The sequence below is a fragment of the Styela clava genome, chromosome 2 (genome assembly GCF_964204865.1).
Source record: "Styela clava chromosome 2, kaStyClav1.hap1.2, whole genome shotgun sequence".
NCBI classification, from domain to species: Eukaryota; Metazoa; Chordata; class Ascidiacea; order Stolidobranchia; family Styelidae; genus Styela; species Styela clava.
The window spans coordinates 7639547-7711635 of record NC_135251.1 but is presented as its reverse complement, the minus strand read 5'-3'; the positions used below and the strand labels follow the sequence as shown (position 1 = coordinate 7711635).

Below are 72089 nucleotides of genomic sequence, written 5' to 3'. Positions count from 1 at the left end.
AGAAGCTAGATATTGGATAAAATAAGTCAAATGATTTGCATCATTTGATTTTTGAGTATGATCGAAGTAGGAAGATTATCGATAAGTGATGTCCACGCCTCCTACGCGTTTTCACTAAAGGAGTCGTCGGTAGATCCACCCATCGCTGCCACAGAGCTGTTTACGTGGCCGTCAGACAGTCACGAACACGCAACTCATTCAAGTCTGTACATCCGAGACGAATAACAAACAATATAATAGTATATATATATGTAGTATATATAATATTACGGGGGCTTAATTGAAGGAATTGCTACATTCAAACCACGAGCATAAAATGCATCTCTCAGGACTCGGCAAATATTCATACATTATCAATTTGGCATAGCGAGTCACTGATATTTGAGTTTACAAATTGTACCCATAATACATACATGCAAACGAAATACTGAATAAAATGGAATGCAACACGCACGTTGGCCACTGAGTTAACTCATCAATCACCCACCAAGAGATATCGAGGCTACTTACACATTACAGCATTGACATATGAAATTCATTGTCAAATGGCCATGTTTCGCGTAGAATATATTGAAAACATATTATTTACATGCCAGTCAAAATGGACTGCGAACAATATAAATAGACTTGCAGGAATAAGCTTCATATACAAGCAAAGCCAACAATTTTCTATGGAAAAAAAAATACTAATTCACCAAAATTCAATTATTTAACCCATGAGTTTTGTATCATGCTTGGAGGACACCAACGACAATCATAAAATGGTATCAGAGAAAGAAAAAATTTGGACGAATAGATAGTAAACATGTGACAAGTTTGTATTCAATATGCACATATTCTCAGGTTGACTAACCGATCAACAGAAATAAAATAAGAAAACACACAGTTTCAAAACAAAAATAATATTATGCCAATGCAGTGCCTCCGGATTTATTCTCGGCTCATCCCTTCTTCACAGCAGATAGGAAGTGTTTTTGTTTTCTTTCCCACTGAAAAGAAAGAATAAGAGGTTATGAAAATAGGATATAAGTTGAACTAGACTAGAACTAGAATTGATCAAGTCCATGCTTCTGAAAACCAAATAGAAACAGGCTAATTAGTCCCATACCCAAAATGGACAATTGAAATTTTAATTTGTATTAAGTATTATCATTTAAAACATTGAAGTCACAAGATAAGACCTATAAGTTCTTCATTTATTTAATGAAACTTTTGAGGTGGGTACTCAAGTTTAAACGCCCAACACCTTACCCAGGGAGTAAAAAATTGGGTGAGCAATGCCAGTGACAGAATCTTATTCGAAGTGAAAAGCGTATAAGAACACAGCATAAGAAAATGAAAAATAGAGAACAAATCATTTTGCACTTCAATTCTCATGTTGGTACAATAAAGGGCACCCCAGAAGTATGTGTACCAATAAGGGAGTGACTAATTTTGTTCGCCAGTTTTACATCAAGTGGTGCAAAGGGACTGAAACCTATGGGCAGGGTTATATTCACTTAGCTAACACAGACAGTCGTAATACTCGTACCGCACTCGTAATAGAACTAAAATAAGGGAAATCGGAATAAAAATATGGCCTAACCTGAACTTGGTACACATACTACAGGAGTACCCAATGAAGATATATTACCTATTTCTTATTTGAAAAAAAATGTTCTGAAAAGGCAGATTATTAGATGTTAACCGTCTCAGACCTGGCCCAGACTAAGGGGGAGTGATTCCTATAACATTGAATACTACCAATCAAATGGAACAAGAGCACTCCCCCTTGACTAAAACTGGCCTGCCTTGAGTAGTGTCACTGGCTGTCTTAGTCGTGCTGGGGTTCGGCTAATAATTGGTGCTCGTCTGCTTTCAATTGCCGTATTTGTGTTTAAACAAAATAAAGTACTCAAGTATATGGTTCAAGTATCATGGTACATACTTTCCTGCATCTGTCAGATGTTTACAATATCAAACACTCATGCTCACCTGTGAATATTTGCTTTCAATGATTCTGTCCTTATACAGAGCTCTGTAAGTTTTTCTTAGAACAGTGATTCCCAGCCACTATTTTAGTATGGCAAATTGAGTAAATTAGCACTACGCAAGGTTAAGCATGAATTTCTTCCAATTCTGGACTTTGTGGTGAGTTTTTCTATTCCTAATATCCTTTACCAATACCTACTGTATCTGACAAGAATTCTCATTTACTGAGTATTAGTATTACTAATACTTAATATTAATACTTAGTATTAGTAACTAATACTTAGTATTAATAGTATTAACTAACTTAGTATTAACTAATACTTAGTTTTAGTAACACAGCTTTTGGTATTTAAACTAAATTTATAAATTATGCTAGAATCTCAATCTACAACTAGCTAAAGGACTTATTACTTACTATCAATACTACTAGCACTTACCTAATCAGCTGTGAGCCTTGAATTCTTCTAATGAAACAGACACTTATAAACTACTCGGCTTTTAAACTAAACTTAGAACTTCAAATGCTGAGTCCTTTTCTGATCTTTGTCCAAGTTTTTCACTATTTTTGTAATTTTATCTTTTCACACAATGAATGTTTTAAAACCCAACTGTCTATCAATTTATGAGTGTATATTAAATACATGTATATGTTTAATATTATATTCATTACTAGTCAGGTTAATCATCAACACTTTTCAGAGTCATTGTTTCCCATAGATTATCGTTACTATAGTGCTATAACAGCTAAATAGTGATTGACAAAAAACAGCCTCCTACTCCTGCAGCTGCAATATATTCTAACTTCCAATATGACTTATCTGAGTGATATAATATCTGACTACTTAGACTTACCAATCACTCCGCTAATAGGATACCTTTTTTAATATAAACTTTCACGGAATATAAAGTAGTATATTTTGTTTCATTAAAATTTTTTTCATTCCACTGGTTTGCCCACCTCTAATTTTTAACTATGCAATATTAGCAAAAGCATGAAGGTGCTTTCCTAGTGATGTTTCTGCTTCAAATGTGTAAGTCCTAGTAAAAGAGTCCATGAGATTTGGTAGCACAGTCGTATATTCCAATGGTCCGAAGATATATGAATTTATAAAATATATTCCTTTCACCTCGCCCCTCCATATCGATATCACACGCCGAGTAGTACCATGTTACCATCAGTTATCACCACTGTAAAGTGTAATATGAGTGATGTCAGTCATTTTTGTATTGAGAGAAAACTCCCTGTAAGTTCGGACGATCCCATAAACCCTCCTCCCATATTCCTGTATTCTGGATTACAGTCAGCCATTTTGATGTCGGTGTGGAATTGTGAAGTAATGTGATGGTCTTTTCCCCACATGTTGCATTTACAACCTTGCAAACCTTACCTGAAAAATATCAATTTCTAATTGTCAACAACTTCTTATAGAAATGATTTCAAATAAGCAATAATTCTTCACAACAACAAATCTGAGATTACATCAGTTGTCCATATTTAGATTAATCTTAGTAATCTGTAGTTCATATTTTCAGCATATTGAAACAAACATGGTACATACAAAGGGAGCTAGGCCAAGTCAAGTTTATTTTTTCCGATCGAATTTTTTCCAGAAATTGGATTTCAGGGTGAATGGGGACACATACTGGCTATCGAGCTGTGAAACTTTTAAATTAGATTCAGATATTTTATTTTCGTATATGTTATTTATGAAACAATGTAAACAAACGATAAATATTAAATGAAGTCACAAAACACAAACAGACACAAAGTTTCAAATTGACTAGGAACCACGAAATCAAGTAATGATGCCAATGACACCATAATTGCTCGAGTTCAGCAGTTTATAGCCGTTTACCCTGATCCGCTCTAGTTGTTCATACAAAACAACCATCATATTTTACAGACCCATCAGGGGCACAACATTTTCAAGGTCCTTTTCAATGTGAGTATACCATTTTTGTCATTAACAAACACTGCTTAGATTGGGTTTTGTTCATGCATGAGGCGCAACAGACTAAAAGATGCAACCATTTTTAAGGCAAAAGCGGTACAGGTTATGGTGTAGGCATTAAAGCATAGAGCAACGGTGGGCAAACCGCAGCTCGCCAGAGTTTTTATGCGGCTCTTCTCGCTGGCAATAAATATTATCGAAATTTAACTAAGAGAAACTGTAGCGTAACATTTTTTTTTTAAATTTATTAAAGGGTTGAAGAAGTTTTTATCAATGATTAAGACAAATTATGTTTTAGTATGGAAATCGTAGCGAGCAATTTAAAGTTAAATCAGTCAAAGAACAAATCTAACATCACAATGATCAAATGTTTGTTGCTGCGTTGGCGGTTTGTTGTAGCTTTATTTCAGTTAGTCCCATTAACAGTGCAATATGTCCCGCACTGCATTGACTACATATCCCCAAGACTTTTAAAAACTTTCAGATAGAATGGAAACACACAAGTCAACTACTTCTGATATGGCCTCGCAAGTCGCAATATATACTTTGCAATATTGTTATTATACGTTTGTGTAAAGTTCTTTTCAGTTGACAGTATTCTAATATTATTAAATTCAAAATTTATGCGGCTCTCGCATATTTCTGACTTGCTGCATGCGGCTCTTATACTGAAAAATTTTTCCCCCCTGGCATAGAGCACTACCTTATACATACATTGGGCGCACCAGCTTATAAGGGCAATTCCAAGCAAAAGTTGAATTCTATCAATTATTTTAAAAGTGTAGTGAAAGTAAATTTTTTGTATTTTTTATATCAAAAATCATTGGAATTTATTGGACTGCATATATTTCACCAAATAAGTTGAAATTTCACCCAGGTTTTTGATGGTTTAAAAAAAATGGCCTGAAATGTAAAAATTTTGGTTATAATTGACATATTTCGTGATGATTCGTGACACAAAGTGTGATACAGTTATTTCATATGAAATAGACGCACTGAATTTAAGTTGATAAAGTTTAAATAATTGCAGTGCTGTAGGACATTTCTTTACCAATTTAACAATTGTTTACCAGAATTTTAAGAGATGATAGAGGCCGCTGTTCCGAAGTGGAAAAATGTCATTTTACACAGATCAGGTGGGACTGGCAAATACATTGACCACCCAGTTTAAAATGTGGATCTATCATTTGTGATATTAGTAATTCAATATCATAATACTAGTGACATTTAACTTACGTTATCATTTCTGCATTTTTTGTTTCACATGCGAAATATAAAGATTGAGGTGAGGCACATTATGTCTTCATCAATACTTTGGAATGTATATTGATATACCATATGTTGATACCTCATATATCTGGGTATACCTGACATGGGCAAACTATGGCCCGCGAGCCAAATTCTGATGGTGGGCCAATTCAATCTGGCCCCGCAGATGCTGCCACAATCAAATTTAGTTTTGACACTCGGCTCATTGTTTTCCACTTTTGCTTTTTTAACACTGTATATATTGTTCATAAAATGAAATTTTTACATCATACTTACACTTCTGGTCTTTACTGAGCGATGAGGAGACTTTTGAAGAATTCCAAACTTTGATTAACTCCTCAATACGAATAGTTAAAACTTTAATTATTGACTAATCATCTGTAAAGTAGATGTGAATATGTGAAATTTTACCGAATTACCGGTATATCAAACAACCTGCAAGAAAATGGAGAAAATAAATAGTGGGGGCAGACAAATTAAACCCAATGCTCCTTCTTCCTACCAGTGTTATGATAAAACTGAATAGGCGTTGAGTGATTTATAATTCGCTACACACAACTGCACAAGGACCTCATCAAGACGAGATTAGTGTCTGTCGGTATACAGCTTTTTCATTTACTTATATCAAAGATATTTAACTTTCGTCATTCTGAATTTGCGACATCTTAACCATTATTGTCTTGTTTATCCCTTGCTGCATTTTTAAAATAAGATTTGGTGTAATAACAGTGTAGATAGCCTAGAGTTGAACAATGCTGGACTATCGATACACAGTCCTTCTGCATACACTTCAGCAAGCACTATGATTGCTATGGCGTGATTGTGACACAATTTTTATGTTGTTACTGTATTCTCCACCAATTTCGCTCTCCAAAATCACCTTTAACTTTACAAGTACATTACAAAACACTTTACAGATCGAGAGAAATTATCTCGTTTCAGAGAATCCTATTTTGCCCATGAACAAACACCCCTTCTTTGGGGGACATCTGGACATTGTTGTCCCTCAACATCGGTAAAAATACTGTAAAATGAAGTCGCATAAAAAAAATACAAAGAATCGCAATCTGAAGACGTCATCATCGAATTCCTCGGGAAAAAAGTATTCGTGGCATAGAGAGTTTCAGCAAGAAACAGCATTTTGGTCATGTGACGACTGTGATTAATTTAGATTATCAAGATGGGAGTGTTTGTGTTAATGAACCAAATTACGGGACATTTTTGGAATTTCGATCCCGGTAGTTCACATGTTTACATATGCCTGTATGCTGTTTATGCTTTTCCGTATGATTGTGATGTGTTTTTCAACCTGTGTGAGTGTGAATTGGCACAAACGCTGTTTATAGCAATCGCTGAAAAACGTTGTTCAGGATTTTATCAATTTTACAGAGCTTTCTGTCGTCGTTGTGTGTGTTCTTTATTTTTTATTCGTGTTCTGGGTTGTAGACGAAAGATCGGAATATTATTTTATAGGATAGGATTTACATATTTATTCTGGGGGAAAGGAAAGCCGATAATACAACCATACGGTGAACCACCGCCTCTCGCCTCCTGTTACGGTATCCTGGTACCGGTACAATACCAGAATACTGCTACCGCTACCAGGATACCGGTAGCCTACTGCAGTACCGGCAGACTGGTACCGGTACCGTATGCAGTTTTGGTAGGATATGTCACTACTGGTACTGTTAGGCTGTGGTTCTTGGCTTCATTCTCAGATTTTAGAGTTTACATACAGACATAAGATTACAGCATTATTAGGTCAATAATTTTCTGTCAATCGTAATTTTTCAGGTTCCACATATTATTGCTGTCGACTATTGTGGATTCAAGGGTTTTGTAAAAAATATTCTGTCGATGACTTTTTATGGTTCCACAGTCTATACTAATAAATCTGCCGGTCGCTTTTGATGGGAAATACCTACTAAATATCAATCCTGGTCGCTGGGTACCGGTACGGTACATTAGACGCGTGTACCGGTACGCCATGTTAATTTTGAATCGTTACTGGACCACTGTGAAGTGACTCTCACGGTGACCTTTGTGTGCGACCAAGCGAAAAGTTCAAATATCATATCAGAATCGGAGGCGGGACTAAATTTCCATACGAAATTAGTAAGCGAATGAATATAAAAATACAAAAATAAAGTTATATACAATATTTCTGTAAATTGGAACAATAAGTGCGTGCCAGAAAAATGTAAAGTGCGAATCAGCAAACAACAGCTTATAAATATGAGTTTTAAACAAAAAAAATGCAGCACGAGTAATTACTTTAAAAGTAAATATCGTAAAACATACACTTTTCAAACATTAGTCACATGTCTTTCCGCCCAAGAGGGGCGAGATTTTATTGATTGATATAAAAAATATTCATACACTATACACAATACAATTTGAGTCGATGGGTACAAAATTTTAAAATTATGTGTAATCCATTGCTGAAAAAAGCCTATTTCGCCTATATCGTCATAGGTGAAAAATCGTAAATTTATGCACTTTTCAAACATTACTCACATGACTTTCCGCCCAAGAGGGGCGAGATTTTATTGATTGATATAAAAAAGATTCATACACTCTACACAATACAATTTGAGTCGATGGGTACAAAATTTTAAAATTATGTGTAATCCATTGCTGAAAAAAGCCTATTTCGCCTATATCGTCATAGGTGAAAAATCGTAAATTTATGCACTTTTCAAACATTACTCACATGTCTTTCCGCCCAAGAGGGGCGAGATTTTATTGATTGATATAAAAAAGATTCATACACTCTACACAATACAATTTGAGTCGATGGGTACAAATTTTAAAATTATGTGTAATCCATTGCTGAAAAAAGCCTATTTCGCCTATATCGTCATAGGTGAAAAATCGTAAATTTATGCACTTTTCAAACATTACTCACACGTCTTTCCGCCCAAGAGGGGCGAGATTTTATTGATTGATATAAAAAAGATTCATACACTCTACACAATACAATTTGAGTCGATGGGTACAAAATTTTAAAATTATGTGTAATCCATTGCTGAAAAAAGCCTATTTCGCCTATATCGTCATAGGTGAAAAATCGTAAATTTATGCACTTTTCAAACATTACTCACATGTCTTTCCGCCCAAGAGGGGCGAGATTTTATTGATTGATATAAAAAAAATTCATATATTCTACACAATACAATTTGAGTCGATGGGTACAAAATTTTAAAATTATGCGTAATCCATTGCTGAAAAGTGCCTATTTCTCAAATAATGGCATAGGTGAAAAATCGTAAAAATACACACTTTTCAAACGTTAGTCACATCGCTTTCCGCCCAAGTGGGGAGAGATTTTATTATTTGATATTGATTAGGTTCTAAAAGTCTACACCAAACAACTTGAGTCGATGGGTACAAAATTTTAAAATTATGCGTAATCCATTGCTGAAAAGTGCCTATTTCTCAAATAATGAAATAGGTGAAAAATCGTAAAAATACACACTTTCCAAACGTTAGTCACATCGCTTTCCGCCCAAGTGGGGAGAGATTTTATTATTTTATATTGATAAGGTTCTAAAAGTCTACACAAAACAACTTGAGTCGATGGGTACAAAATTTTAAAATTATGCGTAATCCATTGCTGAAAAGTGCCTATTTCTCAAATAATGGCATAGGTGAAAAATCGTAAAAATACACACTTTTCAAACGTTAGTCACATCGCTTTCCGCCCAAGTGGAGAGAGATTTTATTATTTTATATTGATTAGGTTCTAAAAGTCTACACAAAACAACTTGAGTCGATGGGTACAAATTTTTAAAATTGTGCGTAATCCATTGCTGAAAAGTGCCTATTTCTCAAATAATGTCATAGGTCAAAAATCGTAAAAATACACACTTTTCAAACGTTAGTCACATCGCTTTCCGCCCAAGTGGGGAGAGATTTTATTATTTTATATTGATAAGGTTCTAAAAGTCTACACAAAACAACTTGAGTCGATGGGTACAAAATTTTAAAATTATGCGCAATCCATTGCTGAAAAGTGCCTATTTCTCAAATAATGGCATAGGTGAAAAATCGTAAAAATACACACTTTTCAAACGTTAGTCACATCGCTTTCCGCCCAAGTGGAGAGAGATTTTATTATTTTATATTGATCAGGTTCTAAAAGTCTACACAAAACAACTTGAGTCGATGGGTACAAATTTTTAAAATTTTGCGTAATCCATTGCTGAAAAGTGCCTATTTCTCAAATAATGGCATAGGTGAAAAATCGTAAAAATACACACTTTTCAAACGTTAGTCACATCGCTTTCCGCCCAAGTGGGAAGAGATTTTATTATTTGATATTGATAAGGTTCTGAAAGTCTACACAAAACAACTTGAGTCGATGGGTACAAAATTTCAAAATTATGCGTAATCCATTGCTGAAAAGTGCCTATTTCTCAAATAATGGCATAGGTCAAAAATCGTAAAAATACACACTTTTCAAACGTTAGTCACATCGCTTTCCGCCCAAGTGGGGAGAGATTTTATTATTTTATATTGATTAGGTTCTAAAAGTCTACACAAAACAACTTGAGTCGATGGGTACAAATTTTTAAAATTTTGCGTAATCCATTGCTGAAAAGTGCCTATTTCTCAAATAATGAAATAGGTGAAAAATCGTAAAAATACACACTTTCCAAACGTTAGTCACATCGCTTTCCGCCCAAGTGGGGAGAGATTTTATTATTTTATATTGATAAGGTTCTAAAAGTCTACACAAAAAAACTTGAGTCGATGGGTACAAAATTTTAAAATTATGCGTAATCCATTGCTGAAAAGTGCCTATTTCTCAAATAATGGCATAGGTGAAAAATCGTAAAAATACACACTTTTCAAACGTTAGTCACATCGCTTTCCGCCCAAGTGGAGAGAGATTTTATTATTTTATATTGATTAGGTTCTAAAAGTCTACACAAAACAACTTGAGTCGATGGGTACAAATTTTTAAAATTGTGCGTAATCCATTGCTGAAAAGTGCCTATTTCTCAAATAATGGCATAGGTGAAAAATCGTAAAAATACACACTTTTCAAACGTTAGTCACATCGCTTTCCGCCCAAGTGGGAAGAGATTTTATTATTTGATATTGATAAGGTTCTAAAAGTCTACACAAAACAACTTGAGTCGATGGGTACAAAATTTTAAAATTATGCGTAATCCATTGCTGAAAAGTGCCTATTTCTCAAATAATGGCATAGGTGAAAAATCGTAAAAATACACACTTTTCAAACGTTAGTCACATCGCTTTCCGCCCAAGTGGAGAGAGATTTTATTATTTTATATTGATTAGGTTCTAAAAGTCTACACAAAACAACTTGAGTCGATGGGTACAAATTTTTAAAATTGTGCGTAATCCATTGCTGAAAAGTGCCTATTTCTCAAATAATGGCATAGGTGAAAAATCGTAAAAATACACACTTTTCAAACGTTAGTCACATCGCTTTCCGCCCAAGTGGGAAGAGATTTTATTATTTGATATTGATAAGGTTCTAAAAGTCTACACAAAACAACTTGAGTCGATGGGTACAAAATTTTAAAATTATGCGTAATCCATTGCTGAAAAGTGCCTATTTCTCAAATAATGGCATAGGTGAAAAATCGTAAAAATACACACTTTTCAAACGTTAGTCACATCGCTTTCCGCCCAAGTGGGGAGAGATTTTATTATTTTATATTGATTAGGTTCTAAAAGTCTACACAAAACAACTTGAGTCGATGGGTACAAAATTTCAAAATTATGCGTAATCCATTGCTGAAAAGTGCCTATTTCTCAAATAATGGCATAGGTGAAAAATCGTAAAAATACACACTTTTCAAACGTTAGTCACATCGCTTTCCGCCCAAGTGGGAAGAGATTTTATTATTTGATATTGATAAGGTTCTAAAAGTCTACACAAAAGAACTTGAGTCGATGGGTACAAAATTTTAAAATTATGCGTAATCCATTGCTGAAAAGTGCCTATTTCTCAAATAATGGCATAGGTGAAAATTCGTAAAAATACACACATTTCAAACGTTAGTCACATCGCTTTCCGCCCAAGTGGGGAGAGATTTTATTATTTGATATTGATTAGGTTCTAAAAGTCTACACAAAACAACTTGAGTCGATGGGTACAAAATTTTGAAATTATGCGTAATCCGTTGCTGAAAAGTGTCTATTTCTCAAATAATGGCATAGGTGAAAAATCGTAAAAATACACACTTTTCAAACGTTAGTCACATCGCTTTCCGCCCAAGTGGGGAGAGATTTTATTATTTTATATTGATTAGGTTCTAAAAGTCTACACAAAACAACTTGAGTCGATAGGTACAAAATTTTAAAATTAAGCGTAATCCATTGCTGAAAAGTGCCTATTTCTCAAATAATGGCATAGGTGAAAAATCGTAAATATACACACTTTTCAAACGTTAGTCACATCGCTTTCCGCCCAAGTGGGGAGAGATTTTATTATTTTATATTGATAAGGTTCTAAAAGTCTACACAAAACAACTTGAGTCGATAGGTACAAAATTTTAAAATTAAGCGTAATCCATTGCTGAAAAGTGCCTATTTCTCAAATAATGGCATAGGTGAAAAATCGTAAATATACACACTTTTCAAACGTTAGTCACATCGCTTTCCGCCCAAGTGGGGAGAGATTTTATTATTTGATATTAATAAGGTTCTGAAAGTCTACACAAAACAACTTGAGTCGATGGGTACAAAATTTTAAAATTATGCGTAATCCATTGCTGAAAAGTGCCTATTTCTCAAATATCGGCATAATCAAAAATCGTAAATATATACACTTTTCAAACATTAGTCACATCGCTTTCCGCCCAAGTGGGGAGAGATTTTATTATTTGATATTAATAAGGTTCTGAAAGTCTACACAAAACAACTTGAGTCGATGGGTACAAAATTTTAAAATTATGCGTAATCCATTGCTGAAAAGTGCCTATTTCTCAAATAATGGCATAGGTGAAAAATCGTAAAAATACACACTTTTCAAACGTTAGTCACATCGCTTTCCGCCCAAGTGGGGAGAGATTTTATTATTTGATATTGATTAGGTTCTAAAAGTCTACACCAAACAACTTGGGTCGATGGGTACAAAATTTCAAAATTATGCGTAATCCATTGCTGAAAAGTGCCTATTTCTCAAATAATGGCATAGGTGAAAAATCGTAAAAATACACACTTTTCAAACGTTAGTCACATCGCTTTCCGCCCAAGTGGGGAGAGATTTTATTATTTTATATTGATTAGGTTCTAAAAGTCTACACAAAACAACTTGAGTCGATAGGTACAAAATTTTAAAATTAAGCGTAATCCATTGCTGAAAAGTGCCTATTTCTCAAATAATGGCATAGGTGAAAAATCGTAAATATACACACTTTTCAAACGTTAGTCACATCGCTTTCCGCCCAAGTGGGGAGAGATTTTATTATTTTATATTGATAAGGTTCTAAAAGTCTACACAAAACAACTTGAGTCGATAGGTACAAAATTTTAAAATTAAGCGTAATCCATTGCTGAAAAGTGCCTATTTCTCAAATAATGACATAGGTGAAAAATCGTAAATATACACACTTTTCAAACGTTAGTCACATCGCTTTCCGCCCAAGTGGGGAGAGATTTTATTATTTGATACTGAGGAGGTTCTAAAAGTCTACACAAAACAACTTGAGTCGATGGGTACAAAATTTTAAAATTATGCGTAATCCATTGCTGAAAAGTGCCTATTTCTCAAATATCGGCATAGGTCAAAAATCGTAAATATATACACTTTTCAAACATTAGTCACATCGCTTTCCGCCCAAGTGGGGAGAGATTTTTTTATTTTATATTGATTAGGTTCTAAAAGTATACACAAAACAACTTGAGTCGATGGGTACAAAATTTTAAAATTATGCGTAATCCATTGCTGAAAAGTGCCTATTTCTCAAATAATGGCATAGGTGAAAATTCGTAAAAATACACACATTTCAAACGTTAGTCACATCGCTTTCCGCCCAAGTGGGAAGAGATTTTATTATTTTATATTGATTAGGTTCTAAAAGTCTACACAAAACAACTTGAGTCGATGGGTACAATTTTTTAAAATTATGCGTAATCTATTGCTGAAAAGTGCCTATTTCTCAAATAATGGCATAGATGAAAAATCGTAAAAATACACACTTTTCAAACGTTAGTCACATCGCTTTCCGCCCAAGTGGGGAGAGATTTTATTATTTTATATTAATTAGGTTCTAAAAGTCTACACAAAACAACTTGAGTCGATAGGTACAAAATTTTAAAATTATGCGCAATCCATTGCTGAAAAGTGCCTATTTCTCAAATAATGGCATAGGTGAAAAATCGTAAAAATACACACTTTTCAAACGTTAGTCACATCGCTTTCCGCCCAAGTGGGAAGAGATTTTATTATTTGATATTGATAAGGTTCTAAAAGTCTACACAAAACAACTTGAGTCGATGGGTACAAAATTTTAAAATTATGCGTAATCCATTGCTGAAAAGTGCCTATTTCTCAAATAATGGCATAGATGAAAAATCGTAAAAATACACACTTTTCAAACGTTAGTCACATCGCTTTCCGCCCAAGTGGGGAGAGATTTTATTATTTTATATTAATTAGGTTCTAAAAGTTTACACAAAACAACTTGAGTCGATGGGTACAAAATTTTAAAATTATGCCTAATCCATTGCTGAAAAGTGCCTATTTCTCAAATAATGGCATAGGTTTAAAATCGTGAATATATACACTTTTCAAACTATAGTCACATGGCTTTCAGCCCAAGTGGGGAGAGATTTTACTATTAGATATTGATAAGGTTTTAAAGGTCTACACAAAACAACTTGAGTCGATGGGTACAAAATTTTGAAATTATGCGTAAACCATTGCTGAAAAGTGCCTATTTCTCAAATAATGGCATAGGTGGAAAATCGTAAAAATACACACTTTCCAAACGTTAGTCACATGGCTTTCCGCCCAAGTGGGGAGAGGTTTTATTATTTGATATTGATAAGGTTCTGAAAGTCTACACAAAACAACTTGAGTCGATGGGTACAAATTTCAAAATTATGAGTAACCCATTGCTGAAAAGTGCCTATTTCTCAAATAATATCATAGGTTAAAAATCGTAAATATATACACTTTTCATACGATGGTCACATGGCTTTCCGCCCAAGTGGGGAGAGATTTTATTATTTGATATTAATAAGGTTCTAAAAGTCTACACAAAACAACTTGAGTCGATGGGTACAAAATTTTAAAATTATGCGTAAACCATTGCTGAAAAGTGCCTATTTCTTAAATATCGGCATAGGTTAAAAATCGTAAATATATACACTTTTCAAACATTACTCACATGTCTTTCCGCCCAAGTGGCACGAGATTTTATTGATTGATATTAAAAAAGTTCTTAAACTACACAATACATATGGAGTCGATGGGTACAAAATTTTAAAATTATGTGTAATCCATTGCTGAAAAAAGCTTATTTCGCCTATATCGTCATAGGTGGAAAATCGTAAAATTAGGCACTTTTCAAACATTACTCACATTTCTTTCCGCCCAAGAGAGGCGAGATTTTATTGATTGATATTGAAAAGATTCATAAACCCTGCACAATACAATTTAAGTCGACGGGTACAAAATTTTAAAATCATGTATTAGATATTGGAGGGTAAAATGTTCCACCTGGTAGACATTATAATCCTTGCGCTCAGTACGAACGACATCGATGGCCCTTGTTCAACGTATGGAAAGCGAATCGAGAAAGACTTGAACCCACTTTTGGATGCCGTGTCGCTCGTGTATCTGAGTACAAAGGGAAATACATCTTTTCGTTTATAGTTTTGCTGCTTTTTCGTTAACATTTGACAACAATAGGGAATAAGAATTATCAAACTCTGTAAGCCAAGCTATTATATTCCCATTGTAACTTGAAATGCTGCGTCAAATACCATCTCCATTTCATTAATAAATCAAATTTATTTATTTATTTTAGGTTGTTTTGGCATTGGTGCTTCCCCAACCAGGCCGACATGCTCACTGCGTGCCAGAGGTCAATGATGCTATTTGTCGATTGGCAATAACTAAAAGATAGAGCATTATAAACTTAGAAGCATTAGGTGAATACTGGGGGAACTGGGCTGGGGACGACGTCAATCTTTCCGATATGGGGCTGCAGGCGTTCGTCGTAATCCTGCAACAAAATGTTGATGCAATTTTAAAAAAAGGTTTGTTTGTCATAATTAATGACCTACATTTTATGATGTTTTTGTGCTCATATTGGCATACTTGAATAGTTGTTTGGAATATTTGGTAGGATTGTATGATAGTATATATTCATATGGAATTAGCAATCAGATAGGTCAAATATCTCATGGTTTGGTGTTGGGGATCATAGGTTGACTACTTTCTTCAGTAGCATGAGCGCAACCGTTTTTAATATAAAATGACCTTTTCGCCGTTCTGAAGTTGCAAGAAATAGATTTTTAGTTCACGCGATGTTATTGATGCATGGGCTTTCTTATCAGTCAAAGATGACAAACGAGTACACGAGAAATTATGAAACGGCTTGGTCAAATATTATAGGTTTTGGGTCTTTTAATTTTCTCGACCATATAATCCGATCACCACATTCAAATACATGTCACAATTTCGAAACCTTTTTTAAAAATTTGTTTACATACTCGCTGAAATTATGGATTTTGTGCGATGTTGACGTTGGATGGTTGGATATGATGTGTGACGTAGGGTGACTAAGAGTTATGAACGACTTTTCATCTCACCGCGGATGTGATTCCTTTTTCTGCACCTCTTCAACTTGGGAAGAATGGGAATATTGATGACATTATAGCATCCGCACACCATAACAACGGACAATGTCTTGTTACAAAACGGTTGGTGCTTCGGTTTTTGCATGGTGCAAACGTTTTAAATTAGTTTACCACTGCATCTCCGAATGCGATGGGCAGGTTCAAAGATTCAAATCCTTTGGGATAATCACATGCAAGAGGACTGCTGGTCTCTAGGAAGTGGTTCATGTAATCCCCGGTCGATTACAACCTCCTCCGACGTCAAGTCCGCGCACCGGAATTAAATACCTGGTTGGGTATTTTTATGGACTCGTAACCCTGTCCTAAGGCCGTGTCGCGCCGTATGAATAAACCATTCTATCGGCCTTCCCTCTCCCCGGAATAAATAGGACAATTCTATCCAATATGATATAATTCGAATCTTTGCATTTATATGGTTTATTGAACTCTATATTGAAATGTGTCTCGTCAAGAAAAAAAAGGCTCTAATTGATCAGGTGCAGTATCACCATATTCTGTACCGGTATTTTCCTTATCACTTTGTTGACTATATAGTTGTTTTCGGCCTATGACACGGTGCCATAATACAAGACTGATTCCCTTTTGATGCTTGTTCTCGTACCACAATAACGATGAGTGGTATCAGATTATTCCACCAACCACATTCAACTGATGTAAGTTGAAGATGTCAAGTTTGTTCAATTAGGGAAAGATTTTTAAACCTGAAAACTAAATTTTTGGTATATGTGTTAAGTTGTTCTGATGTCTTACTAATTATCAATGTAAAACTTGTATTTACTGCTTTGTTAACGTATAAGATTAATGTTTTCAGAAAAAGAGGTAAAAATTGATACTAAACCAGAAGTGTTTAAAGTCTGAACAGTAAAATGCGCAGCCAATCTTTCAAAGGGATAACGGGCAAACCACGCACATGCTGACAATCGAACCACGGGCATACTGTCCACATTATATTGGTCTCGAGTCCGTGTAGAATTATATTAAATATTAATTAGTTAGCATATCACATATTTTTTTCAGAAGTTTAGTCAACACGAAGGATGGATGATGGCTCGTGGCTTTACTGTTGCCTGTTGGTGCCAGTAGAGAATGGATCCTTAAGGCAGCTACATCGCTCCACTAGTCTGGGGGCTCACCTTGGGTAAGTGACAGCACCCCCTAAACCTCCCTTACTGGGGTAACAGGTAAATTTTTTTCAGATTATCAATTTCTTTTTTAATCGGACATTTTGGATTTTCATTAGTGTAAAAGCATCAAATGTGTTTTATTTATCATTAGACCATTAAATATGCTAAACGACATGCTCAGATATAAAATTATCAGTTTCCGATTACATATATATATACGCAATGTATGTTTTTGAGATGTATGTATAACTATAGTGTATGTACCTTATTAAATAAATATAGCTCATTTGCATAAAATGATAAAATCTCACCCTGTTTGCGTGGATACATGGACTTCTACATTTTTTGCATTCTAAATATGTCTATTTTAATTGCACCTTAGGCAAAACATTTTGAATTCGAAAGACTTTATAACATGTATATATTGTATGTATTTTTGTATGTTTTATATTCATTAATTAAACCTGGCTTTTTCTAGTTGAATTCTCTACGATTTGGCTTTCAAATTTTGTGTGTATTGTATTAGGTTTGTTGCTTATGTATCAAATATGCATTTGGGACTTTTATATGAATAAATCTCAAACTTTAAGAATATTTTGTTTCCTTTGTGTACGTTGATCGAATGATATATGATATACGATTTTTCACCTATGCCGATATATGCGAAACAGGCTTTTTTCAGCAATGGATTACGCATAATTTTAAAATTTTGTACCCATCGACTTCAATTGTATTGTGTAGACTTTTAGAACTTTATCAATATCAAATAATAAATTCGCTCCCCACTTGGGCGGAAAGCCATGTGACTAACGTTTGAAAAGTGTGTATTTTTACGATTTTTTACCTATGCCATTATTTGAGAAATAGGCACTTTTCAGCAATCGATTACGCATAATTTTAAAATTTTGTACCCATCGACTCAAGTTGTTTTCTGTAGACTTTCAGAACCTTCTCAATATCAAATAATAAAATCTCTCCCCACTTGGGCGGAAAGCGATGTGACTAACGTTTGAAAAGTGTATATATTTGCGATTTTTGACCTATGCCGATATTTGAGAAATAGGCACTTTTCAGCAACGGATTACGCATAATTTCAAAATTTTGTACCCATCGACTCAAGTTGTTTTGTGTAGACTTTTAAAACCTTATCAATATCTAATAGTAAAATCTCTCCCCACTTGGGCTGAAAGCCATGTGACTATCGTTTGAAAAGTGTATATATTCACGATTTTAAACCTATGCCATTATTTGAGAAATAGGCACTTTTCAGCAATGGATTACCCATAATTTTAAAATTTTGTACCCATCGACTCAAGTTGTTTTGTGTAGACTTTCAGAACCTAATCAATATCTAATAGTAAAATCTCTCCCCACTTGGGCGGAAAGCCATGTGACTATCGTTTGAAAAGTGTATATATTTACGATTTTTACCCTATTCCGATATTTGAGAAATAGGCACTTTTCAGCAATGGGTTACGCATAATTTTAAAATTTTGTACCCATCGACTCCAATTGTATTGTGTGGAGTTTAAGAACTTTTTTAGTATCAATCAATGAAATCTCGTGCCACTTGGGCGGAAAGACATGTGAGTAATGTTTGAAAAGTGCATAATTTTACGATTTTTCACCTATGACGATATAGGCGAAAAATGCTTTTTTCAGCAATGGATTACACATAATTTTAAAATTTTGTACCCATCGACTCCATATGTATTGTGTAGAGTTTAAGAACTTTTTTAATATCAATCAATAAAATCTCGTGCCACTTGGGCGGAAAGACATGTGAGTAATGTTTGAAAAGTGTATATATTTACGATTTTTGACCTATGCCGATATTTGAGAAATAGGCACTTTTCACCAATGGATTACGCATAATTTTAAAATTTTGTACCCATCGACTCCATATGTATTGTTTAGAATTTAAGAACTTTTTTGATATCAATCAATAAAACCTCGTGCCACTTGGGCGGAAAGACATGTGAGTAATGTTTGAAAAGTGTATATATTTACGATTTTTAACCTATTCCGATATTTAAAAATAGGCACTTTTCAGCAATGGTTTACGCATAATTTTAAAATTTTGTACCCATCGACTCAAGTTGTTTTGTGTAGACTTTTAGAACCTTATTAATATCAAATAATAAAATCTCTCCCCACTTCGGCGGAAAGCGATGTGACTAATGTTTGAAAAGTGTATATATTTACGATTTTTGACCTATGCCGATATTTGAGAAATAGGCACTTTTCAGCAATGGATTACGCATAATTTTAAAATTTTGTACCCATCGACTCAAGTTGTTTTGTGTAGACTTTTAGAACCTTATTAATATCAAATAATAAAATCTCTCCCCACTTGGGCGGAAAGCCATGTGACCATCGTTTGAAAAGTGTATATATTTACGATTTTTAACCTATGCCATTTTTGAGAAATAGGCACTTTTCAACAATGGGTTACGCATAATTTTAAAATTTTGTACCCATCGACTCAAGTTGTTTTGTATAGACTTTCAGAACCTAATCAATATCAAATAATAAAATCTCTCCCCACTTGGGCGGAAAGCGATGTGACTATCGTTTGAAAAGTGTATATATTTACGATTTTCAACTTATTCCGATATTTTAGAAATAGGCACTTTTCAGCAATGGATTACCCATAATTTTAAAATTTTGTACCCTTGGACTCAAATTGTTTTGTGTGGAGTTTAAGAACTTTTTTAGTATCAATCAATGAAATCTCGTGCCACTTGGGCGGAAAGACATGTGAGTAATGTTTGAAAAGTGTATATATTTACGATTTTTGACCTATGCCGATATTTGAGAAATAGGCACTTTTCAGCAATGGATTACGCATAATTTTAAAATTTTGTACCCATCGACTCAAGTTGTTTTGTGTAGACTTTTAGAACCTTATTAATATCAAATAATAAAATCTCTCCCCACTTGGGCGGAAAGCGATGTGACTAATGTTTGAAAAGTGTATATATTTACGATTTTTGACCTATGCCGATATTTGAGAAATAGGCACTTTTCAGCAATGGATTACGCATAATTTTAAAATTTTGTACCCATCGACTCAAGTTGTTTTGTGTAGACTTTTAGAACCTTATTAATATCAAATAATAAAACCTCTCCCCACTTAGGCGGAAAGCGATTTGACTAACGTTTGAAAAGTGTATATATTTACGATTTTTGACCTATGCCGATATTTGAGAAATAGGCACATTTCAGCAATGGATCACGCATAATTTTAAAATTTTGTACCCATCGACTCAAGTTGTTTTGTGTATACTTTTAAAACCTTATCAATATCTAATAGTAAAATCTCTCCCCACTTGGGCGGAAAGCCTGTGACTATCGTTTGGAAAGTGTATATATTTACGATTTTAAACCTATGCCATTATTTGAGATATAGGCACTTTTCAGCAATGGATTACGCATAATTTCAAAATTTTGTACCCATCGACTCCAATTTTATTGTGTGGAGTTTAAGAACTTTTTTAGTATCAATCAATGAAATCTCGTGCCACTTGGGCGGAAAGACATGTGAGTAATGTTTGAAAAGTGCATAATTTTACGATTTTTCACCTATGACGATATAGGCGAAAAATGCTTTTTTCAGCAATGGATTACACATAATTTTAAAATTTTGTACCCATCGACTTCATATGTATTGTGTAGAGTTTAAAAACTTTTTTAATATCAATCAATAAAATCTCGTGCCACTTGGGCGGAAAGACATTTGAGTAATGTTTGAAAAGTGCATAATTTTACGATTTTTCACCTATGACAATATATGCCAAATAGGGTTTTTTCAGCAATGGATTACGCATAATTTTAAAATTTTGTACCCATCGACTCAAGTTGTTTTGTGTAGACTTTCAGAACCTTCTCAATATCAAATATTAAAATCTCTCCCCACTTGGGCGGAAAGCGATGTGACTATCGTTTGAAAAGTGTATATATTTGCGATTTTTGACCTATGCCGATATTTGAGAAGGAGGCACATTTCAGCAACGGATTACGCATAATTTCAAAATTTTGTACCCATCGACTCAAGTTGTTTTGTGTAGACTTTTAAAACCTTATCAATATCTAATAGTAAAATCTCTCCCCACTTGGGCTGAAAGCCATGTGACTATCGTTTGAAAAGTGTATATATTCACGATTTTAAACCTATGCCATTATTTGAGAAATAGGCACTTTTCAGCAATGGATTACCCATAATTTTAAAATTTTGTACCCATCGACTCAAGTTGTTTTGTGTAGACTTTCAGAACCTAATCAATATCTAATAGTAAAATCTCTCCCCACTTGGGCGGAAAGCCATGTGACTATCGTTTGAAAAGTGTATATATTTACGATTTTTACCCTATTCCGATATTTGAGAAATAGGCACTTTTCAGCAATGGGTTACGCATAATTTTAAAATTTTGTACCCATCGACTCCAATTGTATTGTGTGGAGTTTAAGAACTTTTTTAGTATCAATCAATGAAATCTCGTGCCACTTGGGCGGAAAGACATGTGAGTAATGTTTGAAAAGTGCATAATTTTACGATTTTTCACCTATGACGATATAGGCGAAAAATGCTTTTTTCAGCAATGGATTACACATAATTTTAAAATTTTGTACCCATCGACTCCATATGTATTGTGTAGAGTTTAAGAACTTTTTTAATATCAATCAATAAAATCTCGTGCCACTTGGGCGGAAAGACATGTGAGTAATGTTTGAAAAGTGTATATATTTACGATTTTTGACCTATGCCGATATTTGAGAAATAGGCACTTTTCAGCAATGGATTACACATAATTTTAAAATTTTGTACCCATCGACTCCATATGTATTGTGTAGAGTTTAAGAACTTTTTTAATATCAATCAATAAAATCTCGTGCCACTTGGGCGGAAAGACATGTGAGTAATGTTTGAAAAGTGTGTATATTTACGATTTTTAACCTATTCCGATATTTAAAAATAGGCACTTTTCAGCAATGGTTTACGCATAATTTTAAAATTTTGTACCCATCGACTCAAGTTGTTTTGTGTAGACTTTTAGAACCTTATTAATATCAAATAATAAAATCTCTCCCCACTTGGGCGGAAAGCGATGTGACTAATGTTTGAAAAGTGTATATATTTACGATTTTTGACCTATGCCGATATTTGAGAAATAGGCACTTTTCAGCAATGGATTACGCATAATTTTAAAATTTTGTACCCATCGACTCAAGTTGTTTTGTGTAGACTTTTAGAACCTTATTAATATCAAATAATAAAATCTCTCCCCACTTGGGCGGAAAGCCATGTGACCATCGTTTGAAAAGTGTATATATTTACGATTTTTAACCTATGCCATTTTTGAGAAATAGGCACTTTTCAACAATGGGTTACGCATAATTTTAAAATTTTGTACCCATCGACTCAAGTTGTTTTGTATAGACTTTCAGAACCTAATCAATATCAAATAATAAAATCTCTCCCCACTTGGGCGGAAAGCGATGTGACTATCGTTTGAAAAGTGTATATATTTACGATTTTCAACCTATTCCGATATTTTAGAAATAGGCACTTTTCAGCAATGGATTACCCATAATTTTAAAATTTTGTACCCTTGGACTCAAATTGTTTTGTGTAGACTTTTAGAACCTCATCAATATCAAATAATAAAATCTCTCCCCACTTGGGCGGAAAGCCATGTGACTAACGTTTGGAAAGTGTGTATTTTTACGATTTTTTACCTATGCCATTATTTGAGAAATAGGCACTTTTCAGCAATGGATTACGCATAATTTTAAATTTTTGTACCCATCGACTCAAGTTGTTTTGTGTAGACTTTTAGAACCTTATTAATATCAAATAATAAAACCTCTCCCCACTTAGGCGGAAAGCGATTTGACTAACGTTTGGAAAGTGTATATATTTACGATTTTTGACCTATGCCGATATTTGAGAAATAGGCACATTTCAGCAATGGATCACGCATAATTTTAAAATTTTGTACCCATCGACTCAAGTTGTTTTGTGTATACTTTTAAAACCTTATCAATATCTAATAGTAAAATCTCTCCCCACTTGGGCGGAAAGCCTGTGACTATCGTTTGGAAAGTGTATATATTTACGATTTTAAACCTATGCCATTATTTGAGATATAGGCACTTTTCAGCAATGGATTACGCATAATTTCAAAATTTTGTACCCATCGACTCCAATTGTATTGTGTGGAGTTTAAGAACTGTTTTAGTATCAATCAATAAAATCTCGCCCCTCTTGGGCGGAAAGACATGTGATTATTGTTTGAAAAGTGCATAATTTGACGATTTCTCACCTATGACGATATAGGCGTAATAGGCTTTTTTCAGCAATGGATTACGCATAATTTTAAAACTTTGTACCCATCGACTTCAATTGTATTGTGTAGAGTGTATGAATCTTTTTTATATCAATCAATAAAATCCTCTTTTGACATGTGTTCTTATTTCTGTTTTATTTCAAGGGTAGAGGTTCTTATTCCGGGCGCTCGGGTTGGGCAATTGAAATGATTGATTTGACAGAAATTATATTAGAATCTTATTGATTGCTAGGCGCATTAGTGACAACAACAACAGCAAATTATTGCCACAATAGCCAAGATCAGTTCGTTTATCTAGAAGCAAAATACAACTTAGAAGTGAGATGGAACTAATAGTTTTTAGGACTAAAGAACTTATGTAGAAAATCTTTTCTAATGAAAAGTATGATTGGACCCTGGTCGCTCTGGCATGAATACATTTTGGTTCATTACATTTCGTTCTTTGTTATCTTATGATTATGTTTCCCTGTTGTCTTATTGTGGGGTTAATATCGATGGCAGCCCTGGCTATAGGACTTAGGCCTGTAATTGTCCTAGTTTTAAAACATTTTCAAAGTCGTATATGGATACGTGGTTCTCACGTTATAGTAGCACTGGCATTAATAATGGTATATTCTATGAGAGTAAACTCCTTTGATTACGAATCTTATTAACTGACTTGCTCAGATCCTATTTTGTTAGTCGGGTGAATACTTTTTTGATAAGGTATTTAGAAAATACGGTATATTCCTTGAAATTCTTATCCCTAAGTTACCGTAAAATGTACTTGAATTTACCGCTTATCGGGTGTATTTAGTTCATATCCCAAATTCGAGAGAATTTTCTCCGTATTGAATTTAGGACTCGCCCATGTTTCATACCACCACTCTTCACTGAACACAGACGAGAGATTCATCGCACCACTACACAGGAATAGAAGAAGGCATGTGAGTCACTTCACAGTGGTCGTTACTGGTGATATCATGGAATATATTTCAGTATTCATTGAAGCATATCATAATCATCAGCTGTCGCTAGTGCGTCATTTATGATCTATCCTAGGGGAGCGCGTGCCCACTTCCCAATGGTAGGATAGGATTCAAATATTTATCCCGGTGGAAAGCCAATAAAACGACTTAACTTTATGGCGAACCAAGGCCTTTCGTCCGTTTGCCATTCCATTTTGGGTATTGGGTTAGTTAGTTATTTGTATTCAGAAGCATGGGTTTGATGGTGGAGGAAGCCGTAACCGACCAGCGGTTACGTGAACCACCCTACGGCGGCGAGGTTTTAAACAATCCTCTCGCACATAACCATCTCTGCATGGGATTCGGACCTGCGAACCCACGCAGAGTAATCGGAGATGCGGTGGTGAGCGTAGTCCTACCGCTTAGCACGATGAGCCACACCGCCGCGCCTGCACCCGCGTCACACCGTGCACGTCATAAGCTTGAATGAGGTACGCGGACGGTTTGGTGAAAAGTAATTATATTAAATACTAATAATTCACGTTTATATCAAGTCCATGCTTCCGAAAACAAATAACTAACTAACTAATCTGATGATAATTATGTAAATCCTATTCTACCGAAATGAATCGTAAACATGGTCGCTGCTGGATAACCATCACTGGTTTATCGCGTCTCCCTTCACACTGAAACGTATTTTTTGTTTTTTTATCCTAATTATTCTTCATTCTTAATTATCGGCATGTGATAAAATAAACTACTGACTGACTGACTTTCGCGATATCTTGTCAGCTGCTATGAACTCAACGTCTTCATTTTTGTGTGTGTTTTACTGTGGCATATATATATTAATTCTTGCGTGATGAGAATAAATATTCCTAATTCAGACCGTAAAAATCTCGTTTACCAGCAAAATTTGTTACTACAGTTCATGCATCTCAAACTAATGAAGGGCTAACTATTCCCATACCGGTCAAAATCAGTTCGTGTAACTTGAATCAAAATTCAAGATAGAAGCGAGAACTGCTGGAGCAAACCCTTTCCAGTAGGAGGTATAATTACTTAGAAACGGGTCGCACTGGCATTTCGTTGTTTGGTATTCTATTATTATATTTCCCTGTTGTCTCGTCTCTATTTTTGGGTTCATATCGATGGCAGCCCTGTATATGGTTACTTAGCTTACGACATGGTGAAGTCGCTAGTTTCAATTGCTAAGTTCCATGCGTGCAGATTGTTAGTATTAAAAATAGCTTTCTTATGTTTTGTAAATGGCAAATGGCACCCACATTCTTCTCTGCGCACCCTCCTAATTTTATATCAACACTGCCGGAAATGCCCGTTAATTCTGATATATCTATCCTGCGATGCTAGCATTAGAATATAATAAAATTTTTATATTATTACTGGTAAAAGGAAGTCCCGTTGAGATAGCTTTAATCCTATAGCAAACCACGGGCATTTGTCCGACTACCTATGCATGTCGGTTATCGAAATATTTTTATAGTTCTTTGTTCAGAAGTTTGAATTTGATGGTTATGGAAACCGTAACCGACCAACAGTTCCAGGAACCCTCTCGCACACAATTATCCCCGACGGTATTCGACCTGCGAAGCCGCTCAGGGTAATATTCGCAGAGCTCACTACAAACGCTATGAGTAGGGATGGCGGAATCGAGTCCGGATTCGATTACAGAATCGATTCTTCGCGGAATCGACTAGAATCGATTCCGATGCACCGGAATCGATTCTCGAGTTCGAAACTTGAATTGCAAACAATGTGTAACGTTTTGTGGCAATTTCTTCACATATATATATGTATAAACTGCTTCACTGCTATGTTGAGTTGCTACAACACCGCAAACTTCACTATATATAATATATATATTATAAATATCGCTAGTAGGCTTTAACGTTTATTTATTTTAAAAATCTCTGTGGGTTCTGAAGGATTCGTTTTTTTTTTGTGCGGTTTTGTCTCCTGTGGCAGATTGGATACCCATACTACTTAGTTTCGGCCTTCTTGTCCGTCCAGAATTTGAACATCGCTGTCTTGCTTGATTTCATATGGTATTGCTTGGGTGGGTATATTTTTTCGGTAATATGTCGAGGAATCGAGATTCGGAATCGGTAATCGGAATCGAAAATTTAGGAATCGGATAAGAATCGAATACTTGTAAGTACTCATACTTGGCATCCTTAGCTATGAGTCCTGATTACGATGCCGACATTACTCAAGTGAAACAATTTTTGTATAAACATTTAATTTTTATTCGTTCGTAGATTAAGTTTCAAACATTTCAATTTCTACTATAAGCTGCGTTTGAATAGAAATATTCTTCAGAATACGTTATCACCATAAACTCATCTTTGTCACGGTTCCACGTCCACAGGTTCGGCCTCTTCGACTAAAATTAAAGATAGAGTATTTTTAGTTCATCAGGTATCTTGTAGGAGTAACCATAAGTGAATCAGAATAACTGTGCCATCGGCCAATTTTTGTTTGTCTCGAAATCGAAATTATTTAGGATCAGTATCACTATTTTTTACCATACTAAAAATACAATTTGTACGAGCATAGAAAACAAGAAAGCGGTGCTTAAATCTATACACACAAAGTTCGAAGCGCTGTAGTACGGGTACCCAATCTGTCGCAGTGGACTACAGGTACCCTAACCGCGACAAGGTGTGCCATTTTCAATTTGGATGACGCCATCGCACACGAAAAACGAATCCCATCGAACTTACAGAAATTTTTGACATAAATAAAATAAGTGATAGCCTTTTAGCAAAAAGACAATCTTTAACCACTGACAATTTGAAAGCTCCTAGATTCCGTATAGAAAGAATTTGCAGGGTCCATGATCCCTGGTTAGGAAGCAATTAACCGACTAGCGAACTCTGAGGCGACAATTTTTCATGGAATTCAAGAAAACATTGAATTTAAAAAATATTCACCTTCACCGACGCCGTTTTCTTTAACAGCTGTCATATATTGGACTTTCATTGAAAGATCAGCAACGATATCTCGAAGTTGGTTAATTTCAGCTGAAAAAAAAAACGAAAAAAATTGTGGGATTTTAGAATGTGTTCCGAATTCTATAATGGAAATATTTTCAGAATATATTCGGAAGAATCTAGCATTCGGTTATGCCCTACCCCGAGTAAGTCAGCCAATCGCCTCGCGCTTACACTAAGAATAGAAAAACTTCTTTAAACATGCAGAATATTTGCTTCGTATCTAAAGCACACTTCCGAGGCAAGACCGCGTTGCACTTTTGGCGATCCTCACCACACAAAGTACATTATTATAAGTAATGGCGCTTTTCATTATTAAGATTATGTAACTTATAGGTTAGACATAACCGTGTTGGCATCTGCCGGCAATCAGTGGAGTTAGTTTAGTTCGCGCTCATTCAAACCAATATCGTCATCGTGTTGATTATTGCTATCTCTTGTCGTCCGTCATAATTACTGTGTTGTTTATCTTTCGCCCCAACTGTCACTGTTTTCTTTGTGTTCAGTGAAAACAGGCGGCCTCCACAGCCGCGGGATTGAGATTAATGTATGGTTAGAGAGATGGAAAAATTTGGACGCATGTTCACTAAACGCCGTAAGTACTTCTAGTTGGCCTGGCACAAACATTTTTGCATACGTTATTCCTAATTCTGACGTTGTAGTGACGTAAGTTTTGGATGAGGTAGTCAGGTGGGGGTTAGAAATGATATATGCGAAAATGGTTATGCCACGTCAACTAGAAGTACTTGCCGGCGTTTGGTGAACCAGTCCCAAAATTTGAACACATGTGCAGTTAATCTCGAAACGAAAAACTTTGTTTAGGAAGTTTCCACAGCAAAATGCGAATTCAGGTGGGTTAATTTTGAATAGTGAAAATTCACGAAATAAAGTTTTGATTGCCTTACTTCTTGTCGCTTTAAGAGTCTCTTGCAGTTCTTTTCTGAAGTCTCTTTGCTCATCTTTCAAATCATCTGTAAAAGAAAATCACGTAAAAATTTACCAGTATTACATCGTAATTCAAATGAGTAAAAAAATTTAAAAGCTGACGATGGCCAAGTAGGTGAACCGTTGGACTTAAATACAGCTAGAAACGCGAAAAATTTATAGGTCAGATGAGATCACGAATAAAATGTGTGCTTACTCATTTCTTTGTCAATACGTTTTCATTATATTTAGGTTCTAGGTTGATATCTTTTAGGTTTTATTATTTGATTTCTGTTATATTTTGTGTAATATAACATATGCCTTTTGTGTTTTTCTCGCGACCCCCCATGTATGTTGGCATTGCATGCTTTTAATCTCGCATGCTGATCTCACTCTCAACACACCATCCAAATTGTAATAAATAAATAAAATGAATGATGGGCTGAAATTTTTTCTTTTAATTTCAAAAAGGAGGTCCCTCCCCCTAGCTCAATTCAACTATGTTGACATTACATGTTTAAAACCTCAAGTTTAAACATCCTTCCCACCAGCTCAACAAGGGTGTAATAAACTGCACATGGGTGTGCGGAACAATTCCAGTTTATCCAAATTACAGTAGCTCTTTACCTAACAGTGACTTATTGAACAGAACCTTGTGCGAAAAAGTCGCAATTTTCGCTGACTCAAATCATTTACGTAGCTAATGAAATCTATACATTTTTCTTGGAACTTTTCCGAATCGGAATAATTCTGGTCGCTCAAAGTTATAGTGGCACCTTATTTAACAGTGACAGCTCGGAAAAAGCCTTATTCCAATTTCCAAGTTTTCGTTGACTCGAATTATCTGCTTACCAAGTAAAATCTCTACATTTTTCTTGATAATGTATTCCAATATATCAAAATCCATATTTCCTGATCCGGCCTCGCCTTTCTTTCCCTTAGGTCCGCGCATTCCTTGCCTTCCTTCTCCAGGGCGTCCGTCTGTGCCGTTGAATCCTGCTGGTCCCATCGTCCCCATGTCACCTTTATTTCCTTGTTTGCCTGGGTTAAATAATGGAGTTACATCCATGTATATTTGATTAAATACATGTTGCAAATTATTATACGCCGCGTGGAAACTGGATTGGTCATCGAGGGTCATCGGGAGTTGTCTCAAGGGTTAGAGGTGAAGGTGCCGAGCGAACCAGAACCCCGGGTGTGTAGTGTGATGTAGATCCTTCCTTAATTTGTTCTTGTGGAGTAAAAAAAAATCAAATATAATGTATTTCTCATCAAGCATGGGCTTTCAATAATTACTTAAGTTTATTTATACCAGTACTAACATTTGTAATCAGCTATCAGTAGATTTATCTATGCACACACAACTAATTCACCTGTCTCGCCCTTTTCCCCAGGAGATCCCTCGGCTCCCTCATCTCCCTTGGGGCCTCTGGGACCTCTTCGTCCTGGGGGTCCTCGGGGGCCGGTGATTGAAGTTCCATTTTCTCCTTGGGGACCAGCCGGCCCTATCGGTCCCATTCGACCTTGTTGACCAACTGGGCCCGGTTTGCCTTTAGCTCCTGTGAAGCCCATTGGTCCAATGCGTCCCGGGGGCCCACGGGCACCTTTTGGGCCAACAAAAGCAGATATGCCCCTGGTTGGATTTGGAGTTGGGCGAATAGGTCCGTATACGTGAGTATATGGTAAACCCGCATTGACTATCACACACAGCACTAATATGCTACAAATATTTAAAATAGGTTCCATGCTTTCCTGAAATTGAATGGGTATAAGATAAGCTTTCGTGCAATACTGTGGCAACTTCAAGTTTCTTTTAGACTATGGCTATTCGAACTGGGTGATTTTTCGAGGGGTCTCAAAACGGGGCAATATGGGTCATGGTACCCATTATGGTTAGAACTGGCTATACGTCTTCTCTCATTAGGCCTCCACGTATCTGTGTGAAAAATCTTTTTCGACACTAAGTTATGTTAAAACAAAATATCGACAAAGTTTGAAAGATTTGGAAACAGTACTGAGGCCCATCGTCACCGAAATAGAGCCAAGATTCGATCTTTTGTGCGAGAATTAGCACGTCGGTATCATTAAATTTCTCGAGTGTCGCGAAAACATTTTCCGTGCCAAGTGGGTAGTGATGAAGAAAGTTTGAAAGAACACTGCTTCAGACCAATGGTTTTCAACCTATATTCTCTTGTGGCGCATTTTCAGATTTAAAGAAAATCTCAGGCCCAAAAAATCTTTACCGAAAATTTCGAGTATCATAAAATGTTTTTACTAATTTAAATAATGCAGTGAAAGTGTCGATGACCGAACCAACTCTGATGTCTATTTATCAGTCGAACAACTTGAACTTACAAATCTTGGTTCAATTTCAAGCGTGTAATTCTTCTCTTTTCAATCTCTAACCGACGACGGGACGGATTAGGTTTGGAGGGGGGGTTCTAATGTGTAAACTCTATGCTTATTTCAAAAACGTCGAGAAACACTGCTTCGGACCCGGACGGAAAGTTACATTTATACATTTATGTATGCTCATAAGAGAGGGAACAGAAGGATTGTGAGCACGATAACCTGCAGTATCTGAAGCGCTGTACCGAACGATGTTGGCATTTCTGGTTGAACATCTTAGGTTCTAATCCTATGCAAACCAACGTACGCAAGGGGTAATAACTCGCCCGATAAATAATTCATTTTAAACACCAATCTTCTGAGACTCTATGTTGATTATTTGACTTACATTTGCGCTTTACCAGCTTTACAATTCATTCTAACTTTTTCTACATGGGCGGTCCTCTGTCTGTCTGTCCAAATTCTCGTTTTGGTATATACATTATTCGACGAAATGAACAATTAGCGTCCGTTAATAGTATCTATGTTGATAATTACATAAACTAACAACATCTAACAAATTGGATAGTCAAGGGCGAACAGGGACAAAGCCGGTCATTACGAAACATAGCAGCCCCTTACACATATCATAATATGTTGTTATCATTACATAGGGGGTCCATGAAGTCTTAAAATTGCAAAGGGACTTTATCGATACCATATATTGTTTTGGCCCTCACAGATGTATTAAAATAATTAAATGAGGTAAAAATACTTAAACAATTACTGATTCAAAATATCAACAAACCTGGTTGAAATATTTCTGGAACTGACATCATAACAAAATTGAAATTGTAAAAGACTTTATGGACACCATGTATATCGTTCAAATATAATTCGTCTGAAGCCCAGAGTTGGTAATTTGACTCAACTTTACGCCATACCAGCCCTCTCATTCATTCTAAGCTTTCCTACGTATCCCCTTGTCTGTCGAAATCAACGTCTAATATATACTTGCCTTGACAAAAAGAACAATTATCAAAGCCTCGGTTAATGCTGATTACTATATAAACTACTAATATCCGCCTACAATTATCGCCCGAAGCTAATTTTAGTTTATATTTAAATGTCCTGTGAATTTTATATAAAATTAAATGTGGGCAAACTTTATTTTTGCGTGGGTTTCTATACTGTTAAAAAAATAAAAAATTTTAAACTGATATTCTCATGTAACTTTAATTAATCGACTTTGTATTACTAATTCCGGGAACACTCCAACGGTATAAATATTTGAAATATTTTAGGGCATAAATTGTATGGAGCAAATTTTTTTTTTATTCAAACCTTTTCCGCGACATTCGTGACCTTACTCTTCTGGTGGTTTTTGACATTGCCGTAACGATTTGGCTACTTGTTCCGGATGAAAATTTCATACCTTTTTACAAAAAGGGAAATTTTCAATATTTGTCAGTCAGTCAAATAAATTGTGAGTTTCGTTAGGACACTGAGCAGGTGTAGATTAAATAAGATCATATTTAAATATCACGTGAATGGGCGAGGTATATAAAAAAGTTTCCTTGCAATTGGAATCACGTGCGGATTCGAAAGTGTTGGCAGAACAGTTTCCGATGTCCGTTCTAGTCTTCTTTGCCTCGACTCCAAAAAATATTCGATTCTGGAAGAATTAGATGAACAACGAAAAAATTGAAAACTAGTGTCATAAGCTCAACCTTAACGACCACTAATGGCAACTGATCGAACCAATAGATAGGCAACCTCAACTGTAAATATCTCTCCCTTCCAAACGATAGTAGCTTCATGTATACGGTTAGATATTATTTGATTCTTGTGTGGAACCTTGTTACAAGGAGAAGGCGTGGGTAAGCGAGGTATAATAATGTTTCCTTGATACTGAAATCACGTGACAAACGAAAAAAATGAAAACTAATAACGAGCATTACTGGCGACTGGTCGAACCAATAGTACGCTTGTTAGTTTTTATTATATTTAAAGTTGCTGGCAGTGCGGTCGCTGGCCATTCTCAACATCGAGAATATTTTCGATAATAAAGTGAACAACGTCGCCTCCTACGTACGAAAACTCATAGAAATGGTTATTATTGTTTCCTACTATGTGTGGGAGATAAGACTTAAATATGTAGGATAGGTGATTTTTATCTTTGTTTATAGATAAATAAATATTCGTTAATTTTTAAGGAATGACGTATTGAAACGAACTTAGTTTTAACAATAATAAATGACCAAATGAAAAAACTTGAAAATAAAAGTGAAATTTATAGAATTTTACGGTATCGATACTGGCTTTCCGTTATAACCGTTATCTAAAACAGAGCGTGTATTTATTCATATTGTTCGTGTTGGCTTGAACTGCTTCAAATCTCGACTAATTCGGCATCAACATACTTCTGCGTGGTTTTTGAATTTTTATGATCGTGCTTTGCACTAAAGATAAGTTTTCTGAGGAATTCCTCGGGCTTTGGGTGAATCCTCAAAAATCTTTACGAGTGTAATTTGCTCTTTTTATTTGTGTTTATCAGCTTAACGCCGTATACGTAAAGGAGTGTGTTGGATAGAGTCATGATTTCGACTGATTTATTATAATAGCTCACACGTAAGTCACTTCAATAATATCAATTATTGAGAATTTTTATATTTGTAACAAAAAATCGACTTTCATTGATTGCATAACGTTACTGAATGTGATTACAATCAATTATAATTTAAATAAATGTTCATTTTGAAGCATCGCTATTTAAACGCAACAGAATGCATTTTTTGAGACAAACCGCCCACGTTCGGTCGTTTTATCTTACTCGTTATGCTCATATTATGATCAGTGGGTGGATTCTTCAGATTCAGTCTCGGTTACGTTGCGAATGGTACAGAGTGACCAAAAGAAAACAGAATCCAGGCCATTTGCAACATATTCTCGAGATGGGCAATTACTTTTCTGAGTGGGCCAATTACAGATAATAGACTTGGTTACTGGGTCGGAGGCTTAAAACTTACTATTGAAAACTATAAATTGAAAACAGTTAATTTACAACAGCTAGCCTAACTTTCATATAATAATAAGAAGAAGCACAATGTTATGAATCGGGGTCATTATGACGTAATTTTCATCAATATTTTCAACAAAATTTATATTCATAAATGCTATAGTCGCAGTGGGCCGACTGAAACACTCTGGTGGGTCTGATCCGGCCTGCGGGCCGTAATTTTCCTACCTTTGTTCTAGAGAGAACGACTTTAGTACAAAGCGTTTATTTAGATTTTTTGAATTTTTATGATCGTGCTTTGCACATAAATAAGTTTCCTTTATTTCCGAGGAATTTCTCGTGTTTTGAGTAAATCTTTAAAAATTGTTAGGGGCTGACATTTACGCTTTTAATTGTTTCATTCGTGTTTATTAACTTAATGCGGGGTTAGTATCGTGGTTTAACTGATTTAATATAGTTGCCCACACAAAGGTTGCCACTTTTTCACTTGAAAGTGTCTCATAAAAAGCAATTGAGCAATTCGAAAAGACTCGTTTTAATGAAAATTGGGGGCTCCCGAAGTATGCGAACCAAGATGGCGGACATCGGAATGTAATATGTGTCTAGGTTAGGGTTAGGCCATAATTTTAGCTATAAATACTACGGGAGGCTCTTGGCTAGTCTTCGAACTGATAATAGGATTAAAATAAGGAAAATTGGAAAAAAATTATCGCCTAACCCTAACCTGTTACCCCTGTTACGTTCCGATGTCCGCCATCTTGGTTGGCATACTTCGGGAGCACCGAAAATTGTTTATACCATTTTGAAGCATTGAAAAGACACTCATTGGTTGCAAAACTTTACCTATGCGATGACTATTAATTATAATTTAAAATTACTGGGTTTATTTTACAGTCTCGTTATTTAAACGTCACAAAAATTCAAAAAAAAGGCGAAGCATTTTTTGCAACAAAACGCCCACATCAGATTATTTTATCTTAATTCCTATTCGACTGTGGTTAGTAGGCGGATTTTTTCTTAAACTTGGTCATGGTGCCGAGTGGTACCTTGTTAATTAAACGTCTTAATTAAGGGTGTGTTCACGTTTTCGATTCATGCAACGCTCCGAATAAAATGTCGTTTCCATGTGACCGTTCGTTCATGTTGTTTTTAAACCAAGACGACCAAGAAGTCCGTTGAATTGCATCGAGGTATAGTTTCTAAACCATACAACTACGGTAAAAATATCCTGTGTCTAAAAAATCTCTCTGCGTCCATGGTACAACTTCAAAAAAAAAAGCGTTTACATACAAGAAAAAATGCACTTGGGCCACAACCCGCCAAGCCATTTAGTATGAACCTGGTCAACACTCAGATTTTTCTCCATCAAGCATGAAATCGGAATCCCTCCCGCAGTTTATATTTAAAATTCGCTCACATTGGTAAAAATACATAATGTTTTTTACTCTTGTCGCTGCGTTAAATCCTTCGTCGTTTTGCCGGTTTCTTTATTACTGCAAGGTTGAGGAATAGCCGCATTCTCTTTCGTTTCTTGCATATATAAACTAAATTTTATGTGTGGCCTCGTATAGATGTCTGAAGTTGATTATATAGCCCACAGACAAAAATGTTCCACACCTCCGATCTACACCAACACTCGCACCTTCTATTATCTGTATGACATACACCAAAAAAATCATTCAAACTGGGATTATAATTTGATACAATATATCCATCCCTTTTTCTAACACGCTGTCTATATATTTAACATATCATTATCTCTCTGTGAAAGTGGCAATCATTCAAATAACAATTTGGACCATATACTCATACTTATTCATAGCCCGCTGTCTATATGTAAACCCAAATAGCCCTGGAGACTGGAACCATATTTATTGATTTACTGGGCTGTTGACAATATGGTCCCGATCGTCATTTGCTGGTCTTCTTCATAGAGGATTTTTGTGCTGCCGTATTATTAACAGACGCGACTATTCAAATGATGATTGAGAACATATAGGGTGTCCATATTGTCTTAAATAATTTCAAAATTGCAAAGGGCCCTCACAGATGTAAATAATGAAGTAAAAATACTTAAACAATTGTTAAGATATGACTTCATATCAAAATTGAAACTGTAAAGGAACTTTATGGAACTATACATCCATCCCTATTATTAATTTGCTATTCAATATTTGAATGACAATTGAGATTGTGTATATATTTCTGATCTAATACACATGAGCAAACCCTTTTTGTTATATTCCCATCTTTTCCGTCCCAAGTCATTAACCAGTAACTTTTTCGATTATTATGGAGTATATTTTCTCTAATCAAAATAAACAGGATTGATTTTTATACTGAAATAATATAATAATGAAAATTAAAAACGATTTTCACCGTTGAGCCTTACTCGGGCAAAAATCCGGTGATCTATTACAGATTGAATAATACAGTAATATGCTATAAATTGATCATATTTTGCTAAAAAAGGAAATTGGACCTCCCAAAGTATGCGCACCAAGATGGCGCATAACCTGAACTCAGGTTGTGTACCAGGTTCGGGTTTAGGTTATGCGACATCTTGGTGCGCATACTTCAGGAGCACCATGAAATTAATATACGACATTGGTATACATACGCCTTTTGTTCTAAGCAAGGCTCTACACAGCAGAGTCGTAGCCAAGAAATTTCAAAAGTAGGGGCTCAAGAACTTTCTGATTGACAATTTATACCGTAATAGCTAGCGAGTCCGTGGGTTCCAAGAGTTTTGAGGAATCTAAAAAGCGTTTCAAGCTACGAAAAATTGCTAAGTATTTTACATAAAAATGTCTTTTTTATACATTTTAAAAGGAAGGGGGTCTATCTTTGCATCAAATATGACTATTCAGTCTATAACGGCCATAATTTAATTAATTTTCTCTCGATGTCCTTACCTGAATTCAAAATGCGGTTGAAATCCGCACATAAAAAGCCAACTATACAATAAATGAAAAATTGTTGCAGAAATAAAGTTTAAAATTGAAAGCGGGAATTAAAAAAATATTTATCTAAAATATAATATAACTGAAAGTATATATGATAACATCCCTATAGCATATGAAAAGCACCATATTATGTATAGTGTATCCAGCACGAAATGCAAATGTTCGACTCATTTAAAAAATCATGAACATTAGAAAAACTTATGCTAATGATTTGGTTTCTGCGAGACTAACTACTTATCCTTCTTCTATGCTTTTGTGTCGGCGGATCCGTATGCATATAATGCAAGGATGCCGTAGCAAGAGTAAAGATAACAATCCTAAGTGATTCAAGAGTCTTGCTGCACATTAACACAAATATATTTCTGTAACGTTTCGTTTGACCGAGGTCAGACTTCTTCAGACATACATAGACGAAACGTTACAGAAATATATTTGTGTTAGTGCTGTGCAGCAAGACGCTTGCATCCCCTGGATTAGAAAAACTAACTCAGTTTAAATTCTAATCGCGTGTTTTACTTTATATCAATGGTTCTCAAACTGCTACCCGCGGGCCAATTACAGTCCACGTAACGATTTAAATGACCCGTCGAACTTGATTGAAATTATTTAACACTCTATGTTTCTACTTGTTTGCATTCTAGATACCTCCGATTGTTACGTCATTATCACAGTTTATGCATACGTACCGTTACCGTCCCCTTAGGGCGCACCCATCTCCCGGCCCGCGAATATCCTCCCGCTTCCGATTTTGGCCCCGTCAATCAACTTTGGGAACCACATACTAGGGCTGTAATAGGTATTGACGGCATTTAAGCATGCGCATGTTTAAATAAACTTCGGAACAAATATGATTTATTGTTTAAAGCCGATAAAGAAGTCGAATTGTATAGCTAACTAAGGACAATTGCCTAGTTACTAAGTCAGATGTGGCTAACAGGTTTATTGGTTTTGGGTTTTTGTTGGTTTTTCACTGTTTTTTGCACGTTTTTTGCAAAGTTTTTGGTTGTTTTTGCAAAGTGTTTTATGTTTTTATATAGCTAATCTTGGTCTCTTGCACAGTTACTAGGTCGGATTTATCGTGGCTCAGCCCTAAGAAAATGTCGATATCGAACAGATACTGGCCGTACAAAATTCTACAATTCTGCATGTTGAAAACAAAAAATAATCACTTGTACTATGGAATATAGAGATTAAAATGTAACAATTCAAATGATTAAGCGCATTAATAAACCACGATTGTAGTATCGCAACTTATTTTTGTATGAAATATAATGTTCTGCAATTGCTCTGGTCTTTAGAATAATAATTATGAATAAATACAACATAAGGAAGATATAATGGCAAATTGCTTCACTCTGTATTTAAAGTAATTCAGACCATTTTTTATCCAATTTTATTTTTTGGGTGACATGTCAAAGTTGGTCGACAATAATTTTATTTCTGTGCTATATGGCTTATAATTTTAAAAAATGAATGAAATATTTAAAAATTAGTCCCAAAATGTCCAATTTTGCGTCACCTTTAATTAATTTTACGGCACCTTTAATGACAAATATTTTATTATATTTTTCAATTCTATTAACAGTGCAACATATGCGGTTATAAATTAAAATCTGTTCTATTCATATACTATTTAGCTCATAATTTGAAAAATTAAATGCTTTGGTCTTTGAAACAAAAATTATTAACATATAGACAAAATAAGGTAACTATAAGAACGATTCTCTTTAATGAATACAGATTGTTTGTTTTCCAATTTTATTTTAGTTTTATCAGTTAGTCTAAACTAATTTTGTGTTATTTCTGTGTCCAAAATGCAATTTTATGAAACCTTTTATAAAAATATGTTGATAAATTTCTCCAATTATATTTTAAGGGCAACGATATGCGCTGCTGACAAACAAATTTTGTTGTATTTCTGTGTTATGTAGCACAGACTGGGGGAAATAAAATTAAAAATGAAATTTGGATGAGCGCGTAAATACCGCTAAAGCAATTCAGCGTTATCTAAGAGACAATGCCAATATAGAAAATAAAGGTTAATTGGACAAATTGAAGTTTCTAATCTCAGTTCCCAAAACTCCAATTTAGTTTATTTGTCTCCCCCGAAGACAAATATCTTATCACTGATGAAAGTTTTAATTTCAAAATTCAATGCGATTTTACGTCATCTTCTATAAAAAAAATTATGTTAATACATTTCCCCAATTATATTTTGAGTATTATGCTAAAGTATATTAATATATACTATACTATATTCCTGTGATGTGTAGCACAGACTTTGAAAATAAAATAAAAAATTTTGAATGAGCGCAATAACACTAAATCAATTTAGCACCATCTCCACGCATGTCACTAATAAAAAAAAAAAGGGGAAGATGAATCAGAATTTGAAAAATTAAATTAAATTATCAAATCTTAATTCTTAAAAATCAGCTTAAGTCAGCTTCAACGACAAATATATTGAATAAAAATACGACGGAATTCACATACAGGGTGTCCATAAAGTCCCTTTACAATTTCAATTTTGTTATGAAGTCAGTTCTCAATATATCTTATTCAGGTTTGTTGATTTTAATCAGTAATTGTTCAAGTATTTTCTACGTCATCTGTGAGGGCCAAAACAATATATGGAATAAATTCCCATTTGCAATTTTGAAAAAAAATTCAGACTTTACGGACACCGTATATTTCTCGTTTGCAACATTTCTTAATCCTTCTCATATCAGACATTTTTTTAATTTGGTGCACTTATGGACAGCATTTTCTAAATGATATATGAATGGTAATACTCTGGCTAGAACGAATACTGAGAAAGCAATTTCTAAGCTGATACAGCTCAGTAATAATGATTAAAATCAGAAAAAGGAATGTTATTTAAAATTGTCAGTTTGCGATGTTAGAAATAGGCACTAAAATTTGCCCACTTATTTTTAAAACATAATTTTCAAAAAATTTGAATAAAACAAAAATTCTGCGTGAAATAAAACAGTAATTTCTGTCTGTGACGTCATCAAATTCATGACGTATTCATGAGAAAAATTCTGGATATGCCACATTATGGAGAATTGTAACTAAAATATTTTGAATCAAACAGTAATTTTTGCCGGTGATGTCATCAAATTCATGACGTACAATAAAATTGTGGTTATGCCACATTATGGCAGGTCATGAATAAAATATTTTCAAATATTAATAAAAAGAATAGACGAATCTGAATATTGATAAATACTGAATATCTGATAGTTTACAATGAAAATCTATCTTTATGTCGAGAATTCACTCAGATTTCGATATATATTGGATGATTACCTACAAATACTGGTTATCGGTTTTTTATTTTTACAAATAAAAACTTCCGAGGGTTTTAACGAAAATGGGGCAAATGTTGAAAATTTATTTGATGAAATTACGAAGAAAAAACTACTTTTTGAGCCGGCTTTTTTCTAATCATAGTTTGGAGCGGAGGTCACTATATTGAGTCAATAAAGAGTTACAGAAGTTTAATAATCAAAAATATAATTGCTTCTTATTTTCTAAATACAGTTTTTATATCATTTTTGGGACCACCAGAAGTATGCGCACCAAGATGGCGCACAACCTGAACACAGTATGTGTGTGTACCGGTTAGGGTTCAGGTTGTGCGACATCTTGATGCGCATACTTCTGGAGCACCCATTTTTGAATTGAAACTCCTGAATTGTAAAATAGTTTGCATAAGAAAACCTATGAATCAATGCTTAGAACTTTTTATATTTTACCTAATTAGGGGGGAAAATGCATGTGAGCTAAGCTGCAAAAAAACGATCTCAAATTATTGGAATGCTCAAGTAAGTCGACACATATATACATATATATTGTCTATGTGACAAAAACTCCCGCCAAAAATGAGTATATAAATGATTATTTGACAAAATTTATGCTAAATTTGATGCTTTTTTCTAAAAGTGAAGACCAATTTTTATCCTGAATTCAATTGATTTTACTTTTTTGATTAAATTGGTGACTGTCTGGGAGTATACCCAGATGCCTGATTTGCTTTCAATTGCTGAATTTCTTTCTGAAGTTGCACGATGTGGACAAGCAGCTCGCAAGCTACAATATGCGGAGGCACGTGCTCTGGATCTGAAATATCTCGCAGAAATCCGGGAACTTCCGAACCGGATGTTTGAAGTTCTTCAGCGAGAGCTTGTGGTGGAGGGTAGACCTGTGTATGAATTAGAATGATTTTGTTATTTTTTAAACGTCCACATATGACTTTAAGCTAGGTACAATTTTAATGTAGTGTGTAAAATTAAAGCAATATGTACTAATATCTGAATGTCTAAAGATGACATGGTCAAACTACGACCCGCGGGCCAAATTTGTCCCGTTGGGTGATTCAATCTGGCCCCCTGATGCTGCCACAACCAAACTTAAACCAAATTTGATGTTTTAGCTCAAGGAATTTGTTGTGATTGCAGATTAAATTTAGTTTTTAGACGAGGCCTATTGTTTTCCACTTTTGCTTTTATAACACTGTAAATATTGTTCATAAAATGTGATTTTTACGTCACACTTATTTGGCCCGCCAGTCTAGATGGGCCAAATTTTTGGCCATATACCAGACCAGACCATACAACTGATAAACGGTATACGAAGGGTGTACAGCCTAAGTCAGGGGTTCTAAACTCTAATATAATAATAAATCATAAAATATTCAAGCGGAGACAACAATGCAAACGCGGCGCGCATCAAATATAAAAATGTCATTCGCGCAAAGAACCGACGTGAGCACATTGTTACATCATAAATTATATAGATAATGCAGTCACATGTCTGGGTTGGTCGCCAGTCAAGTTTATACCTTGCCGACACCAGCCTATTAGATTGCACGATGATATTGCAGTATAATATGTGCTTAAAATATAATGTTTACTCAAGCCTTAAATAAACATTGGAATTTGTAGGGTATACAAAGTTCTTGAAAAATTGTAAAAGGTGTACCACGATAAAAAAAAAAGGTTGAAGAACACTGGTTTAATTGTCTGATATCGTCTGTATTGTACAAATATACATAATATTGGTATTCCCGTTTTATGTTATTGGGGCTAGGTCATAATTGTATTCCGATTTTAGTTCTAATACGAGTTCGGGAACTGTCCGTGTTAACCAAATGGATATACCTTCTGCCCACCCATAGGTTTCAGTCCTTTTACACCAGGGGTGCACGACTCAAACAAGGACTCATGCCAAATTTTTCAAAACAATCTTGTCGCGTGCCACGCAAGTTGTTGGTATTGTAAATTAACTCCCGTAAAACACACATCAAACAAATTTCAATAATTATACCGAATATCTATTGATTAAAACAATTTAATGTCCTGAACAACAGCTGATTTTGATATAAACGTGATATTTATTTTAATGTATATCATTAATAAAAAAAATTTTTCACAAAACCGTCCGCGTGCCACGTTTGAGCGTATGGCTTGCCAAATTTGGCACGCGTGCCCCGTTTTGTGCACTCCTGCTTTACACAACTTGATGTAAAGTAGGCGAACAAAATTAGTTACCTCCAAATTGGCACACATACTTCTGGAGCGCGCTAAAATCAAATCTAATTCGCCTACCGGCGAAACAAAATGACTTTAATGATTGCGGCAAACCTAATAGGTATTGAACATATTTGAACATTATACATATATTGATATAAACTCTCTTTGGGACAATGGGCCAGGATTTCAACCTTTTTGCTGGAGAAGAATCTCAAGTTATTAAGGTGAAAATTTTCGTCATGGCGACGTTGAAAAAGCTAAGCTGTCAAATAGCGTCAGTCGAGAAATGTTTAAATGGCATTTCACCGTAAGTCAATACTGTTAAAAAAGTCAGTTTAAATGGCATTTCACCGTAAGTCAATACTGTTAAAAAAGTCAGTTTAAATGGCATTTCACCGTAAGTCAATACTGTTAAAAAAGTCAGTTTAAATGGCATTTCACCGTAAGTCAATACTGTCAAAAAAGTCAGTTTAAATGGCATTTCACCGTAAGTCAATACTGTTAAAAAAGTCAGTCGTGGAATGCTTAAATAGCATTCCACCGTAAGTCAATACTGTTAAAAAAGTCAGTTTAAATGGCATTTCACCGTAAGTCAATACTGTTGAAAAAAGTCAGTTTAAATGGCATTTCACCGTAAGTCAATACTGTTGAAAAAGTCAGTCGTGGAATGCTTAAATAGCATTCCACCGTAAGTCAATACTGTTAAAAAAAGTCAGTTTAAATGGCATTTCACCGTAAATCAATACTGTTAAAAAAAGTCAGTCGTGAAATGTTTAAATGACATTTCACCGTAAGTCAATACTGTTAAAATTCATTTCACCGTAAGTCAATACTGTTGAAAAAAGTCAGTTTAAATGGCATTTCACCGTAAGTCAATACTGTTGGAAAAGTCAGTCGTGGAATGCTTAAATAGCATTCCACCGTAAGTCAATACTGTTAAAAAAAGTCAGTTTAAATGGCATTTCACCGTAAATCAATACTGTTAAAAAAAGTCAGTCGTGAAATGTTTAAATGACATTTCACCGTAAGTCAATACTGTTAAAAAAAAGTCAGTCGTGAAATGTTTAAATGGCATTCTACCGTAAGTAAATACTGTTAAAAAAGTCAGTCGTTGAAAGGTTTAAATGGCATTCCACGGTACGTCAATACTGTTGAAAAAGTCAATCGTGAAATGTTTAAATGGCATTCCACCGTAAGTCAATACTGTTAAAAAAAAGTCAGTCGTTGAAATGTTTAAATGGCATTTCACCGTAAGTCAATACTGTTAAAAGTGTCAGTCGTTAAATATTTTATATAGCATTACATCTTCAACTTCTCTCTTAATTTAGCATTACTTTTTAACACCCTGTAGTATATTAATTGTCTCATATCGCCTGTATTGTATGAACTACACGTATACACAAAAAACCTAATGCTGGCAAAACAAAGTGATCTTCAAAGTGTGAAAAGTCTAACTATAGTGGCAAACCTAACAGGTATTAAATTATAGTTGAACATCATGCTTGGTATAAACTCTCGGATTGGAATGGGAACTTGTGGAACCCCTTGACTGTAAAAAGAGTGTCGCGTAACCTCTGTTAAAAAGCATTGCTTCATGCAATTAGTTACTTATGTATATGCAAAATAGTATTATTAAACCACCCGTTTGAAGTGTTACCGATTTGAATAAGGCTCTGAATAAAAACTCTTTGATAGGGAAATGGCTGATTTATTTTTGAAATGATGGAAAGGCGGCATTTGCTTTTAATTGCCCAATTTAATGAATCACCATTAAGCTGAAATTTGTGACTTAATTTGCGATGACAACATAGCTAAAGCGCACTAGTCTTTACTGCCCAAAATATAAGAGAGACAATTAAACTACTGCGCAGGAGTTTCTCGAAGCCATTGTATGTTTCATAGGAGTTCCGCCACACTGAAACAATAAGATAATTTTGTTCTGCTGGATATTGGTTTGCTTTTATATATATTTTTAGTTGAGACTTTGTAGCTTAATAAACTATTGCACAGGGAACAGCGACTTGTCGAGTTTTGGGATGTTTCATTGGGGTTCCGCCCCACCAAAAAGATTGAAAACTAATGCACTAGGCCAGGACTACACAACTGTCGGACCGGGGTCCGAACCCAGATCCTTCGTGTATTTGATTGGGACCGTATTTGATTCTTGATTTTGAAGCATTAATCGTATTAAATTTAGATATACGGAAGTTTCCTTTTAATAACTTTCGCATACAATCAAAATTTTGCATACAATTTAATCACTTCATAACAGTATATCCAAAAGGTTAAAGGCCCCAAAATTTATTTTGGCACATCGTGAAATATATTTTTTTAAAAAAACTTTGTTCAATTACTTAGTTTGAGGGTCTGTTTACGGATCTTCCGTAAAAATAGTTGAGTAGGGCTGCACTAGGCTATACCGCTCTCAAAACTAAAAAAAAAAGTAATTTCTCATCACCTTGTTTCCGATTACACTCGGGAAGGTTCGGAACTTCTCCGGGTGGTTGTTCAGATAAAACTGCAGAATTTTTCTGACGTCAGGATCCACTCCTTTGTCCAATGCCTCCACCAAGTGGCTAAACTTTTCCATGTTCTCAGCCTCGAATTGTTTTTCGCTGTGATGTTCAATGTGTCTGTTATCCTCTTCCTGTTATAAAACAATCATTTTTTAAATAAGTGACCGCCATCTTAGTTCACATACTACTGGAGTACCGAGAGACCTCCTGAAGTGTGCGCACCAAGACGGCGCACAACCTGAACTCAGGTTGTGTACCAGGTTAGGGTTCAGGTTATGCGACATCTTGGTGCGCATACTACAGGAGTACCGTACCAAGCCTTGTGACTTTTACCCCATAATTTTATTCCAATTTTCCTTAGTTCTATTACGAGTTCGGAGACTCTAGCCTGGTACATATACTATGTTTCGGTGTCCGCCATCTTAGTTCACATACTTTATTAGTACCCAACCTTGTGTAAAAAAACATCAGAATACGGGGTGGTCGCAAGCAGTGAATTTGAAGGTCAGAGGGGGTCTCGAATAAAATGCCTGCTTACCTATTTCTTTCTCGATACGTTTTTATTTTTTTTAGGTTCTAGAATGTTTTAGGTTCTATTTTATTTCTATTTTTGGAGCTCCCGAAGTATGCGAACCAAGATGGCGGACATCGGAATGTAATATGTGTGGTTAGGCCATAATTTCAGGTATAAATACTACGGGAGTCTCCTGGCTAGTCTTCGAACTGATAATAGGACTAAAATAAGGAAAATTGGAAAAAAATTATCGCCTAACCCTAACCTGTTACCCATGTTACGTTCCGATGTGCGCCATCTTGGTTCGCATACTTCGGGAGCACCCTATTTTTACATCCATATCATGCAAGAAAGCCTCTAAAAACTGTTCGAAAAGTTGTTCTTTGTAAAAATAAATGGTACTCTCGAAGTATGCGAACTAAGATGGCGGACACCGGAACGTAGTATATGTACCAGGTTAGGGTAAGGCTATAAATTTATTCCAATTTTATTTCCTTATTTTAGTTCTATTACGAGTTCGGAGACTAGCAAAGTGAATTTCGTAGTAATTGTACCTAAATTATGACCTAACCCTAACCTGGTACACATACTACGTTCCGATGTCCGCCATCTTGGTTCACATACTTCGGGAGTACCGAATAAATAACTTTTGACAAATTTTCTGTTTTTTGAGCGACCACCCTACATGTGTCACTTACAATTGCAGCTTCATTCAGTATTGTCTCAACTTCTTGTAGAGCGTGTTCTGGCGAGGGAATGTGCGTTTTAGTTGTTACGATGAGTTTCTGGGGAGATTCGGACATTCCGCCTTGCTTTGGATCCAATTCTGACATCACAAAGCTTTTTCTGCTTTTTTGGAATAAGAGATCCTCCGACTCCATACCTGTGTTTTATTAGAAATTTGTTAAAATTGAAACGAGAATATCGGTCAGAGACCGAAGACTTATCGTTCGAATCTGCGGTTTCGATTCATGACTCTATAGTGACACCGCATGTCCCATCACTAATTAATTAATAACTCGCTAATTATACGACATAATTCATCCAAAATCAATATACTTCTGGTTCGAGATATGATGAATGCACATGCAAAAGTTGGAGCAGAACCACGCCTCCGTGAGATATCGCGTGCATCTAACAGACAGACAAACAGACAAATACCTATCAACATACTCACCGATCTAAAGATCGACAAGTAATAAAAACGTTGTTCAAAGCAGGGCTGTGTAGTCGGTAAAGTTTTCGCTACTCCCGGAGTATGTGAACCAAAATGGCGGAGAACGGAACGTAGTATGTGTATCAGGTTAGGGTTAGGCCATAATTTTATTCCAATTTTCCTTATTTTTTCTCTTTTATGAGTTCGGTTACTAGCCAAGTGACTGCCGTGGTATTTGTATCCGAAATTATGGCCTAACCCTAGCATGGTACCCATCCTACGTTCCGGTGTCCGCCATCTTGGTTCACATACTACAGGAGTACCAAATTTTCAAACGACTCCCGACTGCAAGTTGGAAAATTTGACTCCAGATCTGGAGTGATTAAAAGCACAATTTCAGTGAAAACGCACAAAGCTCCGATTCGATGAATGTGGTTCAAATATTAGTTATTTGAACTGCTATGAGTATATTTTGATCTGGTGTATTACTTTTCGATCTCGATCGGTATGTTGATAGGTATTTGTCTGTTTGTTTGTTTGTTTGTTTGTCTGTTAGATACTTTCGTATGTTACGCGATATCTGACATTACGCGATATATGACATTCACCATATCTCGGACCAGAATCCTATTGATTTTGAATGAATTATGTCGTATAATTAGCGAGTTATTTTTTATTTAATGATGGGAAACGGGGCGTCGCTATTGAGTCAGAGCGAAGAAATCGAAACCGCAGTTTCTGTATTTGGGGATTCCCTAACTTAAAAATAGCCCAAGAAATTAGTTGAGATTGCGATTAAATTTAGTTTTAGCACTAGGCTCATTGTTTTCCACTTTTGCTTATGTTACACTGAAAATAGGATTCAAAAAAATGCCACAGAGTTCAAATAGCGCGCCAAAAATATAAATGTCACGAGTTAAAAACTGCTGACTCGACATAAAACTGGATACTGCCGGAATATGTGAACCAAGTTGGCGGATACCGGAACGTAGTATGTGTACCAGGTTAGGGTTGGGCCATAAGTGTATCCCAATTTTCCTTATTTTAGTTCTATTACTAGTTCGGATACTAGCTAAGTTACTCCCGTGGTATTTGTACCTGAAATTATGGCCAACTTTAACCTGGTACACATACTACGTTCCGGTGTGCGCCATCTTGGTTCACATACTTCGAAAGTACCCAAAATTGCAGATTTAGTTCAACATTTTGTAAGGAAGCTTAGGTCGGGTGATGGCCGAGCGTTTAAATCGTTAAACATAACTGTGTTATCATCGCAGATTACACATATCGGTTTAAATTCCCGCATTCGCCTAGCCCAGAGCGTGATAAATTAGACAGAGTAAACAATTCTCCCGAAGTAGGGATAGGATAGGATTTACATATTTATCCCGGGGGTAAGGAAGGCCGATAAGACGGCCTAATCATATGGCAAACCACGGTTTCTCGTCCGGTTACCAGTTCATGTCGGGTATGGGATTAGTTAGCCAGTTATTGGTTTTCGGAAGCATGGGCTTGATGGTGGAAGAAGCGGTTACGTGAACCACCCTACGGCGGCGAGGAGTCCAGCAATCCTCTGGCACATAATCATCCCCGCATGGGATTCGAACCTGCGATCCCACGAAGGGTGATCAGAGATGCGGTGGCGAGCGTATTCCTAACGCTTAGCACGATGCGCCACACCGCCGAGCCGAGTATGTGCACCAAGATGGCGCACAATCTGAAAAAAGTGTGTGTACGAGATTAGGGTTCAGGTTGTGCGCCATCTTGTTGCACATACTTCGAAAGCGCCCGATAGTAGCTCTTCACATATCCTTAAATGCCAGGGCTAGGACTAGGGTTGCCAAATAAGTGTTGAACCATTCCGGGACACTGTAATATTTAGATTATAGAATTTGAAAATTGATGCACGAAAGACAAAAGTAGCAGTGCGCGTTGCGCATTAAAGAGCAATGATGGTGCAGAGTTATTTTCACAAATTCCGAGCTTCTAGATAATTTTATCATAATCAGAGAAACTTGTGAAATGTTGAATCTTTGAGGCATAAATGCAAAAAACACTCAAACAGGGAAATGTACAATTTGTGATAAGTAGCTTTAATCATTTGACAAAAACAAAATTCAGTAGCCCATCGCGAGACACGAGACGCCAGACGCTAATTCCGGGACGGTTGGTAACCCTATCTAGGACTGGGCATTTTGAACCGAATAGTACATAATTCGAATCGTTTCAGACAAAAATTTCGAATCGCAGCTATTTTGTTTTTGATTGCCAAAGGGTGAGGTTTTATTTCTCAATTTTTACCATGCAAATCTAACATATATATAGGGCTGGGCATTTTGAATCGAATATTCGAATCGAATGGTGAATCAAGCGAATCGGTTCAGATTAAAATTTCGAATCGCCGCCATCTTGTTTTTTCCTTACCGCCAATGGTCGACGTGAATTTCCTAATTTTTTCCTATTGTAGCCATATTTTTTCAATGCAATTCTGACATATGACTATTTTTGTAGTGAGTTATTGATAAAACGTGTTTGTTATTCTGTGTGAACGCTCAGCAATCTGTCTGAGTGATGTATTTTACGTTTTGAGTAATTCATTCGTTGAAAGGGCCAATTATAATACAAAAAATCGCATGCAATTACACGTCTTCCAAGTGTTCGAAATTCGATTTGATTCGAAAAAAAAATATTCGGTTCGATTATTAAATCATCGAAAATTCCCTGCCCTAATCAGGGCTGCTTGTCCATGGTCTTGTTAACAAAAAAAAATAATACCTGACACCAGTCCCATAAAATACGACAAAATCCAGCATGCGTGTGTGATTCCGGTAAATTCCACTGCAATACAGGCCCAGTACGCCGGCTTCATCAACCAGAAGTTGAGAAAATGAACGGGGTACTTTGAAGCGACAATTTGTGGCATCAGTTGTGCGACAATTACAACGAGAATACAAGTAATGAAGCCCGTCTCTAAAAGGCTGTACTGAAATTAATAAACATTTAGTTTAGAATGATATTAGCATATTATGGTGGTATTTGTATGAGTAACGTGAACTACAGCTGACGATTAGCGTTATATTTAGCGCTTCAAAAATTATGTATAAAATTTATTCAAAGCACGACATGTTAAAGTAGCTTACGTTATGACATACAAACGCTTTCTGCCCTCTCCAGAAAAAAAAAGAATTTGCTCTGTTCTAAAACAATTTACTGGCTTACTATATCAGTAATCATCCAAATAAACCACAGATGAAAATGCGCAATTATAAAGCTTGGACAGATTCGACAGCGAAGTCAGTCTGTAGAGTAGTTCTTTAAAATATTGTTGGATATCAGTGACAGCTTTATCTAGCCTTGCTCAGAGGAAAGTCACGAGTAAGCGTGGTATTAGGTCCGTGAGTCAATACACAAACAAAAAAAAATCTGTCTCCTGCCCAAATTTGGCTGGCTTCGATCTTGAAAAAAGGGACCCTTCGTTAGTGATTTAGAGCGGTGCTCCCGTAGTATTCGTACCAAGATGGCGCACAACCTGAACATAGTATGTGTACCAGGTTAGGATTCAGGTTGTGCGTCATCTTGGTACGAATACTTCAGGAGTGCTTTTCCACCATGATTGCAAGTTTAAAAATACTAACAGCGCAATAGATCTATTTGTAAATAAGAGTTAAAAAAATAATAATACTTTAGACCAGTTTTTCTCAATCGGTGGGACGTATTTTCAACGTATTTTCGAATAAAACATACTTTCGCTTTACTTTATTAGTAGCTTATTGCTAGCTAGTTATTTTTGAGGTGGGGTGCGAGACTTGACAAATTCTAAAAAGAAGGCGCAGCTTAAAAAGTTTTCAAAATCACTGCTTTAGGTACTTACATACAGCCATGCAGGCACGGGGAATAGAAAGTCGTTAAGGTCGTCGCCAAGATCAATCGTCGTTAATTTTGCGATGAAAAACACTAAGAAGACGACGAATACCTGAAGATTGAAAACAATGTTAAAATGAAATTGCAACTATAACCAGACTATATTGATCTTCCGTGTCACATGATATAGTTCCGGGTCAAAGGTCGAGGAATGAGTATTTAGGATTGTATAATAGAGAGAGACCGACGTTTGCTATATGACTAAGCTGTCTTATCGGCTTTCCTCTCTCCCGGGATAAATATATAAATCCATTCCTATCATATATATATATTCTTGTCACTGACCTGCCTTCCCATCAAAAACCTTTCCACATTGTCTTTTTTACTCGCAACTTGGCCAAGCTGGTAGGCCCGTGGATGACTGAACTTATAGGAGTCTGGGTGCTGACGTTTCAGCTCTACAAGAGCGATCTGTAGGCCTGTGATATACATGAACAGATTAATGGAAAATGATGAATCGGCAAAAAATTATAGTTTACTTGAACTATTTGTAAAAACGTATATAATCTTACTTTCAAGTATAATCTGATGTAGGACATTTAGGGCTTTGAAATTGTTATGCTCGATCTATTATGAGTTAAGATAAATATTCCTTATGGCAGTGTTTTCCAACTGGGGATAGATTTTATTATTTTGGGAAGGAAATATTTCTGTGTATCCGTTGTAGTATTACTAATGCGATGCGTATTTATGCAATCTTTGCAGGGGAATGGCCAGGGTGTGCGTGAGTAGCAACCCTCCTGTTAATAGGAGGTAAATTGATTGGTAGATTCCAAATCTCATTATGTTCAAAAAATTGTGCTCACCAAAGTGAAAACACCCCGTCAAATGACATTATCAAGAAATGAAAGAGAAGAATAAAATTTTTATGATAAGCGGTATGCCCCCCCCCCCCCCCCACTGCCCCGTGGCCCCCCTTGGTGGGCCACCGGTTACCGCTGATTTTAATATTAAACAAACGATGTAAACAGAGTTCTTATGTAAAGTGAAGGAGGAATAAGGTCATACAAAATAAGCAAAGGCGAGAATATATCAAAAAAGGTAATAAACGCTTTATTAAACGAAACGTAAATATAAAGTATTAAAATAATAATAAACAAGTCACCTTCTACTATTCCTAGTATGGCCAAGTCCACAACAAAGAGCGCGAACGCGGCAGGACCAGGGACCTCTTCCCAAAATCCAGTTTTTCCACGGAAAATTGCATATGACGTCACAACGATAGAGAAAATAAGAAGACAGATGCTGAAGACGAAACGAACATAGTCGAAAGGTTTTGCTTGGCACACCTCGACCATGGTAATTGCTGACTTCTACAACATTAAACTAAAACCAAAACAACTGGAAACGAAGAACAAAACGGTTAAGATAAAAAGCTAGAATGACATCCCTTTGGATGGTACGATGGTATGGCTCAGCGGCTAAAACTTTTTACCTCACTTACTTTACTTTACTGCGTTTGCATCGCAAATAAGCAACTCTTATTTACCACTATGACATTCCCTCAACTCTGGAGCAGTGGTTCTCAAACTTTTAAGCCGCACCCGTTTTTAAAATTTGTCAAGTCTTGTGTCCCACCTTAAAAATAACTTGCCCACAATAAGCTCGAATACCAAATAGTATAGCGAAACTACGTTTTATTCAAAAAAACTAAATAAAGAAATGCAAATATCCAAAATAAGAAGGGCAAAATGAAATCTAGCAAATATTTATATTTTTAATTAGTTTCGCGTCTCCTCAAAAATTGTCTAAATTGCCCCCCTTGTGGCTATATGTTCGAATAAAACATCTTACTATGATAAAAGTCTGTTTTGGATATTATTAATATCATCGTTGCTAATTTTGTTGGGATTCGCATTCGTCTATTTCACTTTTCCAGCCTCAAACTGATTTGTCATACATACAGCACCGAATCCTTGATAAAATATGATTCGTAAATCGTTTCGTTGTAACACAATTCAATTTTGATTTTAATAAATGCTTTGATCTTTTAATTTTATCGTTTTCCACAATAGCCAAGACCTTTTGAACTCTATAAAGTTTGATATCACTGTTTGCTATTATAACATAACAAAAAATCATAGCAAATTATTAACATTATTACCGTTTTATGCTGTGCTTTCTCTCAACAAAGCTCCGAAAAAGAAACCATTGATAGATACTAAATGTCTTGGCAAATTGGATAAAATTGTTTTGTTCTACTATCGTAATACATTTATGCTTGAATTTCGTTTGTTGATTTTTTATCATTAAACATGGCGAATAAAATAACTGATAAAAATTTGGTAATGTTAACTAGTTATTTTTTATAGAAAAGCAGGGGGTCACGGGGTACTGGAAGCTTCTGGAACATGGACATGGATCACAAACATTTGAAAACCACAGATCTATACAATGCTTATATTCTCCACATACGAGTAAAGAATAGGTAGGTAGTGATTTGGGTACTTTCGTAGTGTGGTACCAGGTTAGGGTTAGGCCGTAATTTTATTTCAATTCTCCTCATTACTTATCGATCTTAAGATCGGTAAGTATGTTGATAGGTATTTGTCTGTTTGTTTGTTTGTATGTTAGATACACGCGATATCTCACGAAAGCGAGGTTGAATCTGCTCCAAATTTTACATGTGCATTCATCATAGTTCGGAACAGAAGCCTATCGATTTTGGATGGATTATGTCGTATAATTAGCGAGGTATTAATCAATTAGTGATGGGACACACGGTGTCTCTATGGAGTAAGACCACTGTTTTGGGGGATCCCCTAACCTTCGATCGATAAGTCTTCGGTTTCCAACCGAATTCTAGTTTTAGTTTTATTACGAGTTCGAGGACTGTTTGTGTTAGCCAAGTGAGTATGCCCCCTGCCCATAGATTTCAGTTCCTCTACATAATTTGATGTAAAGTAGGCGAACAAAATTAGTTACATCCATATTGGTACACATACCGTCAATTGTACTTAAAGATCTAATATTGGTACGTAATACCAACATATCGAGATAACAACGACTAAAATATAGTTTTTATTATTACTGAATGATCACTTTTTGACTTCAAAATATTGTGGAATTCCATTCAATCAAGATTTTCCGTAACATAGTTAACTTGACTTTCTTTTAATTAAGGTGGCATAAGTTGCTTGCCACTCATTTATTGACAAGCTTTTTGTTGTGAAAATAGAAACTATGTTTTGGGGAAATCCTTGCATAAAAAGCACCTATTCAAACTTACTTACAAGATTTTTCAAATAATTAATTAAAATTAATTGTCTCGTTGCAGGAGGCTCGGTAATAGGGAAAGTGTAAAAACGCCTCGGAATTAAAACGAGAATATCGGCCGGAGACCGAAGACTTATCGATCGGAGGTTAGGGGATCCCCCAAAACAGCGCTCTTACTCCATAGTGACACCGTGTGTCTCATCACTAATTAATTAATAACTCGCTAATTATACGACATAATTCATCGAAAATATTCTGATCCGATCTATGATGAATGCACACGCAAAACTTGGAGAAGATTCAACCTCGCTTTCGTGAGATAACGCGTGCATCTAACAGACAGACAGACAAACAAACAAACAAACAAACAAACAGACAAATACCTATCAACATACTTACCGATCTTAAGCTCGATAAGTAATTTATACCTAATACGGGTGGCATGGAACGCATCGTACGGCATTCCTTAACAGTTTTGCTTGGGTTACTTCAAATCTCGTGCATCACTGTCACAAATATATATTCATACAGGGTGTCCAAAAATTTCCGTCCAAATTTTATAGTAATGCTAATTGTAAGTTTCAATAATTTTTGGACTTTCTGAAGTATGCGCACCAAGATGGCGCACAACCTGAACTCAGGTTGTGTACCAGGTTGGGGTTCAGGTTGTGCGACATCTTGGTGCGCATACTTCAGGAGTACCTAATTTTTATTGTATGACTAATGCGAAATACAAGCACAATGAGAACTATTGATAAACAAAGACAAAGACACAATTTAATTTAATTATTATAAAATCGAGCAATCCTTTTGGACACCCTCCATATAATTCTTAGCAAGTCAAACTAACCCCAAAAGGTTTTTTATTTAATTAGTTAAAATTAATTGCTTTCACATGGCCTTGTGCAGAGGGGAATTTGTAAAACGCTCTCAAATTATAATTAATAACAACTGATATGAATATGATTAATCATTTGTCTGCTTGTGAGGAGCCATTTTCAGAGGGAATATGTAAAACTCGAAATTAAAATTATAATTAACAACAACTTATATGTGTGGCATCGAATAACATCGGCCCGTCTACCTCGTTGACCATACAGTCTTGCACAATTTCGGTACCTTGGGGTCAAATAGAGTTCAAAATTGCATGAACTTATAACCTCCAATTCAATATGGGTTAAAATGTTGCTCATGATATAAATAGTATATGTTTTATTGCTCCATCCGTTCATAAAAAATCATTTATTAAATCCCTAATCTGTATAAAATATGATCGCCTCACGCATGGGCCAAACAAAATAATCAAATAATATTATTTTAATGAGGTGCGATAAACAAACGTATAAAATACGAAATGCTATTCATGACGTTTATCACTCTGTAGCTTTGGAATTTCTAAATTTCAATTGCATGTATATGAAAAACAAACACCTCACACGCTTTGAGCACACAATCCACGTCTGTAGTGCATGGGGTACATTCTGGTCGTTTATTAGAAATCATGGTTCACATTAAAAATAACTTTTCATAACGTTTCGTCGTACTTTGGAACTTATAAATTTTAATTGCATAAAATGCAAAAAAAATCGACATGTATTGGATAGACGTGGCGCCCATGGCAAAAAGTTAAAACACGTGCCTTTGATCATTTACTATTAATTGTTGTTTAATTGAGACGCTTTTATACGTTTTTATTTAGTTATAAATACGAGTTGAAAATATTTCTATTTTGAAATGGCTCAGCCATGACTGCCATACCCTAGAAACGCCACTGCGTTGTTTTTTCAAAACATCTTAATTTAGTTTTTCTTTTTTGGTGGAAAAAACAAATACATAACATGCTTTGAACACAAAACTTCCGGCTGTAACTTTGGTTGTACATCCTGGTTTAAATTTGAGATGGCTCAATTAAATGAAATGGAGTTTTAATCAAAGGTTGTATTGACTTCGAAATAAATATTGATGACGTATATCAGGGGGGTGGGCAAGGTTTTTGGATTAGGGGCCAAAAACTTTGCCCACCTACAATGGCGGGCCATGTAAGTGTGACGTAAAGAGATACATTTTATGAATAATATTTACAGGGTTACAGAAGCAAAACTGGAAAACAATATGCCTCGTGCCAAAACTAAATTCAATTGCAATCTCAACGAATTCCTTGAGCTATTTTTAACTAAAACATCGAAATTTAGTTTTAGTTAGGCTGTGGCGGCATCAGGCGGGACAGATTGAATTACCCAAAGGGCCGGTGTTGGCCCGCGGGCCGTAGTTTGTACATGCCAGACTTAGATACTTGGAATCATGTTTCTGTTCGTTATTTTTACTTTCTCCGATCCGAACAAGGCTCTGTGCAAGCAACTACTGACGCTAGTAATCCTACTATTTTCAGAAGTAAACGCATATTTTCTTATTTGAATCTCAAACTTAAATCCGACTTTAAACCCAAAGTAGACGTTTTGCCTACACTACGAGTCGACAACCTTTAGCATTACAAAAGCCATTTGGCATCCTTTCAATCAAACTCAAACTTACTCGGAGCCGGAACTCTCGGAAAACCACTAATGATCCAATATTCTAGTTCTTACTATAAAAAAGCAGAATAAATTACGAAAAATAATTCAGTTTACCACAAAATGAAAGTTGGAAAATGAAAAGAAAAAATTTGTTTTGACATATTTGAATCATCTCAATGCGACCTATTCTCACTTTTTCTAACAAAAAAAAACAACCTATGGACAGGGGGTATATTCACTAGGCTAACACAGACAGTCCTGAACTCGTGAACTACGAAAAGGAAAATTGGAATAAAATTATTGCCTAACCCTAACCTGGTACACACACTTCGGGAGTACCCAAGATTATGTACAAAAAACCATTTAAAAGTGAAAAAATACTATTCTCGTAAGAACCACAATCCTTACAGTTCTGGCTATTTTTATTTATGCCACCTTTACGCTCATTGGTGGAGAGAGATTTTTTGAATAAAAACAAAGAAAAGGGGTATAGAATACCACGTGTGTGAAGGCTACGTCACAGATTTCCCGCCACGAATTTGCATATAAATTAGCCGGAACACAGCTTTGCTTACATTTATTCAAAAACCGTGACCAATTTGTCTAGACTTGAAGTACTTCGACCCCCTGGGTTTGTTTTGGGTAATTAATTTTACGTACGATTTCTTTTTGATAAAAGGGTTGTACGTTTTAAACCATACTTTTGTTTGCTCTCCTGATTCTATATTCAGTTTTGAATATTTGTTTTTATCTTTTATCAATGATTTCATCACCCTTTATGGTGATTATGCGGCCGAAATAATACTTATGCTTACCAACCGCTTTAGTAATTCATCGTCCCCGTGCGTTTGTTTTGGGGAAAACAATTAGGTACAAAATTTATAACTTTCGCCAAAGAAATATCAACCTGAAATATCTCGCCCTCCCAAAGAATAGTTACTTTTTATTTATCGTTAGATATCAATGACTTGTACATAGTCTTGTTCGGAACGAAAGACGTGAATAAACGTCGTATAAAAATATTATTAACATCATACCGTGTTTCCCCGAAAATAAGATCCAGCCTGAATTTTGAAAAGGATTTTAGTATAAGCCCTCCCCTTAAAATAAGACCTATAGTCAGTAACGCGAAATTCCTTTTGACCCAGTCGATAGCGAAAAATCTCTTCTACACGGTGTAAATGAATAATCTAAAACATGTGAACGAGAAAAACGTGTTGTTTATAAGTAAATGGATATCGGTTTTCATATTTTGTATATTTGAAAATCTCGTGATATTTTATATTATAATTTTGTGTTTAAAAATGAAAATAAAACACATCCCGCGAAATTAAGCTCTGGTGTTATTTTTCGAATGAAAATTTCAAAAGGGCCCAGTCTTATTTCCGGGGAAACACGGTACTAAAATTCAGAGTCCGATAACACAAGTCTTTATTCGGAGCAAATGGCTGAATGAACGCCCTATTAAATGCAACTATGCCACTTTCGTATGCGATACTAGCTCTCGATGGTTTTAGTTAGAATTAGGAACTGAATTCTATGAGAATGTCTTCATTGAGATGACGTTAAAGCAAGTGAGACCGCATACCAAAGTGGAACTAAAATAACAATTACATCATCGTGTCTTAAGTTTACCAAAACCGGCATATTCATTCGTGTTGCATTTGTTCTATTCTCATTTATAATTAACTTCTGTCAAACAAATGCCAACGTTATTGGTTAAGCAATGGTAATTCGAGGGTTTCAGGACAAATGGGCAAATGCTGAAATGTTAAAAACTTAAAAAAAAAGTTTTTATTTGATCCATTTCTAATCCAGGTTTAAAGTCATATTCACCAAAGTATTCCAAAAAGTTAGAGATATTGAAAAGCCAAAAATATACGTGTACCCAGTGGCGTACGTAAAATAACGACCGTAGCAGAATTTTAAAACGCGCCACTTGATTATTGACTGATAATTTTTCACCATTGTTGTTTAATTAAGATGCTTTTACGTTATCATTAGAGTAAACATACTATGTCAAACTATCTCCAATCTGAAAAGGGACAAGCCATGGCTATCATACCTTAGATCAGGCCTACTCAACTGGCGGCCGCCGTTCGAATTCGGCCTATTTGAGTATTTGATTCGGACCGCAGCTAATACTTTATTTTGGGAAATTGCCCCACTTTTGAAGATTTTATCTTTTTATAAAATGACTTTTTAAAGTTTAAAGTATTGAATTTATATGAAAAGAACTGTACCGCCATAATAAACAATTATTATTAGCCGGCCGAGGAAGTGCGCGTTTAACTAAGGATGTCGAAATGCAATTTCTGGGAGAGGCCGGACCCAAGTTTTATTGAAGTTTTGTATGCGAATCTTAGGTAAAGAATAGTTGAGCGAGCCGGCGACAGCACATTTGAACCCACGTACATTTGAACCCATACATTTGCACCCGTATATCCGCGGGTTCAATCTATATTCAGGTGCTAAAATCCATGGGTTAGGGTTAGTATGGGTTCAAATATCCGTAAAACAAAAAAAATTTCCATATGCGCAATAGTATGCAGGTGCATTCTCATGCATCTCATTCTCTCAAAAGAGTTTTTTATTTTTTTTTAATCAAAACTCTCGTTTTGTAAGTGCTGATATTGATTGACAATACGGTACGCCGCAACCGCAGTCCCCTGGCGGTGAAAAACCTCAGTAACATGCACTGGCATTCGGGTTAATTCGTGCGTGTAATGCATTGTCGAATGGAAAATTACTGGTAACTTCCTGACATAGATAGTAACGCTAATACAGTTCGATTCGGTAGACAAATTTGGCGTTCCAGAAGACAAAGTCCGGTTAAAAACACTCATTTGCAGATATTCAAACAAATGCCATTTATAAAATCTTCAAATTAAAAAAATAAATGAAACAAAAATAAAAATGGGAAAGTAGATAATCTGGGACCAGAAAGAAAGCGCACGGCAACCGAAGTGTACGAAACCGTAATACACACATATATATATATATATATATAAACGCAGGTAGTTTGAAAATACAATTATTTAATCATTATAATGCAAATTTGACGTTCTAGAAGACGGAGTCCGAACAAAAACACTCGCCTGAAGACATCCGAGGCAATGGCATTTATAAACCGTTCATTTCAAAAACAAAAGTGACTGGATTTTATGTAAAATGTCCCCTAATGCAAAAATGTAAAATTTGAGAAATACCACGTTTTAAAATAGGAAATTCGTAATTAATCAGCTTCGGTTAAATTTGCGTAAACCTTTAATTTTTTAAAATAACAAATTTTATCAAAAAAAAATTTCAAAAATAAGAATAATCAACCATATTTAAAAAAGATTTAGAAATTTGAATTTTCTGGGCAATCTGCTTTCCTAACACAAACTGGATAATAACTAATTTTCCTATTTAGACTATAGAGCAGGGTGGTCCAAGTTGGTCGGCCTCGCGGGCCACACTATTATTTTTGTATTGTTTGCGGGCCACAATAGTGCTAAGAATAGGTGAACAGTGCCATACAAAACAAACACTTTTATTGTCCAAACACATTGGTCATTTATTCGTCATTTATCAAGCCAAAACATGCAAAAAACGCCAAAAAAACTCATGTAAACGTGCAAAAGTTTTACTATATCTACATTCGGTGTAAGACTTCAAAATCTTCACAACGGAGGAAGTGCCATACGGAGAAAATGCCGTTTTTGTTATCATATTAATAAGCAAGCATTGTGATATTTTTCCTCCCGTATCTAGTCAAAAACATGTTTGAATTGGTCAGCTTTTATTTCAAACTCATGTTTGCAAAATAACTTACAAATAACTGCAGATTGATTGATTACCGATTTTTACCAAATTTGAGATACAGGATGGTAATTACCATATTTTCTGACATATAGGCAGCATTTTTTGTATTACGGTTCAGGCTGGTTGCAAAAAAAACACCCGGCAGGAATTATATTGGTCGGCCATTACACTAATATTTAGTTATAGGCATAGTCAACCTGGTCTAATAGATTCCTCATTAGATTTTTAGTTTTCTATGAAGCCGATTTTGTTAGCATATATTCCCGACCGAAAATAAAACCAGGTAACAATTTAGACTAGCCAACCACTTTATTCAATTTCTCTAGTTGCCTCAGCTAGCCATAACACCAGTCAATTCAATGACATTAGTAATGTAACAATATGTCAGAAGATTTTTCTGGTTATTTTTATGACGAAACAAAACCAAATTAATTTTTTGTTTACCCTTGCGCAAATGCGACGCGGGCCACAAAAAATGAAGCGGCGGGCCACATGTGGCCCGCGGGCCTGGGTTTGGACCACCCTGCCTTAGAGCATTGGCGGGGAGATTTTTGGCGTAGGCTTTGTGCAAAAGATCCAATACTTCAAAAACATAACCTATCAAAATCAAACAAAATATATCAGGAAATATGGTGGGGCAATAACCGCTTTGCTTACATCATAGAAAATGAGATTATTGGCCCACGGTATATTCAAAATAAGTAGTATTTTTTTTTCCTTCTTAGAGCTTTGTTTCGGGGGGAATGGTTAGAAATATTTATAAAATTTAAGATACAGCTGCCTAAAAGGATCTTCCACAATACTATACTCGCCAATTACGAGAGATCTTCACGCGACATATAATTAACCCTCACTATACCGCCACGCGATTAACCCTTTCTGCACTGTCTTATATGTTTTCATCTCCTCCAAGATAATTTGTTCTCGAGTTATTTTCACACTTTTATTTAAGACTCCAGATACCCGACAAACTCAAATCAATTTCTGGTTGTCTGAAGTCAAAATTAGTTCTCGCTATTCCAATGGTAGGTCGTTGTTACTAGGGCAGAACATTTTCAAATACCTTATGTTTTTTTAGGAATCGAATTTATTATTCAATTCGATTCGAATATTCGATCTAAAGTGCCCATTCCTAGCTGTTACTTTTAGCTAAGTTTCATTTACTTCGGAGTGCGTGGTTCGAAGAAATCTCTTCATATTTACCAATATATCGAACTATAAACATAAGCATGACATGATTTCACGAAGCGATCAAAAATAAATAGAAATTGCGAAAATTTTGGGTGAATATAATACCCGGCGTTATTTCTATACTGTATTGAATTGCAGAAGTTTTATTTACTTACTCAGGTAATAAACTTTAATATCGATATCAGCCTTTTAACTAAAGTTACGCTACAATCGTACCACTGACAGATATTGCGATTAGTAAACTATCGACCATTCTAGCTACTTCACGCTATCAATCGCACCGACTGACCCGATGTGTCATTAGACACTGATCATGCCCGCTCAATCTTCGAGACACGTTTGATTCATTTGTATTGACATGCCAGCTTTCAAGTTAAACAGGGTGTCCTTAAAGTACCTTTGCAATGCAAATTTTGGTATTAACTTAGTTCTAAATATATCCTAACCAGGTTTGTTGTTTTTAATTAGTAATTGTTCAGGTATTTTAACTTCAATCATTACATCTCTGAGGGCCAAAACAATATATGGTATTGAAAAATTCCCTTTGCAATTTCATTTTTTTTTAAGACTTTATGGACACCCTATACATAATATTCTATTAGAGATCAATTACTCAACGGCAGGGTCCGTTACCCAAGGTCAGAACCCCCCACTAGGAATGCCAAAATCATTTCCCTGCTTCATACATAGCAATTTGTCGTAGCTTAAAACGCATGTCAACGTCCAAGACTCTTGAAAACCAACGTTTCCGGTCTCCGACCGGGCCTGCTTCCTGTTGCGGTTTAAATTGGCATTTAGTAATTTCAGTACTCACCCTTTTGAAAATTCAAGTCTACGCCTCTGCCCAACGGCTATAGCGCATTCTTTAAATAGATAATGCCGGATTATAAATTGATTGTTTGCCTAGACCTAGAGCAACGTCTCCCAACCAGGGGAATCCCCCTCCACATGGAGGAATTTCGATGTTTTGGGGGGGGAAATACCAATTGTATTCGGAGACTGTTTCACAAATATTGTTTGGATATTAAATACTATTCTAATACGTGTTTATGAATAGATATCAGTGTCTATAACGTTGGAAAAAAATTTAAATTTGCGAATGGAATTTATCGATACATATATTGTTTTAGCCCTCACAAATGTATTGAATGAAGTAAAAATATTTAAAAAATTACTAATTAAAAAAACAACAAACCTGGTTTAGATATATCGAGAACTGACTTTATAACAAAATTGAAATTGTAAAGAGACTTCATGGACACCCTGTGTTATAAACGATGCCCCCCCCCCCCCGTAGTATTCGTACCAAGATGGCGCACAACCTGAACATAGTATGTGTACCAGGTTGATGTTAGCAGGTTGTGCGCCATTTTGGTACGAATACTACGGACACCCTGTATTATAAACTATTCAAATCGTGCAACAGTTATGCAAAACATTCTTGGAACTCATTACAGATTAAACAAAAAAGCAGAAACAGGTTTTTATGCTTAGTGAGGGAGGAATACCGATATCCAAAATAGGAAAAAGGTGGGAATTTATCAGAAAAGATTGGGAACACTGTATTATCCGAAACGTAAACTAGAAGGCTAGGAACACTGTATTTTATATAAAGCGTAATTTAGAAGTTTGGGAAAACTGTATCAAACAAAACGTAAATAAAAAGTAGTAAATTATAATAAACAAGTCACCTTCCACTATTCCTAGCATTGCCAAGTCCACAACAAAGAGCGCGAACGTGGCAACGCCAGGAACCTCTTCCCAAAATCCAGTTTTTCCACGAAAAAAATTGCATATGATGTCACAATGACAGAGAAAATAAGAAGACAGCTGGGAAGAGACAGATGTTCAAGTGCCTCTTTCGGAGCCAATATGTGAGAAAGCCACATAAATATAAATTAGTTTGTCAGTTACAACATTTTTCCGTGATATGTGGAAACTTAAAATAACAATGGAAGTTTAAAAAAAAATAATTAAAATGCAGTTAAATTCATGGTAATTTGGACAAGTTTATTCTCAAATTATATTTTCGTCAGGGTAATTGACTTGAAACACGGTCACGCGCAATCACTCAGAAATAAAGAAGGCTGATCTCTGAAATAAGCTTCACTAAAGTGAGGAGAACTACTTAGTTAGACTATAAAAAATATATCGTAGAACTTTTATTCACACTCACAGTCAACAACTGAGAGCTCACTGCCAACCGATCGTTTTTAAGTTACGTACCTCAAGTTCGAATCCCGCCCAGTACGTAGCATGGACGTTCAAATCACTTCATTTCAGACAATTTGTAATTTACAGCAAACTCTTTCACGATACAGTTTTCCAGCTATAACATGACCACAAGCTTGGCACGAGCTCGCCAAGCGATTAAAAGATAATGGAGGCATTTTTGTGTGAATATGATGCTATCTCTATGCTGTAAAAAATTACAAAAGTTTGAGTTGCATATTTAGGTAAAAGTTATTAGTTCAGAATAAACTTCATTATATATATCAGATATTTCTCATCAAAAAAATTAATTAGCTTAATTACTCAATGTTTAATGTTCTGGTCTGTTGTGTTGGCACCTCAAGTTGGAGATTGTGAGTTCAAGCCGGTAATTGGAATATGGCATTATCTTTTGGAACTTATAGATATTGTCATATCTGAATTAATGCTACATTTTGACGCTACCGTTGTCAAATTTCACTAATTGCCGTTATTGCTTCTTTATAGAGTTAAATAATTAGCCAAGTCAGTATTTTATTTTTAGGAAAACGAATAGCTTGCGGAGTACTGCCAAAGTATGTGGATCAAGATGGCGTACACAGGAACGTAGTATGTGTACCAGGTTAGGGTTAGGCCATAATTTCAGGTACAAATACCACGGGAGTCACTTGACTAGTCCCCGAACTTGTAATAGAACCAAAATAAGGAAAATTGGAATAAAATTATGGCCTAACCCTAACCTGGTACACATACTACAATCCGGTGTACGCCATCATGTTTCACATACTTAGGGATTATCGCTCAAGAAAGTTTCTCTCATGCTCGGCATTCGAGAACCTATGACGTAAAAAGTTGGAAATGAATATGACGGCATAATAATCGTCAATTAAGGTTGCAAGACACAGTTCTCTAAATTTTACCATCCCTATGGTGCAATACGCCTGAAGTAATCGAGCTATACTCCCTATACAAGATACAAACAAAGCCCTATATAACTTAATTAAATAGGCATTTCAGTGATGCTCGGAGCTCAATGTCGTTCTAAAAGAAGAGTCTCTTTGCACTGAGCAACTTAAAAACAGCTGTTAAAAACAACTAAAACAATACGAAGAGCAACCTAAAACGTCAAACGAGACTCCAAAACGACAAAATTAATTAGCATTTATTTAGTTTGATACTCTTCAAAAGGCGCACCAGAATTATGTGTACCAACATGGAGGTAACTAATTCTGTTCACCTACTTTACATCAAGTTGTGTAAAGGGACGGAAACCTACGTGCGAGGGGTAAATTCACTTGGCCAACACAGACAGTCCCCAAACTCGTAATAGAACTAAAATAAGGAAAATCGGAATGCAATTATGGCCTAACCCTAACCTGGTACATACACATACTACATATACCCTTCAAAATATAATATGTGGAAAACGTTTTTGCATATCTGCATATATCCCGCAATACCGAACCAGGGACGCAAAACAAAAAAAAGACAATACATTGAACCATCAAAATATCATAAATTTTCATTCTTGCAAAAAAACTAAATGACGAGCACAATTGTACTCACTTCAATATCAACGATAAGCTACACTAACCCAACACATTTAAACATTCATTTGCACATTCGTTTCTCATAACTTGATGAAACAAAAAAATCTTTCTGGGAATTGAAATAATTATTGCGCGAGTTCAAGCGACCGCAACAAAAGACCTTGAACAAACAATTTTAAGATGCCGAAATAAGATCATGACAAAACAACAACGTTTCCAAAAAAATCCGGTAACCTATGACCCCGGAGCGAGTTACCCGGAAACTTCAACCCTTAGTTTTCGTTTTTTGCAAAACATTTCTGAGAAGTAGCGTGCTCATATTCCAGGCCTTTATTGCATGAAACTTAATTTACCTTCACGTGCAAAAGGCGTGCATTATTATGACTTGCAAAAAATGAAAATATAAGAAAGCAAATTTTGCAATAACCTTTTTGGGTTTTCACTGGCAAAGGGCAATGTTGGACAAGGTAGGACCATTGACTCGACCTCAGTTTGACCATTAATAAATGACTCGAAGTAGGTCGAGTCAGCTAAATAAAATGACTTGGAATTTTACTTAAAAAACGCCAATGAGCCACCAAAATTTTTCGATTACTCAAAACGAAAAGTATATTAAAAAAATTAAAAACTCAAATTTCTGTGTGTATGACTTTACCCAAAAGTTACCGTAATCCAGGACGCTTTGCGTAAAAGTTATGTTCTTTCTAGAACAGACATGGGGCAAAGTACAGTCCGCGAGCCAAATCCGGGCCGTTGAATTATTCAATCTGGCCCGCCTGATGCTGCCACAACCAAACTGAAATCAAATTTTGATGTTTTAGCTAAAAATAGCTCAATTAAGGAATTTGTTGATATTGCGGTTAACTTAGTATTGAAACGAGGCGTATTGTTGTCCACCTTTGCTTTGTAATACTATAAATATTGTTCATAAAATGTAACTTCTTACGTCACACTTTCATGGCCCGCCAGGGTAAGTAGGCAAAACATTTGGCCTCTGGTTTAAACACCTTGTCCACCCCTGCTCTAGAATATGTCCTTTTTTTTGGGGGGGGGGGAGGGGTGGCCCTGTAATATGCAAGCATCAACCTTCTTTCGCTATACCCCCGTAACCCTTTCTGCTAAATTTGAGAGTTTTTACGGCCGCAATATTTAAATGATAAATGCCATGCAGCATTATAGTTTATTGTCAAAATACGATTTTCCATGTATTGTTTTACCAATCACAAATTAAGATCGCGGTTTTCTTAAAACACAATGCAAAACTTCTTTCTCAATATCTGCAATAAAGTAAAATACGAATTTGGTGTCTTTGTGGAGTTTTAGGTTTTCTGGCTCTAAACCAAGGGGTGGAGGGAGACAAAGTTTTTTGACAAGAGCCAAAAATTTTGCCCATATAGACTGGCGGGCCATGTAACTGTGACGTAAAAAGTTACATTTTATGAACATAATTTTATCTAGTAAAATTGTCTTAAAACAACATTATTTTTAGGAAAAGTAGAAATCAAATTAACTTGCCATTTTTAGCTTCACTGACTTTAGACAAAATAATTTTATATATCATATTTTTGAGGACATATTTGTATAGAATACATATTCACGCCTTTTGAACATGGGTTGCTAAAAAGACCCCATAGCAGGAGCGTGCAACAGACGGCCCTCAGTCCACAAACTGGCCCGCCAAGCCATTCAATGTGGCCCTTGTCATTATTCTGATTTTTTCTCCATCAAGCATAAAATCCTGATCCGACAGTTTTTGTTAAAAAAGATAATCACATGGGTAAAAGTACATAATTATTTTGGCTCTTGTTGCTGCGTGGTTCTTCCGGCCCGAATGAGTGCAACCCCTTTTTAACATATCTTTAGATATAAATAGCTGTCTTGTTCGGAGCGAACGAAGCGAATCGGCTACACATAAAAAATCAGTCGAAGTTATCTTTATGCCTCAAAATACAAATTAATTTAACGACTGTTGTAACAGTGTTGCTTCTTGGCTCGGGCATTCCTGATCAAGTCAAGTTTTATTTAATGAACTCGTCATTTCTTGATTTTATAACCAAATCCAAAACCAAAATCATTCATAAGAATCAAAAATCTCTCGTACATTATCATACAATGTTTACAGCGTTTCCCGAATCCCCAAAATGCACAAAATACTTTAAAATACAAGAAACGTTACAAACCAGTTTCTGATGAAATTATTCTGGCCGGTCACGGATCACTGACCAGCTGATGAATTCCAATGCTGCAAATTCTAAATTAATGATGTTTAATTATTTGTAATATCTTGTTTAAAGTAATTATAAAAAATATTTAATAAAAATCTGAAAATTCATGATTAAGAATCAAATGCTTGAAAGCAGTGGTTTGCAACAGGCGGCCCGCGGGCCACAACCCGGCCTGCCAACCTATTTAATATTGCCCTTGTCAACACTCACATTATTCACCATAATGCATAAAATCATAATCCGATATGTTTGAAAAAACGCTCACGTGGGTAAAAATACCTGATTATTTTGGATCCTGTTTTTGCGTCATCCGGCCCGAACAAGTGCAACTTCGCTTTTTACATACCCTATATATCTAAATGACCTTTTTCGGAGAGAACGACGCAAACAGGAGTCGAATGGAAATTATTCGAAGTTATCTTTGAATTTAAAATACAAGTTAATTTGACGAATTTTGTAACAGTGTTGCTTTGCAGCTTTTCGAGGTAATCATAGCAAAGTTTTGTTTAATGAACTCGTCTTTGAGTTCATTGCTCACCGAAAAAATCATTCATAAAAATCACAGAGCTTTGTTACAATATATACATTGTTCGTTTCCCAAACCGAATAGGAATTTTGTTGTTTTGGGCAATGGCGTATCCAGGAGATTGAGAGTCGAACCCCCGCCCCCCATTTTTATGAAATGTAAAAAAAAATCGCCTCCAGTCGCACCCTTTGTCTGTTACGTTCAAACTTGGCAATTAAAATTTTGAAATCTTTAAAAAATTTCTGGCTACGCGATGGTTTCGGTTGGGAAAATGCAGAAATAGATATACCTAAAAATACCAACCAGCTTCTCCGATGGGATGAAAATATTCTGGCCAGTCACGGATCACTGACCAGCTGATGGATCTTAATGCTGCCAATCTTCAATTAATGATGTCTTACTCTTTGTATTATCTTGTTTAAAGTAAAAAAAATGATTAATGAAAACCTGAAAGTTCAAGATTTAGAATCAATTGCTCAAAAACAATGAAATTTTCACATAAGTTAAGGGGAAGTTTAAGTAACTGGCTTGACAAGAGTTGGACTCGAAATTAAATGACTCGTACTGGTCATCAAGTAATGTCGAATAAAACATAACTCATTAACTGTATAATCTCTCGTTTATTGGCTCTTAAAATATTAATATTGTTACCAGAGGCAAGCAAGGCTGGGGGTCGGGCCCCCCTTAAATATGTAAGAAAAAAACATCTTTTGTACAAAACCCCCGCCTAATACGAATGCAAAACGATCCCGCCACAATTTTAACCCAAGGCAAATGTTAAAAAACTAAAAGCATTATTCTGTATCATGCGTAACAATTGATCGTAGCTTGAAACGGATTGTAGACCTGCAAGGCTCTTCAAAACCAACGGCCTCGGCCTTCTAAACCCCGACCTCGGGCCAGACCCGCTAACTGTTACGATCCAACTTGGCAATTAGAACTTTGACTCCTGTTCAACTGACGTCGGGTCATTCATTCAAACGTTACAGGAGGGCCTAGTTCAGTGGCGTAGTCATGAATTTTCAAAAGTGGTTCTGAAATTTACATTCATTGCCTAGCAAGACCGTAACAGCTAGCAGGTCCGGTCGGAAGACGGAAAACCTGAGTTTTCAAGTGTCTGTAGCGTTTTAAGCTACGAAAAACTGCTATGCATGATAAAGAAAATGCTTTTATTTTTTTAACATTTGCCTTGGGTGTCTAGTAAACGTTTTGAGCTACGAAAATGTTATGCATGATACAGAAAATGCTCTTTTTGTATTTTCTCAAGAGTCTTAAAAACACCTCATTTTCTAACCTTGGGCTAAACCCAATTTGAAATTTCAGAACCCTCTTGAAATATCTTGGCTACACCACTGAACTAGATCCTTTTCTAAGTCAATTTGACTGGCTTTGCCTACTGCTATTCCTGATCTAATCTCATCAAAATTTGATGAAAAATGATAAAACCTGACCACTGATTAAATATATCATATCTAATGGCCTGTAAGCAAATTCCTACGTTACAGAAATAAATATTTAAAACGTATTGCGAAAAGAACAACGCACATCGTCAAGTCAGACCACCTCGACTAATTAAACTAATTTAACCAACTTAAATACACCTCGAACGGATTTCAGCGTTTCTCATTAAGTTGACAACGAAGCTTATGCATAACATGTTAATGCTTCTTTTCTAATGCATAGATTCTCAGAGTGCTCCATGAAAAACAGCCAGGGGCTCCGCGAGCTATTCGTTTACTTATTAATTTACTTGATATATTTTAAATACAAAGCAGTTAATACATCTTCGTCATTAAATAAAGTCATTTTAGTTTCCTCGACGACATTTATCTCTGAATAGGAATGTGTTTTCTGTTTATATTGGTATAAATTTATCGTTGAGCTCCGTAAATAATAGTCAAACTTTATTTAATAATACAATACGATACGCTTCTTTTATACCGCATATATTCTCAAAGTGCTCCATACGAAGGCCCAGGGCTCCGAGAGAGAAACCTAAAGGCTTCTCTGTAAGCTATTCGTTTATTTATTAATATAGTGAATATTTTTGAATACAAAGCAGCAAAGCATTTATTTTGGGGCTCCGTAAAAAAAAGTCAACCTTCACACGGGCTCCGTAACACCGAATGTTTGAGAACCCCCGGTTCTGCTGGACTGAGAAGCTAACAAAATAACATAATCAATGTTTTAGGTATTCACTTCTGGCCGAACGAATCAAATATTCAAGATCGAATCGCAGTTTGTGCAGATTTAGAAATTGAAATCTTTTGTACAAAACCCCCGCCTAAAACTGATGCAAAACGATCAATTGCTCAAATACAGTGAAATTTTCACATAAGTTAAGGGGAAGTTTAAGTAACTGGCTCGACAAGAGTTGGACTCGAAATTAAATGACTCGTACTGGTCATCAAGTAATCTCGAATAAAACATAACTCATCGACCGTATACTCTTTCGTTTAATGGCTTTTTAAAATATTTTTATTGTTACCAGAGGCAAGCAAGGCGGGGGGTCGGGACCCCCTTAAAAATGTAAGAAAAAAACATCTTTTGTACAAAACCCCCGCCTAATACGAATGCAAAACACTCCCGCCACAATTTTAAATGACAAATTAGTCATTATCCACTTAGGGTTGAGATTAGTATTAGAAATGATTTGAAAAAAATAAATGAATAAAAAAAAATAGGGAACAATAGATAATCTAGGACCAGAAAAAAGCGCACGGTAACCGAAGTGTACAAAACCGTAATAGATATATATATATATATAGAAACGCAGGTAGTTTGAAAATACAATAATTTAATCATTATAATGCAAATTTGACGTTCTAGAAGACGGAGTCCGAACAAAAACACTTGTCTGAAGACATCCGAGGCAATGGCATTTATAAACCGTTCATTTCAAAAACAAAAGTGACCGGATTTTATGTAAAATGTCCCCTAATGCGAAAATGTAAAATTTGAGAAATACCACGTTTTAAAATAGGAAATTCGTAATTAATCAGCTTCGGTTAAATTTGCGTAAACCTTTAATTTTTTAAAATAACAAATTTTATCAAAAAAAAATTTCAAAAATAAGAATAATCAACCATATTCAAAAGAGATTTAGAAATTTGAATTTCGTGGGCAATCTTCTTTCCTAACACAAACTGAATAATAACTAATTTTTCTATTTAGACTATAGAGCAGGGTGGTCCAAGTTGGTCGGCCTCGCGGGCCACACTATAATTTTTGTATTGTTTGCGGGCCACAATAGTGCTAAGAATAGGTGAACAGTGCCCTACAAAACAAACACTTTTATTGTCCAAACACATTGGTCATTATTTGTCATTTATCAAGCTAAAACGTGCAAAAAACGCCAAAAAAACTCATGTAAACGTGCAAAAGTTTTACTATATCTACATTGTCGGTGTAAGACTTCGAAATTTTCACAACGGAGGAAGTGCCATACAAAGAAAATGCCGTTTTTGTTATCATATTAATAAGCAAGCATTGTGATATTTTTCCTCCCGTATCTAGTCAAAAACATGTTTAAATTGGTCAGCTTTTATTTCAAACTCATGTTTGCAAAATAACTTACAAATAACTGCAGATTGATTGATTACCGATTTTTACCAAATTTGAGATACAGGAGGGTAGTTACTATATTTTCTGACATATAGGCAGCATTTTTTGTATTACGGTTCAGGCTGGTTGCAAAAAAAACACCCGGCAGGAATTATATTGGTCGGCCATTACACTAATATTTAGTTATAAGCATAGTCAACCTAGGCTAATAGATTCCTCATTCGATTTTTAGTTTACTATGAAGCCGATTTTGTTAGCATATATTCCCGACCGAAAATAAAACCAGGTAACAATTTAGACTAGCCAACCACTTTATTCAATTTCTATAGTTCCCCCAGCTAGCCATAACACCAGTCAATTCAATGACATTAGTAATGTAACAATATGTCAGAAGATTTTTCTGGTTATTTGTATGACCAAACAAAACCAAATTTAATTTTTTGTTTACCCTTGCGCAAATGCGACGCGGGCCACGAAAAATGAAGCGGCGGGCCACATGTGGCCCGCGGGCCTGGGTTTGGACCACCCTGCCCTAGAGCATTGGCGGGGTGATTTTTGGCGTAGGCTTTGTGCAAAAGATCCAATACTTCAAAAACATAGCCTATCAAAATCAAACAAAATATATCAGAAAATATGTTGGGGCAATGACCGCTTTGCTTACATCATAGAAAATGAGATTATTGGCCCAATAATCAATAACTTATTCAAAATAAGTAGTATTTTTTTTTACTTCTTAGAGCTTTGTTTCGGGGGGAATGGTTAGAAATATTTATAAAATTTAAGATACAGCTGCCTAAAGTGATCTTCCACAATACTATACTCGCCAATTACGAGAGATCTTCACGCGGCATATAATTAACCCTTTACTATACCGCCATGCGATTAACCCTTTCTGCACTGTCTTATATGTTTTCATCTCCTCCAAGA

At 35.5% G+C, this 72089-nt stretch overlaps 2 protein-coding genes across 2 annotated transcripts; both read right to left on the bottom strand.

Moving 5' to 3' along the window:
- Window positions 1–26714: 26714 nt before the first annotated feature.
- On the bottom strand, window positions 26715–30214 carry LOC120336330 (uncharacterized). Its single transcript, XM_078110053.1, has 5 exons — window positions 29776–30214; window positions 29255–29443; window positions 28384–28449; window positions 27419–27508; window positions 26715–26868 (listed from the first exon to the last, which is right to left on the bottom strand). Exons 1-5 carry the CDS (start codon window positions 30146–30148, stop codon window positions 26834–26836), a joined length of 753 nt encoding a protein of 250 aa, XP_077966179.1. The 5' UTR covers window positions 30149–30214; the 3' UTR covers window positions 26715–26833.
- Window positions 30215–37710: 7496 nt separating this feature from the next.
- LOC120336297 (uncharacterized) lies at window positions 37711–51720 on the bottom strand. Its single transcript, XM_039403944.2, has 7 exons — window positions 51465–51720; window positions 50645–50778; window positions 50310–50411; window positions 49214–49421; window positions 45981–46165; window positions 44711–44899; window positions 37711–40922 (listed from the first exon to the last, which is right to left on the bottom strand). The coding sequence occupies exons 1-7, from the start codon at window positions 51655–51657 to the stop codon at window positions 40710–40712; spliced, it is 1224 nt and encodes a 407-aa protein (XP_039259878.1). The 5' UTR covers window positions 51658–51720; the 3' UTR covers window positions 37711–40709.
- Window positions 51721–72089: the final 20369 nt, after the last annotated feature.

Bases quoted from the DNA above. Each gene is read 5' to 3' on its own strand.
- LOC120336330 (XM_078110053.1), bottom strand. From the start codon at position 30,148: ATGGAACCTATTTTAAATATTTGTAGCATATTAGTGCTGTGTGTGATA. The intron at 29,444-29,775 runs GTGAATTAGTTG...TATTTAACCCAG, and splicing joins TGGGGAAAAGGGCGAGACAG to GCAAACAAGGAAATAAAGGT. The intron at 28,450-29,254 runs GTAAGCAGATAA...TTTCTTTTACAG, and splicing joins AAATGTAGAGATTTTACTTG to ATGATTTGAAAGATGAGCAA.
- LOC120336297 (XM_039403944.2), bottom strand. From the start codon at position 51,657: ATGGTCGAGGTGTGCCAAGCAAAACCTTTCGACTATGTTCGTTTCGTC. The intron at 50,779-51,464 runs GTGACTTGTTTA...TGTATATCACAG, and splicing joins CATACTAGGAATAGTAGAAG to GCCTACAGATCGCTCTTGTA. The intron at 44,900-45,980 runs GTAAGTGACACA...GTTTTATAACAG, and splicing joins TACTGAATGAAGCTGCAATT to GAAGAGGATAACAGACACAT.